Source organism: Lactuca virosa, chromosome 7 (genome assembly GCF_052849685.1).
Source record: "Lactuca virosa cultivar CGN04683 chromosome 7, Lactuca_virosa_CGN04683_v6, whole genome shotgun sequence".
NCBI lineage: Eukaryota > Viridiplantae > Streptophyta > Magnoliopsida > Asterales > Asteraceae > Lactuca > Lactuca virosa.
In genome coordinates this window covers 66,760,228-66,832,316 of record NC_136432.1, presented here as the reverse complement: position 1 = coordinate 66,832,316, position 72,089 = coordinate 66,760,228, and the positions used below count along the sequence as shown (strand labels likewise).

The following is a 72,089-nucleotide window of genomic DNA, read 5'->3' as shown; positions in this document are numbered from 1 at the left end:
TGCATATACCCCATGATATGCTAGTTAGGATGAAACATTGGAAAAATGAAAGTTTGCATGTATAATAAAGAAAACATAGATCCAAGGTTTATAGGGTTGCATGCACACCATAGGAGTGTTAGAATGCTCAAAAACCAACAGTGGTATCATAGCCTAGACTTGTTTTCAATTATACTCGATGCTACTTGCTTAAAAAATCGATTTTCTGCTCACTGTTCAGTGGACTCGCCGAGTCCAAGGGGGGATTCGACGAGTCCATGTTGAAATTCATCCAACTCGTCGAGTTGGTTCATGCACTCGACGAGTTGGAGGCCCTGAGTGCATAATTTCGAGTTTCAATGTTGGAATTGGACTAGGATCATTACCCTAAACTGTTTTTAGATTGTTAAACCTGGTTTTGATGTGGTAATGATTGTGCTTATCCAATTTCAAAGTTAATTGTCAAAGCTTCAAGCTTTATATTAAGTTCATATGATTCTTGAAAATTGTTGATATGAATTATGCATGCTTATGAGTTTTGTTAGATTATAGAAATTATTTGACATGCTTGTTAGTTTAAGTGTTGATCTAAATGTTTTTTTAATGGACTCCATAACTTGTCCTCAAGTTATGGAATTCCAATAGTCTTTTCCATTAAAATCATTAAAACTCATAAGTTATAGAAATGAAAGGTTTTGAATAGTTTCAAAACATGCCCTCAAGTTTTGGAATTTGTAAAGTCACTTTACAAAACTTTAATTCCAAACCCTAGAATTTTAAAAGTTTAAAATTCAACCCTTATATTTTATAGTATTATAAGTTATATATATATATATATATATATATATATATATATATATATATATATATATATATATATATATATATATGTATAAGATCAAGTCAGTCTTACCGTTAGTAGGCCTCATTCACGAAGCCGGTCTATAAGGGGGTATAAGGTTGTTGCCTATAAAATGACAGCTTAATGGGTGTCCACTCTCACTCACCGCTTCCTTGACTGGTGGAGGGTCGTTAGCCGAACGGGTAGGACAAAGGCTATAATTCTCAATAAAAGTATAATGATAAATATAAAGTAACTAAACCTTTTATAAATTCCCAATCTTAGTTACTTTAGGAAAATGTGAAATTGTTGCTAACCATGAAATTACACTTTGCACCTTGCTAAGTCATTAGTGGAGCGTGTGTGGTTAAATGACACACTAACTTGGACTAACAAGGGTGGCAAAGGGTGGCTTAAGGTTTATCATAGATCGGTGGAGCGTGTGTGGTTAACCGGCACATCGATTAGGTGATAAAATTAAGAGTACCAAGTTAATTTGCATGGTTATTCACACCTTGTTTGTGATCCTCGGTATCTCAGTCACAAACTTGAAGGGCATAATCGAGATTTAAACATGCCATTGAATTGTTCAATGAATCTCAAAAGATCTAGGAGTTTCAATCCAATTAAAACCTAATAATCTGTTTCGTTTTTCATGGTGGAAATTGGTAAATCGTCATTTACCTACTTTCAAATATTTTGTAACTTGGATTACGGCATCCCTCGTCCAAGTTATAAGATATTGTGTTGGGTCCTAGCCTTAATATTTCATTTGGGTGTCTTATTAAGGACTCTTTATCTAATCTAAACTTGTCTTTCTTTCTTTTCAGATGTCTTCCAACAATGCTTCTGGCTCAAACCCTACTGGCTCCTTTTCTCTCATGAATTTTTGTGGGAGAGTCATCTTTGATGAGACTAATTTCAATGATTGGATTAGGAACATAAGGATGGTCACTCGCTATGAAGACAAGGAGTATGTCCTTGATAAGAAGCTAAAGGTTATCGATGAGTCTTCTGCTACTCCAGAGGAGATTGCTGAGTACACTACCCATGAGAAGGATGCCACTAAGGTATCTTGTATCATGTTGGCTACCATGACAGTAGAACTCCAGAAATCCTATGAAGATTTCTACCCTTATGAGATGCACCAGGACCTGATGGAAAGATACCGTCAGAGTGCTCGTCAGGAAAGGTATGAAATCATCACCTCCATGATAACAAAGAAAATGAAGGATGGAGACTCTATCACGGGCCACCTGTAGAAAATGCAAAGATTCGTGGACCAGTTGCTAAAGTTAATGTGAACTTTGATGAGGAGTTAGCAATAGATATCATTCTACACTCATTACCCTCCTGTTATGATCAGTTCCGCATGACCTATCATATTAACAAGGAGGAGGTCACACTTAGCAAACTTCAAGGACTTTTGAGGACTGCTGAAATTAGTCTCAAAGGTAAGAATGTTGTTACCACTCCTACCACCGCCCCTGTTCTGGCAATCGAGCAAGGGAAAGGGAAAAAGAGGAAGACCCCTTCGAAGGGTACCAAGGGAAAGTCTCTTGATGGCTCCTCTTCGAGTGGAACCAAAGAAGGTTCTGCCATTCCCTCTTCCAACCCGAAGGATGCACAATGCTTCTACTGTCAGGAAAAGGGGCACTGGAAGCGAAGCTGCCCCAAGTACTTGCAGGATGTTAAGGATGGGAAAGTAAAACCTACCCATGCAGGTATTTACACTATATTATCTAATAACTCACCACATACTAATTCTTGGGTCCTTTATACAGTGTGTGGAATTCATATTTGTTCTGATTGCAGGGCCTAAAAAGAAGTGAGGATGTGGAGCACGGGAAGATAAACTTGATCATGGGGAATAGGAAAGCTTCACCTGTCACCAAGATTGGAGTTTATTCTTTATTGCTTAGTAGTGGGTTAATATTACATTTGAATAAATGTTGTTACTCGTCTGAAATGGAGAGAAATATTATTTCCTTTCATGGTTTGTACAAACAAGGATTTACTTTTTCATTTGATAATGAATGTGGTGGTATTAATGCTTTTTATAATGGTGTTTTTTATTTTAAAGCATTACCTTGTGATGGTGTATATGAAACTGTGTCGGTTGTAGACAACTTAGGAAATAATGTATTGCATATTGATTCTTCCACTAGTTTGGATAAGGCATCCTTGTGGCATTGTCGTCTTGGACATATCAACAAGAAGCGCATAGGCCAACTCCAAAAAGTTGGAGTCTTGGATTCATTTGACTTAAAGTCTGATGATAGTTGTGAATCTTGTTTACTTGGAAAAATGACTAAGTCACCCTTCACTGGTACTTGTGCTAGGGGTGAAGGTTTTTTGGACCTGATACACACAGATGTGTGTGGACCCTTCAGAACCGCCACAAGGGATGCTAACCGCTTCTATGTGACTTTTACTGATGATTACAGTAGGTATGGCTATATCTACTTAATCAAGCATAAGTCAGAAACCTTTGAGAAATTCAAAGAGTTTAAACAGGAAGTGGAGAATCAGCTGGGCAGGAAGATAAAGATGCTCCGATCCGATCGAGGTGGTGAGTATCTTAGTATCGAGTTCCTTGACTATCTTAAGGAATGTGGAATTGTTTCACAGTTGACACCTCCTAGGACACCACAGCTGAATGGTGTGGCTGAGAGGCGCAATCGAACCTTGTTAGACATGGTTCGTTCCATGATGAGTCGATCTTTGTTACCAATCTCATTCTGGGGGTATGCCTTAGAGACTGCCGCCCATATCCTTAATCTAGTCCATACCAAGAAGGTTGCCAAAACACCTCACGAGATGTGGACTGGGAAAGTTCCCACTTTAGACCACATCAAGATTTGGGGCTGCGAGGCTTTCGTGAGGCGCGAGACTCACGACAAGATCGAACCTCGAAGTGAGCGGTGTATTTTCATTGGCTACCCATATAAATCTTTTGGTTATCTCATCTACAGACCGAGTGACAATGTTGTTTTCGTGGAGAGGAGAGGAGTCTTTCGTGAGAGAGAATTCATAAGCCAAGGAAACAGTGGGAGGCAAATTGACCTTGAAGAACTTCAAGAGTCTAGCGGTGAAGAAACCTCAAACACTAGCAATCAACCTGAGGAGGAAACTCCTGTTGAGCCGATTGATGAGTCCGTACCTCTGAGGCGTTCTACGATAGTTAGGAGCACACCTGATTTTTATTATGGTTTCCATATTACTACAGAAGGTGATGCATTTATCAGTGATAGTTCACTGATAAATTTGGATGAACCTAAAAACATCAAGGAAGCCATGGAAGGCCCTGAGTCTGCCAAATGGAAAGAGGCTATGAACCAAGAGATTCAGTCCATGTATGACAATCAAGTTTGGAACTTGGTTGACAATGTACCGGGTCGTAAGACAGTCGGATGCAAATGGATCTTCAAGAAGAAGACCGACATGGACGGGAAGGTACACAATTATAAGGCGCGACTGGTTGCGAAGGGCTTTACTCAAACTCCGGGAGTTGACTATGATGAGAACTTCTCACCAGTAGCGAAGATTAAGTCTATTAGGGTTATGCTAGCCATAACTGCATTTCATGATTATGAAATATGGCAAATGGATGTCAAAACCTCTTTCCTTAATGGAAAGTTGGCTGAGGATGTTTACATGAGTCAGCCAGAGGGTTTTGTCAATGCAAAGTACCCTAATATAGTGTGTAAGCTTGAGAAATCCATCTATGGATTAAAACAAGCATCTCGCATATGGAATCTTTGTTTCGATGAGAAAGTCAAAGAGTTTGGCTTTTCGAGGAGCGAGGATGAGTCCTGTGTATATGTTAAGGCTAGTGGGAGTATAGTTAGTTTTTTGGTATTGTATGTGGATGTGACATCCCCTAATTTCTCGGGCAGAAAAGACCGATTTAATTTATGTTTTTTAAAATAAAATCAGAGTAATCCTTTTTAAAGATGTTGCGGAATTTGTTCCCAAAACAAAACATGATAAAAGTTTATCAAAACCTTTCTTTAAGAAATATATATTTTTATTTCATATCAAAACCTCGGGATGTCATGTTTCGATACAGATCAAAAGCATAAACAAGACATTATAAGTCTTACAACAGTTATTTACAACTACTGGCCTATAATCCAAAAAATCACTCATCATCATCATCCGACTGTGCTCGGGGTCCACTACCTGTAATATAAAAAACTGAGTGGGTCAGGCTTGGGAGCCTGGTGAGCATATAGGGTTTTCAACCCACAATAAGTAATAAAGTTATTAAGTTCTCAATCACCAATAAATTTATTAATTTCATCAACCAAAAATAACTCTAATTACCCATTCCCCTTATCCTCACTTTACGTCCCTAAAACAACTATCACAAGGGACCTAGCCTAAGGATTTTCACTAGGGGTGACAACACTGCTTTCCTCAGCAATTTATGTCAAACAAAACAACCTAACATAAAACAACCAATAAGGTGACAACATTGCTTTCCTCAGCAATTTATGTCAAATAAGACAAACATCGGGGTGACAACATTGCTTTCCTCAGCAATTTATGTCAAATAAGACAAACATCGGGGTGACAACATTGCTTTCCCTCAACAATTTATGTCAAATAGGCATGAAGTCACATCGTCGCCATGTGCTAAGTCCATAGCTCTTATTTATCGACTGTATTTCACACGGGAATCCCCCCCCCCCCCCCCGCAATACATGTCAATGGATTTTTAGAGTACAGCTGATGAACATATAGTTCACACACTTACAGGTTGCAGGCCGGCTAGTGTTCCATGGATCATCTAGAATAGTCCATGGTTGTCATCCATACTCTGCTGAATGACGGGGCCACGTTTGGGTAAGTGATTCTCTCATATTTCACCACTCACTCTCAACTCATGATCTATATCACTGATCATCTCATTTATCCAACTCACCTTTCATCACACACCCACTATTTCATCTACCCATGTTTTACCCAACATTTTTGTAGATAAAAATACATATACAGTTTAAATTATTTAAAAACCTGTATAAATCATTCCTTCAACATTTATCTCAAATAAACAAACACTATATATTCACACAGCACGTGTTTTATATAAAATCTTCATATCTATGTGTAAGGTGAAAGTAACTACACACTCACCTGATTTAATGAAAATCGGGCAGCACTTCGTTTCCTAAAACGATCGTTTCTAATAAAACCGAGAGTTTTATTGAGAAACCGGGCTCTGCAAGGGTCGGGCTTCGAAACCGAAAAGATAAAATTTTCCGGGTCTTCGGGCACTTCGGGGCGTGTTCCGGGCGTTTGGTATAGTACCGGGGCTTTGGGGGAAGTGAAAATAGCTAAAATATTGAAAAAGGGGTGAAAAATGGTTAATTTCCAAAAGTAGCCGGAAGATCTCGCAACCCTTCTATTTATAGGGCCGAGGTTCGGACCCGAAACAACGAGAAGGAGACACGCGTCGCAGCTGCGAGGTTCGGAGGCTAAAGGCGGTGCGAGGCTCGGACATGTGTTGTCTTCGGATTGGTCCAGCTCCGGATGACTCACCTGCTTCGGATGACTCACCTAGCTCGGACACGTAGGAGACGCGGGGCAGCTTCTGATTGGCCGAGCCTTCGATGCGAGGAGGGTGCGATACGCCTCGCCATCTGGCCTCCGGTGACTTAGAAGTTTGGACACGTGGCACGTTTTGAGCAAGGGTGACGTGGCCGAAGTCCACGTATGCGAAATTTCTCGGTTTTGGCAAATTTTCTCGATTTTTGCGCAAAAACTTCTAAAATCCATAACTTTCGCATACGAGCTCCGTTTTTTACGTTCTTTATATGCACGCATAGGTAAAATTATGCTCTACAACTTTCGTTTAGACTTCGTCGGCTAATTTTGACTTTAATTTTTATATTATTATTTTTAACAGACCGGGACAGGAAATCCGTTAAAAATTCATAACTTCTTCATCCGACGTCCGTTTGCATCTGTCTTTTTACCGTTGTGCTACTATTGACGAGACCTTCGATTCTCATTTAGGTTGTTTGGCTAAAAATCACTCGATCTAAAATTTGAGTTTTTAGTTGTCTACTGCTAAGCTGGAACTTAGAAAAATCATAACTTCCTCATACGAAGTCAGATTTGGGCGTTCTTTTTATACATACTCTCGGTTTAACGAACACTACGACTTTCGTTTAGATCACTAAGGCTAAAAAGTAGTTTATCAAAAACTCACTTTTTACGACATTCGGCACCGTGCCGGTTTTGTCGCGAAACTTCGACATGTCATAACTTCTTCGTTATAACTCGGATTTCGGTATTCTTTATATATCCGTAATCATTGTCACGCCCACTACAAGTTTCTTAATAGATATCGGCTTTATCTAATATTTATTTTTGACGCTCATTTTTATTCTTAATTAATTAAACCCTAATAATTAAGCATAAAACACATAATATTCACATAATTCCTTTTCATTTCTTCAAAATGAGTTACAAAGGTTAACCTAGACTATAACGTCAATATTAATGCCTAGCCTAGAAACACGGGTGTTACAGTGGATGACATACTTCTCATAGGAAATGACATCCCAACCTTGCAGGAAGTTAAGTCCTGACTTGGGAAGTGTTTCGCTATGAAGGACCTTGGAGAAGATGCCTATATCCTAGGGATAATGATATTGAGAGAGGAGTAAGAGACTAATTGGACTTAGTCAAAGTACCTACTTGGATAAGGTGCTGAAAAGATTCAACATGCAGGATTCCAAGAAAGGTGACTTACCTATCCAGAGTAACGCCAAAGTGAGTAAGACTCAGAGCCCGAGTACAGAGGCTGAGATAGCTGAGATGAGTCGAGTACCATATGCTTCCGTTGTAGGCTCGATCATGTATGTTATGACTTGTACTCTCCCTGATGTGGCCTTTTCCTTCAGCATGGTCAACAGATATCAAGGGAATCCTGACAAGGCTCACTAGACTGCGGTAAAGAACATTCTCAAGTACCTGCGAAGGACTAAGGACTGGGTCCTTATCCTTGGTGGGAGTGATGACTTTAGAGTAGTGGGCTATTGTAACAAAACGTTATTTCAAACCTATGTAATAATGTAGGTCAATTTGTAATTCTTTTTAATATAATAAAGAGAAATTTTAGCATACTATGTATATTTACATAATTGACCCTCAAAAATAAATCATTAAACAATCTCGATTGGGATGAACCAAGTGATATAGATTGTAACAAGGTTTCCAAAACATAACGAACACTAAAATCCGAGTTATAACGAAGAAGTTATGACCAATCGAAGATCCGAGACAAAACCGACAAAACACTGTTCAATGTAAAAACTGAGTTTTCAATAAAAGGCTTTTTAGCCTTAACAATCTAAATGAAAGTTGTAGTTTATGTTAAACCGAGAACTTTCATAAAAAGAACGCCAAAATCTGACTTCGTATGAGGAAGTTATGATTTTTCTAAGTTTCAGTATAGCAGTGTACAGCTAAAAACTCGAAATAAAGATCGGGTGATTTTTAGCCGACACAACCTAACGAGAATTGAAGGTCTCGTCATTGGTAGTACAACGGTAAAAAGACAGACAAAAACGGACATCGGATGAAGAAGTTATGAATTTTTAACGGATTTTCCTGTCCCGGTCTGTTAAAAATAATAATATTAAAAATAAAGTCAAAATCAGCCAACGAAGTCTAAACAAAAGTCGTAGAGTATGATTTTAACTACGCGTGCATATAAAGAACGTCAAAAACGGAGTTCGTATGCAAAAGTTACGAGATTTAGAAGTTTTTGGTTCAAAAACCGAGAAAATCGCATAGTCATCCTCTGCCACGTCACCCTCGCATGCGAGCCTCCACGTGTCATCTGCTGATTGGATCGAAGCCTTGCGTGGCACCTTCTGATTCGACCAACTCCGCGGTCCACTCATCTTCGGACAACCTCCCATGAGACACACCGGAGACACCCCGGACATCACCCTCGGACACTCCTCGGACACCCCCTTCGCACGTGCCCTTCTCTTATTGGACCGAAGTCCGGTCCAGTCCGAACCTGCCATCTGCGAGCCTGGTGTCCGAAATGAGCCCATTCCTTCGCCACCTGTCCGACACGCGTCAGCCTCGCATGGCCTCGGGTCCGAAGCTTTGGCCTATATAAGGCATGCGAGGGTTCCGAAATAATTTACATTTTTCACCCTAAATTTCACTCTCTTTCATATTTTCCACTCCCATAAGCTTATATACAACCCCTAAATCCCCGGTATAAAGTCTCGAACCCTAAGCAAGCCTCGAAGCCCCGAGATTTCCGAGAATTTCACCTCTCTCCTGTCGAAACTCTGCCCGATTTGAGCCGGTTTCTCGGTAAATAAACTCCTTTTCGTGAAACGAAACTCTGTCCGATTCACCACCTATCAAGTGAGTACATACCCCCGTATTTTCATAATTTCTACTGTTTTAAGGGGGGGAATACAAGCATAACACAAGAACTTTGTGTTATAAAATCATGATTTCGAATCATGATAAAACAACATTAAATTATTAAAAATACTCAAAACATTAAACTCTTTTATAAACTTATATTTTTCCCCAAAATTCATATTTGTATATATATATATGTATATAAATGAGATTTAAAAGACTTAGGACTGATAACTCATTCTGGGTCCTTTTCCTTGTTTGGATGTGGGCTTATAGTACCGGTTATTTGTCCGAGTGTCGTTTAAATTGTACTTATATATAAAATTGTATATGTATATAAATATAATAGTTATTTCATCAGTTTAACTACCTTTGTAACATGCTGAGCAAGGGATTACATGCAAACATGGTTAAATACACATTCAGAAAGTACATATAAATTATAATAGGTATAATTTATACATAGAACAATAATTCATGATTCAAGTATACTAGAATACACAGTCTTACAAGAAACAAGGGTTTTGATACAGAACAAATCAAGGGTTTACACTTATCAAATACATGTTAGAAATTCTAATTCAAGAACATACTGTCAGTCATTTATTTCAGAATGATTGGGTTTTGATTCAAGAACATACTGTCAATCATTTATTTCAGAATGATTGGGTTTTCATAACTAATATACATGTAACGTTTATATGCTTTTTATGAGACATTCAATTCAGGTTGTTTAATTCATTTTAGACAACATAGGAAAAGTCCTGACATTATAACCATAATCTCCAGCCGGGGATCGAAACAAGTGTGTGTAGATCTATATCGGGATTGACAACCTCGCACTCAGACTGCTAGCTACAATCAGGCTTACAAGCTGATGAGTGGCAATTGTTATTACCAGTTTAAACGCCCACAAAGCGTTTGTTTAAGGCCATTCGTCATAGTATGGTTATAATAACTCATTAAAAAGATATTAACAATACGTTAGTATATAAACAACTAAACGAAAGTACACCTTCAAAGTACCAGTTTACAGAATACAAAATACAATGGTTCAATATAGTTTTCAATAACAGCTGGTAGAGCCAGGCACACTCTCAGTTACAAGTTTTCATAAAGGAATACAAATACAAAACATTAATACAAAGAGAACGGTTTTATGGGAATAAAACTACTTTTCATATACAACAGAAAATATAGGATTTTCTGGAACAGTTTACTTATACAAGATACAGAGATACTCTTTTAAACATAAACACTTATGCACTCACTCAACTTTATGTTGATACTCTCTTTTCAAATTACTTGTATTCTCAGGGAAATAATACACAGGTACTCCCCGAGCTTTTTGAGAAGATGGAGCTACTTTGAGTCATATCTTCTTTTGTATAACTATATTTTGGTTCAATATACAATGATTGAACACATGTAAATACTTATACTTTTTAAATACAATGGTTGTTTGTACTTTGATTACTATGATGCATGTGTTGTGATACTACAATTCAATTCCTCCACCCCCGGACGTTTCCGCCGTCTGGTTTGGGGGTGTGAAAGCTATAGACATGCCAGCTTTCAGACAGACATGGATAATTTCCGCTCTCAGTCGGGCTGGATCTTTACCCTAAATAGAGGAGCAATTACTTGGAAAAGTTCCAAGCAGGAGACAGTAGCTGATTCAAATTGCGAATCAGAGTACATAGCAGCAAGCGAGGCGGCGAAGGAGGCAATATAGCTGAAGAACTTCATTGGAGACCTTGGAGTTGTACCAGCTATACAGGAGCCTATGGAGATTTTCTGTGATAACGAGAGTGCAGTTGCCTTAGCCAAGGAACCAAGGGATCACGGCAGATCCAGGCACATCGACAGAAAATACCACTTCATTAGACATCGAATAGAAGAAGGACTCCTCGTGGAAAAGAGGGTATCATCGGACGAGAACCCAACAGATCCCCTCACGAAGGGACTGTGTAGGGTTAAGCATTTACAGCATGCGAGGCGCATTGGGCTGAAGGATGATATTAGTTTTAGTAACTAGATAGCTTTCAAAACTTGTAATAATTGAAATGTAATTGACATTTGATGTTTAAATAAAAGGTGTTTTTATTTACTAGTATGGTACTGTCTTATGTCAATCATTTGCTATTGTTTCATTTTGCATGTTTTGACTTCCAGAATAAGTATATTATTCAAACTTGTCGATCATACTTTGGAAGTAGTTATTGAAATAAGACTGCCATGAATTGGGTTTGTATATTTGTCTGAATTGTATTAGACATAGCAATTGTTGTTGCATCATTCATGAATGCTCATAAGTTCTGAGTATTGGAATCAACCCACGCTCACTTGTATCACTTCATGGAATTTATCTCGAGTGATCGTGAGACGGTAATATCATATAAGTCTTCAAACCAAGAGATATGAGCTGTTGACTATGAGTTGGTTGTACATTGATAGTACGAAACCACATCAGTAACTTGATGTTATAAAACGTGCTGTTGTGTACAATTTGATGATTAGTCAGTACAAGCATATGAGTCAAAGTTTATCTGTTCCTTTTAGTCCTTGGAGGATTAAAAGTGATATCTTGGGCCCCTCGATTATTTTGTTTTGACTTATGTGTCAGGCCCGGTCAGAACTGAATTGATGTGTTCGATTAAGTTCTATGTCAAAAAAATTGGAAACCGGGAAACAAACTGCTGGACAATAAGTACGACGATGTTCCATGTATTTGTCCGGCTGATATCTTGAGAACAAAGGATTATATGATCACTTATCTAAAATGGCACAACTTAGTTCCACGAGACTTTTAAGAGCTACGATTGTTGGTCGGATCCTGAAGTCGTACTTGCAGCTATAGTTATTAGACTTATCCAAGTGGGAGACTGTTGGATAAGGTGTCTAAGTCCATAACTATATTTGGTATGTACTTGACCCAATTTAGCATGGTCCATTTGGGTTGCATGGCATCAGAACAATTTGGATAGACTTTTGTGAGAAGAGGATATTTATGATTTATTAATATATTATAAGTTCTAATATATTAATATGAAATCATATTATTTAATTAGTATTAATCAAGAATTAGTTTGGAATTAATTTTGTGATCAAAAGAGACTAATTAAATAAATGGGGATTGATTTGGTAATTCATTCATTCTTATATAGTGGGCTTATGATCCATAGTTCTTCATGTTGGGCTAAACCCATGTGGTGACCCATGGATACTCCATGGAGGTTAAAACCCATGGATCATGAGGAATATGGAAAGACATGAGTTACATGGTGTAACCCTAATGTGCACACTATATAAAGAAGCCTCATACTAGTAAAACCGGCACTTAGGATACACAAGTGAGGGCTAGCCGATTTTGGTGCAATATAATCTTCTCTCAAGTTATTCCAATTGTTGGTGGTGTTGTGTGAAGCATTTGAGGCATCACATTTGGGGTGCTAGGCTCACAGAGTCTTAAGGAATCAAAGCTACAAGAAAGGTATGTCATTCTACTAGAATTTTGTATTACATATACCCCATGATATGCTAATTAGGATGAAACCTTGGAAAAATGAAAGTTTGCATGTATAATAGAGAAAACATAGATCCAAAGTTTCTAGGGTTGCATGCACACCATAGGAGTGTTAGAATGCTCAAAACCCAACATGTTGAACAGAAACTTGACTTACCGCCATTTGGCTAATAAGAGTAGGGCAGAAACGCTTCCTATGGCCAGTAACACCACAAGCATAGCATGTAACATTCTTCATCGGGCAAACGGGCTTTGTATGACCCGTTTCTCCGCATCCATAGCAAATCACCGGTCCTTTTCCTATTCTGCATTGGCCCGGGTGACTCTGTCCACATTTCGACACGATGGTGGTTGAAGAGAAAACAAATTGTGACCTACTACGGCCACGAAAAGTATTATGAGATTGTACTTGTCTGTTGGGATCGGATCGAGCAGATTGAGCCGATGGAATAGAGGAAACAGAAACAGTTCTATCGACACGTGGATGATTCGGAACAGAACGAGTGGCACCATGTATTCCAAGTCGTGCTCGCGCTTTCGGGCATATTATTTATCTTTTAGCACATATTAGCCTTTAAGGCATCTCCCTTAAAGTATGCTAGTGCACACTATAGCAAGTGAGGTATTCAACCTAAGGCATGCTATAAACAATTCAATTAGCATAAAATATTAATTAAGGCATATACCCTACTTAAGTATTTCTTATGGTTTGTATCCATATACTCACAATGAATCCGTTCATATATTGAACTTCCGACGGTTTAAGTCTAAATACAAGTCTGTGGTATTTAGTTCACTTAAACTACTGTTCTGATACCATGCTTGAAAGACCCCTTTCATACTTAAGATTATCATAAAGTCAAAAACACTACAAGAAAAATGCCCTTTAGTGACGTGCAAACAATGACACTCGCAGATTTACGATACTCATTTTTGTGCGTCCTTAAAAATAATGTCAGGTTTCCAAAAACTGAAGGATAGAGGGCACGCATTTTTTGTGCCCTTAAATTAGTGTCTCAAGAAAAAAAATTAAAAACACGGAGGGAACCTAACGAAAAAAGCGTGTCCTCTAAAGGTGTCGTTTTATATTTTTTTAGGAAGGCGCGCGCGTTCTCCATTTTTTTTAATAGCTTATGGGGGGAAATGAAATCCCAAAAAATTAAACACCCCGCCATGTATCTCCTTCTTCTCCTTCTACAATCCTCTACTAGTGAACCCTAATAGAATTGTGAGGCTGTCAATCCTTTTGAAGAAGCCGTCTTCCTCTACCTCTGCACTCTCTATCCCTTCCCTTTGGAAGCCCTAACCGCCACCACCATCATCGAACCCCATCATCTCTAAGAGTTCGGAGTGCATCTGATGAAATCGACATCAACACGGTTGCGTTTGATGAAACAACACAGGGAATACCGAATCGAACTTGGGAATATCTCCTCCTTCCCTCCACGTCCTTACAATCGACCTTCTTCCATCAACACTTTTATACCTCAGCCGATAAGATAAACGATGTCTTCATCGACTCAACTCCGATAAGATAAACGATGTCTTCCATCAACACTTTTAAAATTTGGTCATTTACAGAGGAGATCAAAGCACGTTGTTGGATTTTGTTCGGTTTTTGAATCTGTGAGTTAAATCGGTTAATTTGTATGTTTTTTTTTGTTAATTTTTCGATTTTCATCTTCACTCCTGACTTTTGTTTCATCTTCATCTTTACGGTATCTGCTGTTATTTTCCTGTGCACACCAGGTGTTCGATCATTTGCCTCTGTGAGAATACCATTGTGTAATTCAAATCAAAGCTATTCAAAATGCCTGAAATTGGTTGTACCAAAATACTAAGATTAGGAATTGGTGGTTGGTTTCATTTCCACATGGAAGCTAGCTATTCTAAGTATCGCAGTCATTCCCGGAATCGCATTTGCAGATGTATTATACGCTTATACTCTTACAGGTCTCACTTCCAAAAGTCGTGAATCCTATGCCAATGTTGGCATCATCGCTGAACAGGTAATCTGCTAATCTTAAACCTTAAATCTTAATAAATTAATCACTTACTTTATAAACCTAACCGGCTGGAAAGACAGTTGCGGTGGTTGGTGGTAGTGGGTCCGGTAAAAGCACATTTGTTTCTCTAATCGAAAGGTTTTATGAACCTAATCAAGGTATATATATATATATATATATATATATATATATATATATATATATATATATATATATATATATATCTTTAATCTTACTACATGTTTCTTATTTCTTTTTCACTTAATAGTTAATAGAGCTCCTCTTAATGGTTAACTATTCAGACGCTCCTTTTTACCTTTTCATCTTGTCTGGCCATTTTACCCTTTCTCTGTATATAGCTCTTACTCTGTTCTCATGTATGACCATTATACCCTTTCTTCATATGTTGTTGGGTTAGTTGATGAATGGGCTGCACATTTCTTTGAGGAGCTTGACTATATTAATGAGGGTGAAAATGGAACATTATACCCTAGCTATTCTTGATTTTGGTAAGAATTAATTATTTTATTCTTTAATTCTTTAATTATTTAATGTTTCCATTGTTGTGGTAATGGTGTAATGGAGGAGCATAACCAGGTGCCACCTGCTGTCCATACCCAGAAGCCGGCGGAGGAGGAGCGTAACCACCAGGGTGATTATACCCATCGTTATTAACAGGAGCAGGGGCAGTAGTACCATACTGAGGGTAAGGTTGTTGGGTGGGCCCAATTGACATAGGGTAAGGCTGTTGCTGCTGCTAACGAGGTGGAGGTGGTACGTAAGGCTGGCCATAGGGTCCCTGCTGATGTGGTGGCATATTGTAGGCAAGGGGCTTACCATACTGATCAAGAAAAAAAAAAGCACAACAGACACTTGTCTTGTCTTGCCTCTTTCCTTTTTTCTGCTCGTTGATCGCTCCTAAAAGTGAAACCTGTAGAGCCCTTATTGACACTTGATGTCATTGTAGTTTGCTTAATCCTATAAATGTAAAGAAAAAGTTTAAAAAAAAGATTGGAATGGAATCCAATTCCAAATCCTATGGAATTATATATTCCAAACCTGTTGGCAGATTTCTTCTCCAACATCAAAGACTTGGTTTCCATTGGTTTTAAAGATTTATATTCTTTCACAATGCTGCAAATATTACAATATATATGAAATGAGTAAATGACACAACTTGTATAACCACAAGAAGACAAATTATTTAAAGTAAAATGCCAAAAAAAATGATACCTTTTATTTAGAGGAATACTTTTGCCTTCACAAAACTCATACTTGATTCCTAACATAAGATATTCATGATTCATCCATGTGATTTTAATAGTTTTATGTCAAAAGAAAAAAAGAGAAAGTGATAAATATAGTAAAAGAAAATGTTAAATGTTAACACTCACTTCTGATTTTCTAGTTTTTCTCACAGAATGTGCAATGGGAGTAGCAGGTTGAGGTGCCTTCTTTTCTTTTTCCTTCATGTGTAAATTAGTAAGTTAATAAACGAGAAAGCTTCAACAAATATTAATTTTTGTTTTTGTTTTATATTTGGGACAATGTTATTAAGTATTGTTTGATGGTTATTATTGCTCACTGTAATGTAATCGTGGTGCTTCTATGTCAAGTAACATATAATGTATGGTTTATTTATTTTTCAATAGGCATGATAAAAACTTACCTTTAGAGCATTAACAACAACAAACATATTAGCACCACCTTACTTCATTTGTTGTATTTCAGATTTTAAAAATATTCCTGAAAGAATTTATGATGTTATGGAGGATCCAAGGTTTGGTCCAATGTTGCTTTTGGGGGCATTGATGTACAACATTCAACCCCAGACCGTATTTCAAGTTATTCATTGATTGGCTGCTTGACCTTAGTACCCTTGATCCGGTTTTTGAAGGTGAAAACTTTCAGGTGGGTATTCACTTTTCTCTTTTCTCTATCATATCATCTTGTATTGTATTGCATCTTAAGTTACCGATTTGCCCTGTGCAGGTTCTGACAGCTCTAGCAACCTCCTTCCATGCCCTACAGCCTCTCAAAGTTCCTGCATTCAGGTTATTCTCTTAGAAAAGAAATTGTCAAAGGAGAATTTAGTCATGGGTTTCTTTTAATGTTGTACATGTTTTGTTTTCTATAATAAATACTATGCAATATTAGCAATATATTATATTTACTTACTATTGGAATGATTATTTGTATTTGACATATTAGTGCAATGAGTTATCTTTATTGTTTATGATATTTTATTTTGTATTATCAGACTTTTAATGTGTTATTTAATTTGAAAATTAGTAAATCTATCAAAAATATATAATTTTAAAAACATTTAAAATTATGACACACAAAAATGCGTGTCTTCTTCCTTTATGACAGGGGATTCCTTGATACGCATTGTGTGTCATAAACACGTGCGTCGTAAGGTTACGACACGCAAATGCGTGTCGTCTTCCTTTATGACACGACCTTCCTTGATACGCATTGAGTGTCATAACTGTGCGTCGTAAATGTGTGTCATAAATGCGCGTCGTAAATAGATGACGCACAAAAGAGTGTCGTCTCTCGTTATGACAGGGCCTTCCTTGACACGCATTTGCGCGTCGTCTGAGCGTTTTACGACACGCATTGCGCGTCGTAAAAGGCTGTTTTTCTAGTAGTGAAACATGCTACATGCATATTTATAATTTACATTAGTGGTCTTATTACAAAAGACTAGATACAAACCGACTATTAAGGTTTTTACAAAGTTTCATAAAATACATAACTACCCAGGAATTTATAACACATATACATATACATATATATATATATATATATGTATGATAAGTACAAACATAGTAGTGTTAACTATTCTAAGTCTTCCAACAAAACATGTTTACTCTGGATGCTTATCACCTAAAATAGTTAAACACTGAGAGGGATAAGCGGGTGACGCTTAGTGAGTTCAATAACATTTACAATATAACATTATGCCATATATATATATATATATATATATATATATATATATATATATATATATATATATATATATGACAGAAAAAAGAGGAACAAAGAACAACAAAGGCATATGTGTATCATATGGCAGGCTTTCCATATTAACCAATGATTAGATTCAAAGATTTACAATCAATGAGACACAATAATTTCAACATGATATACATCATAAAGCTTCAGCCCAAGTGGCACAGAAAATAAACAATTTCTGATTATCATTTTGCTAGAATATACAGGCTTTCAACCCTACCTAGCCCTATGCCAATACCAAAAGTGATACGAGTCATGCTCTACATGGACAAAGGCACAAAGCCAATACCAAAAGTGATACGAGTCATGCTCTACATGGCCAAAGGCATAATACCAATACCAGAATAATACGAGAAAGCACATTGCACATATAACACATAACATACAATTGTCCCTATATTGAACTCACCGTGAAATAACCGAATGTTGCGATGAAATTACCCCCTAAGTGCGTTTTTGACGGTAAAATATGACTAGACACTGTGCAGTTAACGATTGTCGGCTCGGGAAAATGGATCAAAATCAGCAATACGGGAGAGAGGGTTGCGTTTTTGTGTAAACGGAAACAAGAGGGATGATCCTCTATTTATAGGTCAAAAAATTCAACTCTCACGTCGTGAGCCATATAAGCTCATGTCATGGGTTTGTCCGGATCAGCTAGTAGGCTTGCCGCGTGTCTTCTAGGCTTGAGTGGTGTCGATCAACTACTTCACGTCGTGAGCCATACTTGCTCATGTCGTGAGTTTGGTCAGACCTCGAAGTTTGTGTTCCGAACTTCAGAAATTCATATCTTTCGTATACGAACTCCATTTTTGACGTTCTTTATATCCACACGTAGGTGAGATTATACTCTACAACTTTCGTTTAGAATCCGTCGGCTAATTTTGAATTTATTTTTAAAGTTATATTTTTAATAGGCCGGGACAGGAAAAGTCCATAGAAAATTCATAACTTCTTCATCCGATATCCGTTTTCATCTGTCTTTTTACCGTTGAACTACTCTTGACGGGATTTTCGATTCTCGTTTATGTTGTGTCGGCTAAAGATTGCTCGATCTATAAACCGAATTTCGGGTTTTACACTGCTATGCCAAATCCTTAGAAAAATCATAACTTTTCGCTCGGAACTCCGTTTTCGATGAGGTTTTCGCCTATTCGTTTCTAACGAAATAATTTACAACTTTCAATAACATCAATTTTACTTATTTCCAACTTAAATGTTATATTTTCGTTAATTTCGATAGTTGACTTTTTAATCGGAATCACATAAGACTTCCCAACACTTCCAATACTTTCCGAATGATTCTAAACATAGTTTTACTTCAAATCTCATAAAACTATCTTGTTAGAACTCAACGCTCAAAACCATATAATATTTAATAATATTCATTTTTAAGCTAACAAGCTTACAAAACACGATAACTGAACAAGGTTATTAACGTGTATGTTACAGTGTGATACAATTAGAGAGATTCTGGTTTGGGTCCTCTCATCCAAGCAACTTCATGGAGGATCAAAATCTCAAGCATGGAGATCAAGGGCTACACAAGAGGTATGTTTTTCTTCTTTGCTTTATGTTTTCATAGGTTAGATGTAATTAGCATGAAACCATAGATCCATAGGTTGCATGTACACTTATGTATATCGTAGTTTCGATTTTTTCCGCTACCAAGTTTAGAGTGTATTTAATGCGTAGAAAACCCAACACTTCGCCCCGTGATAGTCCGGAACTCCACATGCCATAAATGAATGCGCCCCTACCAAGGCCACCATCTCAGAACGAAAGGCGCTCAACCGCTCATCCAGAATCTCCAGAATGCCCTCCTTGACCGTACCAAAGATCATAGGAGTCTGCTCAAGAATTCAACGCGTAATATCAGACGAGATGAACTCCCTAGTTTGATCATCTAGTTGCCCGAATCCAAAACCAGAAGCCAAACCCGAGCCCTCTCCAACACCAGAACTGCCAACAAGTCTGCCTCGCAATGTCACCATACTGAAAATAGACCATATAAATCATCAGAATATATCGAGGTATCACAATCTTTTCAAGTTTCCTGGTTTCATCGCTGCTCTCATTGACTCGAGTACGGATCATCTGCTTCCAGTAGTATCAGCCCGTACTACCTTCCACATCTATCTGTACTTTCCTCAAGGATTGCCTCGATTCCGCCAAGTCACCTTATATCCATACAATCAACCCTCCTCAAAATAAGGCTCCCAGCACTAGATCTCATCCTATAGGTTTTCCTAGGGAAAACTCCACACCACTCTCCGCCATTAGCTGCAGAAGAAACTACCGCTAACTTCCTCTAACTAGCTCACGAATACAATTACGTAGCAACAAAACCAGATAATTCTTCGAATGAAAGGTCTCACACTACAACGACTGTACTCGGACAAGATCTGCGCAATAGATTTAAAACCTAACCTTCTAAAATTATTTAGTTCCCATAATATGTAACTTAGTATATTCAGTTACTATTTAGCTGAAGCTAGTGAGAAATCCTAGAAATCACAAAGCAAGCAGCATTCGAGCATCAAGTAATCAGAACCAAGCATCACCTAATCAGGCCATCATATCATTGACTGCTCAATACTACCATGCAAGTCTACAAGCTCATACAATATGCATACAAAGGTATCTCTCCTAGCATTCTATTATGCAAAAACTAAGCAGATCCTTAGCCCTAACTAGCATGTGATTCACAGATCAAATCATATCAGATAACATGTGTGGGTATTTGGGAAAACTTACCTGAGCTCGGTCAATTACATACACCACACCCTTTCTTGTCTTAGAAAATTCCTTTCTTTAAAACATTTCTTTTTGAAAAACTTTACCAAATCATCAGTTTGAGTTCTGACACACCCGAGAGTATGTCCGAATCCCTCAAACCAAGGCTCTCATACCAACTTGTAACGTCCTATAAATAAGACCCAAAATGTTTTCATTTTTAGATTAATAAAACAACAACCCAAAACATTGTTATAAAACCAAGATTATCAAATGTATCAATACATCATCAATATCAGAGTAAATCAAGAAAATGCGGAACGAGGTGGTGTGTGCTCTACAATCATCACGAGCTCTTCCCTTTGGAACTAGAAGTACATGAAACATAAATTGAAAACCGTAAGCACAAAGCTTAGTATGTTCTCTAAAATACCACATACCATACATATATAAACACATAATGGGCCCCGCCCAATGAGTGTATCGGTCCCCGCCCACTGAGTATAACGGGCCCCGCCCAAAACTCACATATCGGGCCCCTTTCATTGAGTATATTGGGCCCCGCCCAAACTCGCATAACGGGCCCCCCAACATATAAATCATATAAGCACATACACATACAAGAGTCACACAGACATCTAGTATCCTAACATCACTGATCATGGGCCAACATTGGTGCCTTAGACCCGCTAATCATGGTGAGGAAACTCACCTCGCACTGTCGAATCTCACAGAAAGAATCTTTGGCTGCTGGCCCGCTAAAATCCCCCGCTACCAATCACAAAATAATCATCCAATCAATAATTGGATCCCAACCCACACAAAGAGTCTAAACTAGGGTAAAAGACCTTTCCAAGAGAACCCAAAGCCTAGGCCCAATCAAATAGTCCAAAAGCCCAAATTCCAAAATGATCACCTCAAGCCCGATTATGGCCCAATTTTCCAAATTGGGCCCAAATCTCTTTCATGGGCCATTTCCAAGCGAACCCAAAACAAGCATCAACCCAAAAACCTGATGGCCCATCAAGGACCTAAACATATAAGTCCAAACATGGCCCAAACCGAAGCCCAAGCGTCTGAAGCTCAACATGCTGAGTACGCGGGGCATACTCAGCATATACGTGCAACGTACTCCCTTTAGGGCTTGTACGTTAAGCGTACTCCCCTATTTGGCCAACTTCCATTTTTCCAGCTCTTAATCGATTAAGACCTCAATCCAAACTCAGATATGACTTCCTTAAGATGGTTTATCTCGTAAAGTTGCCAAATTTACGTGCATGCATGGCTTAATGAGGCTCTTATAGCTCAAAAGATCTTAACAAATGACTTAATGCATGCATGAGACCATAAAAACGATAAAGTTTGCACCTTTAAGCTTAAGGAACCCTCCAAACATCTAGATCTACAAGATTTAGATTCTAAGACGGTCTTAACTCATCAAGACCAACCAAAAGGCACTAAAATGGCCATAAACAAGTCCAAAAGAAGATCCATAGGAGAACTTGTCAAGATAAGATCTGTATACCTCAAATGACTTGCAAAAGGAGTGATGATTCTGGATCTCTAAGCTTCACGCTAAGCAATGAACCTTCCACCTTCGTCTATCCCTTCAAAATTAGCAAATAAGCACCAACTTTTCTTCTCAAGAGCTCAAAGACCCAAAATGATGGCTAAGGGTCGAAATTTAGGGTTTAGGAGGTATGGAGGCTAATAAAGAGGCCACCCCTAGGGACTTAAGGAGCTTATATAGGGTGAAACACCCTAAAATTTGGGTTTCATTAAACCCTCGTACGCCCATCGTACGAGGCTCGACTCTGCGATCAGACTTCCCTCTTAGTACGCTAAGCGTACCATGTGGTACGCCCCACATACTAGCTTCTCAGCTAGTACGCTAAGCGTACCCTATGGTACGCCCCACATACTAACCCCAAGGACCAAATTTCAATATTTTAAATAAAAAGGGCTAAAAGAAAACATACCCAATTCAAGTGTTACATCATTACAAAATCAAACTTGTTCCCTCATCTTTGTTCTTTTTCCCTCTTGGAAAACTCCAACCTGTTCCCTTCCACTGTTTCACTAGAAAACACGACATAGCAAGATATTAAAGATGAAAAACATGGGTGGCTCAAAAGGATAAAAAAAGAGAAGAAAAAGCATTACCCTTTCATATGTTTAGTCCAAGATAATTACACCAGTTACAGATGTTGGACCTTGTATGATATAAAATCTCTAGATATCTCATGTGTAAGGAACATACGGTTTCAAGGCCTCACAACTGTTGAACACTAAGATAATTTAAGGAAAACACAAGCAATGGCCCCAAAATGAGAGGACATATGTAAGAATTTACACAAAGACAAAGGATACGTAAAGATGTAATAGAACCAATGTGCATACTCCGTAAGAAATAAAATCCTCTCAAATGAAGTTGTGTGTAAATAAAACTATTAATGAAGATTCAATAATTGAATTGGGATGTTCGAATTAGAAGAGTGAGGATGTCTCTTTGTGTTCTAGAATCTTGTATTATGAAACAGTTTTGTTGTATTATGGAGACATACATATGGCACTCCTTGTGATGATGAATGATAAATTAGAGAATGGGATTTATTTTTCACTAGGCGAATGCGTGCGCGTTGTGCATAATACAACAATATATTTGAAATATTTACAAATATATGTTTTTTAAATATATCAATGACATTGTTGTTAGCTCTAATATAATAAATCTTACAATAAGTTGGTATAAACATTGTTTGTCTTGAATTATATGATAATATAGACATCTTTTACAATTCTATAATCTCAAATGTCTCGATGGCCTCAATCTGTGTGTTACTCATGAATAAAATTAAATATAATATAGGGTTTAATGATATTTATAGTTTTTGTTATGATTAGTTAATTTTAAAAGGTTTATTTGCTTAAGATTTTAATTTTTGTCATTGTAATTATTTAAAACATCAAACATTGTTTTTATTTTTAAAGGTAACAATATAATTTTTATATATAATGTCTAGTTTTAACTATTGTAGTTGTAAGTTATTTAAAACAACGTATTTGAAAACTCTTAATTATTTTAATTTGGTTTACGTAATTTAACATTTTTGAAATTTATTTGATGAATATTGTTAGTTTCTTTAAATGTAATTATTTAAGACAACAAACATTTTTTTTGTTTTTAAAGATAACACTATAACTTTTTATATAATATTATTTTTAACTATTCTTATTGTAAGTTATTTTTAAGCTACTTATTTGAAAATTCTTAATGATTATTAAAATAGTTTCATGGTTTTTTTTTGTTAATTTAGAATTACAATTTAGCTTTAACACTGTAATTTATAACTTTTAACTATTTATAAAATAGTCTCTCGGTTTTTTTCAAGTTTAACTGAAATTTTGATTTAAGTTAACCGTTTAATATTATATTGAATTTAATAATTTAACTATTTTACATAAAATCATAAATTATACCAAAGCTGTGACTTTAAATTGATAATTGCTCACAACATATCTAAAATATTAAAAAGTTAAAGTCATAATTTTATAAATAAAAATAAAATATTATATTTTAATATTGTAGTTTAGTTAATTTATGATTAGAATTTAGTTTTTACATTAATTTAACATTATTAATCAATTTATAATAATTATTAGTAGGGTTTATTTGTTTTCAATATCTCTTAATTTAAATTAGGGGCATAATTGTCAACTAGCTATAAAATGGTGTGGATGGATAACAAAATACCGTGGAAAAATCAATCCCTTTTAGTATATAGTAAATTACGACCATCAATTGATAATGGGTACTTATTGGTTTTTACTTTGACTAAACTGCAAATTTGGTCCCTGTGGTTATCAAAAAAATGTGGATAGAGTCCAAAATCTTTTCAACTTGCACCATCGGTCCAAAATCGGATCTTTTTTGTGGATATGGTCTCTGTCAAACTTAAAATGACGATTATACCCTTTTAATTTGTTTTTTTACAATTTTTTTATGTTTCAGCCTTTATTTTAATATTTTGATAATTAAAAAAATAAGAAAACCCTAGCCTACCCCCATTTCACCGAACCCCCGTCCCCTCTCTCCCACACCTCTCTCCCTCTCACACACACATACACACACAACTCCTATTTGTACTTATTTCTCTCCGGGATCCACTTAATACGAGGTAAATCATTAAAAATGGTCATTGATTACAAAACAGAGCAATCCATATAATAAATACACTACATGGTTCACAAGAAATGTAAATGCATATTTACCAGCTGGTGGATAATATGCTTTGTAGCCATGGACAACAAACATGAGAAAATCCTACTTGACATTTTAACAAACACTCGGTGGGCAAAAAGAAATGATCTTGAATTCAATTGCTCGGGATCATGTTAGATGACCAAAAACACAATCAATCGGGTGTATAGCTTCCGAACAAATATTTTATTCTGTAACTATTGTAAAATCATTAGAGGATAAAGGATAAAGGATAAAGGAATTTTGAAGTATCTTCAAACCAAAGTGACTTAATTTAAGTTCATCCTCACCACCTATAAAAGAAAAAAAGATAAAGATTCCCTTGGAGGCTAAAAGAAATCATTTTACACATAGGCAAAGTGGTCAATTCTTACTTCTTCGCCAAGAAGGTATCCCAATTCACCTAAATAAAGAAAAAGAATGCGCACAATGGAAAGATATATGATAAAGATGACAAAATAATATTGTTACTTTTAGCATGAAATAAAATATGAAGCAATTGCAATATATTTTATTATTTTATATATATTATATCGACATCGTTTTTAACAACTTTTAGTGATTTAAATGTTCATATTTTTTGTCTTACTTAAATGTACGGACACAAATGATAAACTCTTGAATAAAAACAAAACATGTAAACTTTAAATTATTAAAAAAGTTATGAGGTTGTATAATAAATTGGTATTATGGGTTTTCTGTATGATGTTCCTAATTTTATGAAGCTTTATTAGTGTAATTTATTAAATTACTTTCTACTTAATTTCTATAACTTTTTATTTACTATTTGGTTAGCAACTATTATAATGTTTTCGTACCATTTTGGTATAGAAGATTAACCTATTTTTTTAACATCAAGACAAATATATTGTTAATGAATATTCTCACCATGCTTTAGGCCAATGGGATGTTGGTGGAAATAACTTCAATAATAAAGAGTAAGATTGAAACATACATATAGTAACATTTTTTTTAAAAAAATTAATTTTATAGCAGTTATTAACTTATCAATGATTACAATGATTAATATATGTTTATACAAAAATAAATTCAGATTTTAATATTGTCCCTAGGTGAATACGATCATCACATACACAAAACATTCTTTTTAATGTTCACCGGAATAAATTCATACGTTTTGAAAGAATCTTGATAAGAAATATAAATTGGCCTTAGAGATCTAAATGAAAGTCGTAGAATACGTTAAACCGAGAGCGTGCATAAAAAGAACGTCTAAATCTGACTTCGTATGAGGAAGTTATGATTTTTCGAAGTTTCAGCATTAGCAGTATGCAGCCCGAAACTCGAGATTGAGGTCGAGCGATATTTAGCCAAAACTTTCTAAATGAGAATTGAAGATCTCATCAATAGTAGTCCAACGAGAAAAAGACAGACGAAAACGGAGTTCAGATGAAGGAGTTATGAATTTCGAACGGAGTTTTCCTGTCCCGGCCTACTAAAAATAATATATTAATAATATATTAAAATTAAAGTCAAAATTAGCCAACGGAGTCTAAACGAGAGTTGTAGAGCATAATCTCACCTACGCGTGGATATAAAGAACGTCGAAAACGGATTTGTATGCGAAAGTTATGAATTTCTGAAGTTCGGGGCGCGAAACCCCAAAACTGTCGGAGTTCACGACGTCAATACAGTGTTCACGACGTGAACTCAGTATTTATGACTTCTGGAGCCTGACAGACGCAAGTGGCGATGATGCACCTGATGACTATTGAATTCACGACGTGAGAGCTGAAAAATGACCCTATAAATAGAAATCGAGGGTCAGCCGATTTTGGTTGCTCTATCTCTTCTCTCCCACTCCCGATACCCTCTCTAAGCCCTATTAAAACCCCCCGAAGCCCCGGTATCATCCCGAGACCCGAAGCAAGTCCCGGAGCCCGAAGATCCCGAGAAGAAAAGAGTTTCCGAGCCGAAGCTCTGCCCACGAGAAGCCCGGTGTGTGAAGATCCCCCGGTTTCACCGAAGAAATACTAATCTTAGAGCCGTAGTGCTGCCCGATCATCTTCTGATCAGGTGAGTGTGTAGTTACTTTCTTCTACCGCATAAATATGAAGTATTTGCTATGAAATACGTGTTATGTGTTTATACGTTGTTTGTTTACTTGAGATGGTTGTTGGAATGAATGTTTTATACATGTTTTTAAATGAACTAAACCATATATGTAATTTATATCTACGAATATGTCGGGTAAAACATGGGTAGATAAGTGATGTGGTATGAAAGATGTTATAGATAATCTTAGCAGATGCGCTAAATAGTAAATGTCATAATACTAGCAGATGCGCTTATAGGATAATCCTGGCAGATGCGCTTATAGGATAAGGTCGGCAGATGCGCCAAATAGAGAATGTCATAATACTAGCAGATGCGCTTATAGGATAATCCTGGCAGATGTGCTTATAGGATAAGGTCGGCAGATGCGCCAAATAGAGAATGTTGTAATCCTGGCAGATGCGCATAAAGGATAATGTTGGCAGATGCGCCTAATAGTGTATGTCGTAATCCAGGCAGTGGCGCCTAATAGTGTATGTCGTAATCCAGGCAGTGGCGCCTAATAGTGAATGTCGTAATCCTGGCAGAGGCGCTTAAAGGATAAAGTTGGTAGATGCGCCTTATGTAGCAATGGATTTTGTGCCAAGTCCTTAGGTCGATCCTTAGGAATGAATGAATGAAGGATAGTTGATTCTTAGGGTAAAACCTTAAGAAATAAAGAAGATAATGGGGATGGGTAATTGGGTTGATTGTTTGATGATTAAATATAATAATTATATTATTGTGGGTTGAAAACCCTATATGCTCACCAGGCTCCCAAGCCTGACCCACTCAGTTTTTCTGTATTACAGGTAGTGGAAAAAGAGCATAGTTGGACGATGACGAGGGATTTTGGATTATAGATCAGTAGTTATAAATAACTGTTGTAAGGTCTATTTTATATTGTTTATGCTTTTGGTTTGTATCGAAACATGACATCCCGAGATTTTATTATTTAATGAAAAGTACATTCTCTTTGAGAAATGTTTTGATAAAATTTTATCATATCTTGTTTGGTAACAAATTCCACAACCGTTTTCTTTAAAGGATTACTCTGATTTATAAAACAAAGCATAAACAAATCGGTCTTTTCTGGCCGAGAAATTGGGGATGTCACAGTCAATGGTCGTGTTCTTGGGTGTCTCCGGTGGTGACTGGTGGCTTATTTGGGATGTGGTAGTGATGGGTGGTTTTTGAGTTTGGATTTGAAGAAGGGATGAGGTTATGAAGGGAGTGGTGGAAGGTTCATCCATGGAGAGAGAGAGAGAGAGAGAGAGAGAGAGAGAGAGACGGTGGGGTGGGATGGCGTAGGTAGATATTTTTATTTTTTTTAATTATTCTGATATTAGGAAAACATAAAAAAATTGTAAAAAACAAATTAAAATGGTATAATCGTCATTTTAAGTTTGACAGGGACAATATCCACAAAAAAGATCCGATTTTGGACCGATGGTGCAAGTTGAAAAGATTTTGGACTCTATCCACATTTTTTTGATAACCACAGGGACCAAATTTGCAGTTTAGTCTTTTACATTTTATGCAGGTAAGCCTTTAAGGATAAACTAGGGGGAGAGCTATATCAACTATATCAGAGCTTGATATGAACCAGGATTTAACTACAAATTTAAGACATTATCCTAGACATGCTCATATTATATACTCCCTCCATCCCAAAATTATTGTCCACAGACAAAAAACACACAAAATAAGAAAGTATTAATTACCACTAACTTATAAAATAAAATGACAGTGTTGTCCTTACTTTGCATTTAAGTAATAATGAGTGGGTATTTTGGTAAAAATATTATTTATTTTTAGAAGTTGACTATTATCTTGGGAAAAACCAAAAAGGAAATACGGACTATAATTTTAGGACGGACGGAGTATTTACTAAACAACAGATATCCAAATCAGTGCGTTGAATGACAAAGACCCCGATATTGACATAACTCAAAATTAAATATTCTTCTCAATGAGTCAATAGAGATATGATCATATTATGCACATGTAGAACCCCACCCCCACCCAACCACCACATAAACTCGGTTGTAAAAGTAAACCCCACACTAATAAACAAGACACTGTCAAAGGGTTAAAGTGCTTGTTGATATACCAATATAGAAAACATTCTTGCTTTTTTATTTCTTTATAGTTAAATGTTTCTTGATTAGGTGTTTCTTTGAAATTCTTGAAATACCCATTTGAAAAAGATTGTCAGTTTTTTTGTTTCTTTGATTTTAATGTATTCTTGATGATAACAAAATACAAAACTTGGTTTGTTTGTTTTTTGTCATATTGGAAATATTTATATAGTTTACCCTTTTAGACAAGTTACACAGGAAGAATGATAGAGTACAAATTCCTTGGGCTAGGTATTTATACATTGACTATTCACTTGAACTTGATTATGTAATTCTCAAGTTTGGTTATTAAGTAAGTTAATATTTACAAGGTTTTCATTTTTTCTTAAGTATCGGCTTAATAGTATTGTTTCTTTCTCCTGATTTACAAGAGGTGTTTAGTAAGAAGGATCATGTTAATTGGACTCTATGCAATTGTCAACACTTTTAGTTTTTTTTAGAAAAATATTCTTTCCCAGGGACAACTGAATCTTGTTATATTCAAACCACAATGATATATTTTGTTATAAAAATCCAATTGTAATGTCTAATACAATTATCCTCTCAAACAATCATCTGAAAAAAAAAAAAAAAAAGTTGGCGTTGAACTTATAAAACACCTTAAAGTATATACATGTTTATATACTTTAAGGTGTTTTCTAAGTTTTTTAATGTCAATTTTTTAGATGGTGTTTACATAACATTTTTGTGTTATGCAACAAAAAGAACGGTTGACTTTTGTTTTTTGTTAAAAAAATGCATATCAAGTTTGTAATAAATAAACTTGGTATTATAGCTTATATAATTCTAAATCAACCAAAACATTTTTTTTGCTTGTTTTTTTTCACATGATTCAGGAAGCATATTTTCCAATTTATTAGCAACTTTCCATCACTAAGACCTTATTTAGAACGATGGACAAAACATCAAGATTGCTTGAAATCGGCTTGTCCAAATAGGAAATTTCTATATCCATTGAGAAAATGGTGAGTATATCTTCATAATATTTCACATAATATCACAAACTTTCTAGAAAATGTTTTTAAAATCTCAAATCCTTTTAATTCATGCGTAGTTTTTTAGGTCATTTCAAACCAAGAAGTAGTCAAATCATTTTTTTAGGTCATTTCAAATCAAGAGGTAGTGGACACGGCAATAAGGATCAATGGGCAATGAAAGAACAAGTGGCTAAAGCCCTTGAATTTAGAAATAAAAAATGTATTTCATGATTAATCCCACTAGCCCCTCAGAGGTTGGTGAGAAATCATAACAGGAAATCATAATGGACTTTTATTTTCTTCTTATTCATGCCTTATACATTGAAAATTACAGTACTTTTTTGGTTTATAACACAATATATTGAGAGTTATATAAAAATACTCAAATGAACATCCATATCATGTTTAATACGGGCTCAAATTTTTTTAGTATATACTCCGTGTTTGTATATATATATATATATATATATATATATATATATATATATATATATATATATAAATATATATATATATATATATATATATATATATATATATATATATATATATATATATATATATATATTGATGCTAGAAGGTAGGTGCTAAGTTGGCCAATGTTACAAGCAAATTATTTATTCTCTGAACACGAGACACAGCCTCCACTTTTGACTCTTATATATTAAGCATCTTAAGGTTTTTTATATGACTCCTTCATTTCTAGCAAGCAAATCAAGTTGTGTGTTCAACAGAAAAAACAAGGTATATATTGCCATTTATCTTTATATCTTTCTCCCTCTCACTAGCTCTCTTTATATAAATATTTATGTATATACATATGTTTTTATTAAGTGGAGAAAACTACATGTTCATGCTTATAAAAGATTTTGATGGACATTATCGCCTAGGAAACAAGGCCCTAATTAACGGTCATGTCATTGCATTGTTGTATTTCTAGTGATGCGTGTAGACTGTAGTCGTGTATATATGCACGGGGGATAATAGTAGGCATATATATAATTCATGGAAGTATTATGATCTTGTAGGAATTCGATCAGTTATAATGAATGCATATTATACACAGAAAAAATTATTAAGATACAAAGAACTTATTATACTGATGCAAGAAAAAAGATAGACTAACAATCTAGGGAAATTGACCACTGGAAAAAGCCACGAAGAAAAACCTTCGTGTTTGAACCCCTACATTAGTTAGGCATGGACATTAGATACATCCACAAAAATTATCGTATATGTAATTATAATTCTAATCTGACCCTGACAGTTTACTTTCAAAATCAAAGTTTAAAGCTTATATTATAATTTTACAATCAAATAATGAATTATACTGTCGAAATCAGATTTTTTTAGTATGACTGATCGATAGTTGATTTTTACTTAATAAACAAGTCTATTATTTGTTGAAAAGAAAATATTCTTTGTAAAGCAAAAACCATAATGTTGAAAAAAAAAGTTATAGTTTATAGTTTATACCAATAACATGTTTCAATTCCACATATATAGATTGACGATATCAAAACCAATGGGGACGGAGATGTCTCAAAATAAAGATGTAAGAATTGAAATGCAGAGTAATCAATCGGAAATGGCCGATAACGTTAACTACAACTATGCTCGGGAGTGGGAATTCTGCATTCATTACAATGAAACCATCCAACTTTCAAAACGCAAACGACAAATGGAGAAAGTACCCCCATTGCTCTTAAAAGGAGAAAAAGGTGGAAGAAACCGCCAATGCTACGAGCCAGCGGTGGTTTCACTTGGCCCTTACCACCATAAACGAGATGACCTCGCCGCAGCCGAGAAATACAAGCTAATAACCCTCGAGGAGTATAGTTTGAGCTCCAAAAAGACCATGGATTCATTATACAATAAAGTGTTTGAGGTAGTACAAGATGCTAGAAAGTGCTATGTCGATGGTTCTACAGATGAATACAACGACAATCAGTTTAATCAAATGATGTTGCGTGATGGTTGCTTCGTTTTGTTCTTTATAGATTGCATTGCTAGCCGACCGAACACTATGTTGATGCTAAATAATGAGTATTTAGGCGCATTGGGCTTCATGCACGTAGCTCGTGACATTTTGTTGCTCGAGAACCAAATCCCGTTTATAGTACTCCAAGTTTTGTTGGATTTGCGATTCCCAAAAGATAGAGGTGAAAGGATCTTAAATGAGTTCTTTAACTACTTGAACTATGGTGAAATAACCACGAGGGAAGAAAAAGTGCTTGAAAAGAAGCAACCTCTTCATCTTCTCGAGCTTTACCGATCCTATTTCATCTCGCTTTCCTCCTCTTTCGATGTTCATGCGAATGCTAATGCAAAATCAAATTATGTAAAGCGAAATCGATCTTTTGCGTCAGTTACAGAACTCAAAGCTAAAGGTATTTTCTTGAAACGTATTAACGTCAATGACGAGTCTTCTAACGAAGACATCAGGTTTCACTCTCATTGTTGCTATGGCGAGCTTGAGCTTGTGCGTCGGGCGGTGTACTCGAATTCAAAAGCTATATACTTGAATATGATTGCTTACGAGTTGTGCCCTCATAATCCAAATGACCTTCGAGTTTCTACTTACATTCGAGTAATGAAATCGTTGGTTATTCATCGTGATGACGTGAAGGAGTTACGAGAAAACAAGATATTGCTTCATAGTCTTGGTCGAGATGAAGATGTGGTGAAGATGTACGATGAGATTGAAACACTGGCAGTTAATGTCCACATGTTCAACCAGATTCGACGAGGAATTGAGAAGCATTGTAATAACAAGTATAAGACGTGGGCGGCGGAGTTGATTAACGTTTACTTTTGCAGTCCATGGAAGACAGTAGCTTTGTTGGTGGCTACTGCTATTCTGTTCACTAGTTTTCTGCAAACTTACTTCGCCATCAGGCCACCTCCAGATGAATCCAGTGGAGATATGCTCGAGCTTTTGAGACATTGCGTACACTCTAAGCCTCCTTCTGCACCTACTTGATCGAAAGGTGTTCATGTCACACCGAATGACCACCGCACCATGTTGCACACTCGAGTTAAGAACGTAAAAAGTATGAGATATTTTTACTTAGAGCTTATCTATAACACGTTATAACTAGTGTTATATATGTTCGATGGGTTGACAGACACAACAAGAAAAGACACCTTTAGGGACGATAAAAAGCGTCGCTAATAGTCAAGAAAGTTGCCCCTAAAGGTATTAGGGACGACATGTCGTCTCAATTGGGTCGTTGCAAATACCTCGTAGCTAATACTCCAAAGTCGTCCCTAAAGCTTATATTTCTTGTTGTGAGATGTAAAAGAAATAGATTGATTTTACTTTGTTATATAATCCTTATTTAATTTGTTCCCATATTATCATTGTCCAATAACAAATATACCCAATTAGATTACATATAAATGAATAAAAGAATAGCAATAGATTAAAAGACAATACAATAAAAGAATAACATTCGATTAAAACACAATCAAATGAAATTAAGTTCAAAATAGGAAAATATTACAAAAAAAATGTCAAAGTTATTGTTTAATTACATCCCAAATTCATTCCTACATTGTTCATTATCGTAAATGTCTTAACAAAGTAATTTGTTATTCTCGTAAGTCTCACAAAGTATATTGTTACTCAGTTACCATCTGCATCATATAAAATCAAAATAGAATAAAACAAAAGTTCATCATAAAATAATTTATTTACAATGTTTTCTATATCATAAAAAATGTGTTATAATCTGCTTAGTTGTCTTCCCATCGTCCAAGTCGGTCATAGAATTGGTCATAGAATTGTCAGAAGCATCGACTCTCGTACCGACACAAATAGTCTAAATGTAAAAGCAAAAAAAAAAGAAAAAAAAGAAAAAGAAAAAGAAAAAAACAATCCTAAGAAAATTACATATGTTAAACGATATGTTATAACTTACATAAATATATTCCCCATGTTTTACATCCGACATAAATGAATCAATAGGATCATTCCTCATGTTTTACCTCCGGCATGGATGTATCAATAAGATCGTCTTTGATATTATCACAACAATCCTGATTGGAAAAATAAAAAATGTGAATTTTCGTTTAGTGTTCATTCAAATTATACATCTCACCATCATCACTTTTTCACAATGAAGCTTAGTAAAATTGGAAACTTTGAAGTTCATTAACGGCACCATTTCATCCTACGCATATATAACCACACATGTATATAACGCATGTATATAACCACATACCTCTGACACGACCAGTTCATAAGGAAACTGAATGAGAGTTATTATCGTTCATTATTAGAAAGGAATAAACCAAATAACCATTAACGTACTTTCATTTATTTGTTTATTATTGTTTATTCTTGTACTTCAATCTTTTTTTTCTTCTTATCAATGCGTTGCATTCTACTCAATTATAGGATTATACTTTCAAAATTTTAGCTTTTGTTGCTTTCATTGTGTCATAAAATAAAATTCATAATTAAAGCAACAGGAAAAAAAATCAAATCGTTAAAAAGAACTTTGATGCAAATAAAAAGAAAAGAAAAACAATCAAAGAATGTAACAGAAGGATTGATCTATTCAACGTCTATTTGAAATGTGCGGTTATTTGCCAGCCTTCGTTTACATTAACCCAAAAATAAATATTTTAGTTTCATTTTGATGCAATCAATAACCTTTCCATAGGAAAAAATAATGTTTTAAAAATCCTTAGTCATATCTCCTTGAAACCAAACAAAAGCTATGATCGCTTCTTACAACAATAGAAAGGGCAATAATTTATGCATAAAATATGAACTTAAAATATTAAATAAAAAATCCTACTATCAAGCTATTCTATAACTGTATATGTTAATATACCCAAACTGAAGCAATTAACCCCTGTAAAGTATATCAAAATTTTAACACGGGAATATTAGTAACCTTTACTTGTTTGATTATAAACTTATAAGTAATACTTACGGCTAACAAAATTATATTTTCATTTTTACACACAAATAACAATTCTCACAAAACATACAAAATCCTAGTTTTCTATGGTTGTATGTTCTAGAAACTGAATTTACTACAATACCCTTTATGATTGCTAACTACTCGAGGGTATACTAGGAATCATGAAAGAGAATATATAAGAGAATGATCACCTTGTGGGCTTGTATCAATATTAGACTTACTTTCAGGGGTTACTGATAACACCATACATTACTTATTATCATAAAAATCATCCAACTCTTTTTGTGTTACAAATATTAGATAATGACTTAAAAGGGTAGTATATTTTTTTATTTGTACACATTTGGTCACTGAGTTTTTTTTTCGTCCACATTTACCCCCTTCAACTTGTTAAATTGTATGCATTCAGTCCTTATGACTAGCTGTTCCAGGTTAGCCGGTAAAAATGACTTAATAGGGTGATATATTTCTCACTTTGTACACATTTAATCCTTAATATTTTTGTACACATTTTCCAAAATGGCATAAAATTACATAAAATGGCATTTTCCAAAATAAGTTTTCTATAATTAATTAAGGGTATATTTGAAAAGTTTGTAAAAAAGCTCTCGAAAAGCTACTCCAAGTAGCTTTTTAAAAACTAGCTTAAAAGCTAGCTTATAAGATAGTTTTTTGGCTTAACAAACACACGACAACTTAAAAAAGTTCGAAAAATAAGCTAGCTTTTCAGCTAGCTGTGGCGTCAAACGCAGCCTAAGAGTAATCGAGGTACAACATAATAAGTTACATCTTCAGTGATATCCGCAACAAATAAGAACTCTAATGGGCCTCATAAAGGGATGTTAAATGTATGTAGGGATCCATATTATCAATTATGATATGTACTAATAAATCTATATATAATTAAATTACTAATGAGTACACACAGTTGAAAAGAAAATTGTCACAATCTTATTTTATTGAGTAAATTATACGAATGGTCCCTATAGTTTAGGGTAATTTACGTGTTTCGTCCCTAACTTATTTTTTTAACTCGGAAGGTCCCTATTGTTTGTTTTTGTTACGCGTTTGGTCCTTGTCTTACCTAAAAAGACTATTTTTCCATTTATTCTTTAATTTATTTAAATAAATACACCCCCAACCCCACCCCTCACCTTACCTTGCATACCCCACTATTTTTCCCTATTTAAATAACAGTATTTTTAGATAAGACATTGACCAAGCACGTAACAAAAACAAATAGTATGGACCAAACGCGTAACAAAAACAAACAGTAAGGACCTTCCAAATTTATAAAAAAAAAAAAAAAAAAGTTAGGGACCAAACGCACAAATTCCCCCAAACCATAGGGACCGTTCGTATAATTTACTTTATTTTATTCCTGCACGCGAATATGAGAGAAAAATAAGGCAAAACATGCAAAGAAAAATAAAGTGTTGCCTTTTTGGAATCACTAAACAATAATGAAATAACACGTTGATTTGGTAGTAATTTACTCCCTCTGTTCAACAAACCGACATATCATTTTACTTTGAGTTGTCAGTCATAGATTGACTTTTCACTCCAAGATTCATAATTTAAACCTCAAAATAATCGCAATAACCACCCATTTCAATTCTGATTCATGATCAAATGCGAGTAACTCAGACACTCCAGGCTTTTGATTTGAAAAAAAAAATCTATCAAAGAATTGGTCGCATATGATCAATTGGGATGTGCAAGGTCATTAAGAAACCTCGATTTCAGTTTTTGATTGATTATTTGTAAGCAGACCTATTGGTGAAGAACATGTCGAAGGGAAAGCTAAAAAAAGCTCAAAATGAGTATCTATTTGGGTGACACTTTGCGTCCAGTGCATCGCGTGTTCTTCATCTTCTGCTGTTTGCGTGCAAAGTGGAAGAAAACCTAGAAATTTGAGAAAACATGAATTAAAACATAGATTGGTTGGATTTTATTCAAAGGGGAAAATATTCTGAGTTGATTTGTGGTATTATCATACGCTTGAAGAAATTAAAGCAAATGTTGAAGCGATTGAAGCAGTTAGGTTGAGATTGAACTCTTATATAGATGAGATAGTTATGTAATGAAGAAGGAAGAACGTGGGGTGGATATGGAGGTTTTTGTTATGTGGTCAACGAAGAAGATGGATTCGAGAGCATTTGAAGTTTAAGGAGCGAGAATACATGAATGGGGAAGCTCTGGATTCTAAAAGTTAGGGAACATGGGACAAGGAGGAGCAAGGGGTTAGGGGAACATGACGCGTAGAAGGAGGGGGCGTGGGAGGTGGGACAAGGAGGATCAGAGGGTTAAGGAACCTGCTAACCCCTATATTAGGGTGATGCTAATAAGACACCCCTTAGACATCCCATTGACCTCTTTATAAAAAGTCAACCTATAATTAACTACTTATAATTAGCTTTTTCGGAAAACAATGCAATTTCAACCAATAAAAATATTTCAAAAATTAATTAGGGTGTCTATATGGTAAAATGGGATGTCTTTTTAGCCAACCCATATACTATATGGGTTGGGTTGGTTCAATGTATTATGACCTTCCAACCCGAACCCAACCTAATTGTTAGGCCTACTCATATTTATGTTTTCTCATTGTAGCAATCATAGTTGTATAAAAAAACATGCATTACCAACTTAATACTTTGAAAAAACACTCATTAACAACTAAAAAGACTAGTTCAAACAACCATTTACAACTTAAAAGACAGATTTAAATATTCATTCACAATATTCACAACTTAACGCATACCTTCAATGTATCTTGTTTCTAGAACTTTTATCTCTAAAATATTATGTCATAAAACATATTACAGAAGAGAGCAAAGAGTGGAGGAAGCAGCAGTGTTGGAATAAATCTACACAGGTGCAACCATTATCGATCACCGGTACCAATGTTATAGCTTCAGATCTATACATAAAACTGATGGTTTTTATAGGCTACAAAATTATGTGCTTGCGGTAAAACTCTCAACACTTAAGGGCGCATGCAACGTAAAGGATCTATGTCATAACACTTTGAAGGTAACATACAATAAACAAGAAAACCTACAAGAACCCCTTACGTAATTAAAAATATCGAGTTAGGGTTGCATACCTTTGATTTGTTGTAGTAAACAAATCACTTCAATACCTTGTAGTTGTTGGTCTTAGAAAACTTAGCACCAAAAGGATGATGCCTCTAATGACTCATAACCAAACCCTACAACTAGAAGACAACAAATGAGAGTTGAGGAGATCAACAAAAGTTTGTATTTTCTCTAGGTTAAAGTGCACGAAAAATAGTTGACCCAAATGTCTTGTTTATAGTTTCCAGGAAACTTTAGAAACACTAAGTTTGAACATATAATAATATATTTCAAATCAGGCAATTATCAAGTTTCCTAATTATAATTTGGAGGTTTCTAGAAACCCTAATAGGGTCCTCAAAACCGTCCATACCATGGAGGTTTTTAGATTCTCTCATTTGTTCAGCTATTGATTACTGAACAATTACAACTTTGTCCTTGTACCTTTAATTAATTCCGATTAATCCCGAATTAATTCTAGATTAATTTCGATTAATATTTAATCAATTCTTATTGATTTCACATTAATTTATTGATCATATAAATTAACAAGTCAGTTATTTAACAATTGATCTCATATTAATTTATTAATCAAATAATAAATTAACAAATCAACTTTCTATTTCCAATTGATATATTATTCATATAATATATTAACCAAACATTTATTACAATTTATTAATCATATAATAAACTAATAAGTTTATCATCTCTCTACAAATGTCATTCTAACCAAGTTTTAGCTATGAGGGCAACCTAAAAAGGATTTTGCTTCTAATTACAAAAATATACCAATTTAGTTATGGGCTCAGACAGTTTAATCTAATAGTCTCACACTTGGATAAATTTATAACTACAATTTCAAGTATAACTTTAAACCAAACAACAAAGTGTGTTTTCCAAAGCCACTGTCGAACTTTGATTCAAATCAAACTTAGGTCCTAAGATAAATGATAAGCTATTCCTTCGTTCTACGAGATATCATATGAATAGGGTCATGGATTAAATGATCAACCTCATGTTCATTTGTCTGTTTCTTGGTCTCCTATTTTATGATCAAATTCGGACTACAAAATCAAACACATCAATTTAGTTTGGATAAGGCGCCTGGTTTTCATAGATAAACTCAAACCATTGAGGGGCCCAAAGATATCGCTTTTCCTGTTAAGATAAATGGAACGAATAAACTTTGACTATATAATAATACATTTTACTCACTAAATCATGTATGAAATTGCACTTTATAATACCCATTTACGAGATGTGTTGGAGTAAACAAATGCACAACTTATTTGCAAAATATGACTTATACATCTCCGTTGAATAATAAAATATATTATCGTCTTATAATTACTCATGATTAAACCCATAAAGTAATCTATGGGCATGAGTTTATCCAATATTGTTCTTCATTTGTGAACATATCGACTAAACATTACTCCAATGATGTTCCTTTCATAATTCCAAATTCTTGTCACTATCTAAGATGTAGTAGAATTCCAAATTTGCATGCATTGGCCTCCTGTGATGTTGAGGTTATAAAAGTCACAAAGACTGAACCTTCAATATTACATAATGTTCCACTAGAACTTGTTACTTGAAACAATTCCATGGTTATGAAGTCTCGAATTCAAGGTACACTCATCGAACACTTCTTTTGCATTAAAACTTCCAAATCATATGTAAATTTAACAAGCATCTCCCATTATGGAAACATTTCCATATTCCGATATGACCATCACTTCTAACTAAGAATCATCTCAATAAAAAAACGTATCACTATGGTCTGTCCCAACTAATATTATACTTCCAACTATCCACGTGCAACTAGTCTTCCGTAAACCTCATAATGTTTTGACAGTTGTTTAACAACTTTAGTCACATGAAATTCTAATAATTTCCACACAATGCTAAAGGCATTTGAAAAATTAGAATAAGAGAATATTATAACATATGTGATCGATCTTATATCTGACGCATATGAGACTCGACTCATCATGTCCTACATAAGGATTCAAAACTTAAGCATGGAGATCCTCAAGTATGTTCGCTCGGATTTATGGGGTCCCTCTCCAGTGAATTCTCATGGAGAATGTCAATACTTTTTTAGCTTTATCAATGATAACTCAAGGAAGGTTTGGGTGTACTTTATGAAAAAACAAAAGACAAAGAAGATGTATTTGGGCGGTTCAAAGAGTGGAAGATTATTGTTGAAAAACGGGTCGGGAACCATGTTAGGTCGCTCAAAACATAAAATGGATTAGAGTTATGCAAGGCTTCGTTTGACAACTTATGCAAAACAGAAGGTACAGTGATGCATCACACTGTACGAAAAAACACCATATCAAATCGTAATGGCAGAACGGATGAACCAAACACCGATGGAGAATGCTCGGTGAATGCGATTAGTTGTCGATTTATCAGGACAATTGTAGACGGAAACATTTACCACTTCTTGCTATCCGGTGAATATATCTCCATCAACTGCATTTGGTTGTACAACTCCTTAAGAGGCGTGGTTTGAGAAAACCTTTGATTATCCTAGTTTTTGAATGTTTAGATGCCCTGCGTACGCTCATGTGGATGATGGTAAACTAGAGCTAAGGGAAATGAAGTGCATACTCATAGGATATGCATTTGGAGGGAAAAGTCGTCGTTTGTGGTGTATAGAAGAATGAAAAACTCCAAAAATTATTATTAGCAGATATGTGACCTTTGAATCTATTATGTGTAACAAGAGAGGAGGTAGTACAAGTGTTCAACAGAATGATTAGGGTGATAACCCGAAAGGTGGAGTTTGCAACACAACCCCCCATACATATTCATGATAAATAAGGAACAACAATGTGGCATGGAACAACATATACATGAGGAATTCCTTTGGTTATGCTGATACCAGGAAAGACAACCTGATAAAGCTTTTAGATAATAAGTTTGAGATGTACAATTTACGATTCTTGTAATTTAAATGATACTATATTATCATTTACCAATAATAAATACCTCATACAATATGCATACTGTGACACCAGTCAAATTTTGGTCAAAAATAAATTGATCAATAATCGTAATTGCGATAAACCAAGTGGTAGAGTTTGTAACAAGGTTTTCAAAAACATAAAGAACACTGAAATCCGAGTTATAACGAAGAAGTTATGACCAATCGAAAATCCGCGGTAAAACCGGCAAAACACTGTTCAGTGTAAAAAGCGAATTTTCGATAAAAAGATTTTTAGCCTTAACAATCTAAATGAAAGTTGTAGAATATGTTAAACCGAGAACGTTCATAAAAAGAACGTCAAAATCTGACTTCGTATGAGGAAGTTATGATTTTTCGAAGTTTCGGTTTAGCAGTAGACAGCTAAAAATTCGAAATATAAATCGATCGATATTTAGCCGACGCAACTTAAACGAGAATCGAAGGTCTCGTCAAAAGTAGCACAACGGTAAAAAGACAGACAAAAACGGACGTCGGATGAAGAAGTTATGAATTTTTAACGGATTCCCGTCCCGGTCTGTTTAAAATAATAATATTAAAAATAAAGTCAAAATTAGCCGACGAAGTCTAAAAAAAGGTCGTAGAGTATGATTTTACCTACGCGTGCATATAAAGAAAATAAAAAACGGAGTTCGTATGCGAAAGTTATGATTTTCGCAAGTTTTTGGCACAAAAATCAAGAAAAATGGAAAACCGGGCAATTTCGCATGCAAGGCTTCGGACACGTCATCATCACGTGCGGACCTCCACGTGTCACCTGCTGATAGGACCGAACCTTGCGTGGCACCTTCTGATTGGACCGCAGCCGAGGTCCACTAAGCAGCCGACAACACTCGCAAGAGACACCCCGGAGATGCCCCTCGGACACCCCCCTTGCATCGTGGCATCCTCCCATTGGACCGAAGGCTGGTCAAATCCGAAGCCCCCACCTGTCCGAGCCTCCCACGTGGGCTTCGCTCCTTCCGACGCGTGTGCTGCTGACTCATCCGCACCTTCGCCAGCTGCCACTTCGGACCGCACCCTCGCACCCCTATATAAAGGGTGCGAGACTCCTCGGCTAAGAAGGGTTTTTCACCCCAAAACTTCCCAAAATTCACATTTCCACCCCGTAAACTTTCTCCCGACCCCCCCAAGGCCCCGATATCGTGTCTAAATCCCGAAGCAAGCCCCGGAGCCCCGGAATTCTCGAGAAGTTATCCTCTCTCCTGTCGAAACTTTGCCCGTTTTGAGCCGGTTTTTGTCAAACAAACTATTTTCCGGGAAACGAAACGCTGCCCGAATCACCGCTTATCAAAGTGAGTTCATACCCCTATAATTTACCTTTTTAATGGTTTTTAAATGCTTTTTAGGGGGGGGGGGGAATACAATTTTAACACAATAATAAATTGTGTTAATAACTGTGTGTGATAATAATCACACAAAGTGTTTCCGTATGCTTTTAAGAATTACCAAATACTTTCAAAATGACTTGAAGTCATGCTAAATATTTAAAGTCATGTAAACTCCGTTAAATTCTTTGAAAAATGTTTTATAAACTATTTCAAGTTATATATGCCAAAATCATGTTTATATATGTATAAATATATAAATAAGATTTGAAGGGCTTAGGACTAATGAATTATCTTATTTCCTTTTCCTTGTTTGGATGTGGAATTAAGGTTGTATTATTTGTCCGAAGGTCGTTTCCTTCTTAATTATATATATATATATATATATATATATATATATATATATATATATATATATATATATATTATACATATATGAGTACAAAAGGTTACTCCTTTTGGTATTACCACCTTTGTATCAGGCTGAGCAAAGGTGTTCATCCATGAGAAACCATGCTAATCAGATAGAACATATAAATTATAATAGGTATAATTTATGATTCAAAACTAAATATACAAGTATGATTCACGACTGTATACTTTCCAAGGAAATTACCAAAATACATTCAATTATAACAAGATATGTATAATACCTTTAATATACGAACAAAATATTAAAGAAGTAAAGATACATCATATCAGGTTTGCATTAACAAAGGTACTATACAGAGTACCAGAGTTAGCAAACACGAGGTAATAATACACAATTATGGGTTTGCATTAGCAATGGTAGTATACAGAGTACCAGAGTTAGCAAACACGAGGTAATAATACATCATACCGGGTTTGCATTGACCGAGGGTACGATACAAAGTACCAGAGTTAGCATTCACAGGGTAATAATAATACATCGTAAATCTCGTTGTACTTATCTAAGTACGACCTTTTAAGTCCTAAACTATTAGCCAGAATCTCTTGTAGGGAGAGCGTGAATTTGTGTATAGATCTATATGGGACTGACAATCTCGCACCTCTACTGTTCGCTACAGTTTGGCCGGCAGGCCTAGGGTGTCAAATATCATATTCATTCCGACGCCTGAAGAACGTCGCAACAGGCATTTCCGTCATATTAGTATGGTTAATAGAACTCACATGGATAAAACAACGAGTGAATTACAAAGTAATATACTTCTCTTATAACAGTAAGAAAAGTTAATTACATCTCGACCAAATATACCTTCAGTAGCTTTTACTTACGGTAAAAGCTACGTATCATGAAATCAGGTATTGTACTTCCGGTTTTGAACATTTAAAACCACAAGGCAGTACTAGGGATAATACAATATTTTACAGGATTAATACTAAGGTTTTTACTATAGAACAGATATAACTAAGAATACTTTTACAAAGGAAACAGTTTATGGGATTAAACCACTTATACAAAGGAAACGGTTTATGGGATTAAACCACTTTTACAAATTAAACGGTTTATGGAATTAAACTACTTATCAAATGGAACTTAGTCATTCAATCTCTGTAAACTAGTATAACATAAAAGACCTTTAGTAGTTAATTCTATAATTCCTTAGTTATTACATCAGAGTGATACATAAGTAATGTCCGATTGACAGTGAAATGTGTGACTTCCGCCTTACTTCCTGTTCCTTGTTTGGTTGTGGGCTTAGGGCAGATACACCCATTTAACTGTCCATTCGATATTGTGTTATATATAATCAGTATAACTAAGTAATTACAGAGGTAAACTATTGAGGTTATCAGTTAATCACCTCAGGAAATAGAGGATTTCCTGGAGAAACCGAGGAACCAATTCAAAGAACTTAGGGTATACTTAACAGAACTAAAATACTTATGAACTCACCAGCTTAAATGCTGATCTACTCTTTCCAAATAACTTGTATTCTCAGGAATCAAGTAGACAGGTACACTTCCGAAGCTTTTGAGAAGACTACCTAGTACCGTACCGCGACTCTTGTCTTCTACTGTACATACTTTAGTGTTTGAATATGTAATGTTTGAACACTTATGTAAAACTTATACTTATTAATGCAATGATGGTTTGTACTTTGATTACTATATTGCATGTGTTGTGATACTTACCTAAAGTCCTCCGCCCCCGAACGTTTCCGCTGTTCTGGTTTGGGGGTGCGACACATACACTCATAAAAACTATATCGTGATAATCTTTACTGAAATATGTTTTTTTTCGAGATGAATAATTGCTTACTTTCGGAATATACTACAAACTTACGATTGATAAAATTGACGGGGGAAATGGTTTTCATATGTGGGCCGGTCATATACCTTCATGATTCGAGAAATAAAATTCATGGTCGGTTTATCCATTAAAAATATGATCAAGTGTTAACACGAGCTTTCCACATATGATATTTTAATAAATATATTTCTTTTATATTTTAAAAGCGACAACCTTTCTTTTATTGATGTTGAAAAATAATAAATTTTAGTTTTCAAAACATTACGGAAAAATAGTATATGATTCCATAGATGATAGATTGATTTACTTTAACACATAAAAAATAGATATAAATACATAAAAAAATCGATGCAAGACATTATTTGGGCTTCAATCCATGCCTCCACAAATCAACCATCCAACGACAATTTTATCGATCACACGGATCGCCATCGTACGGTTGGGAGTCGAACAATCCAACGGTAAATATCACACCTTTTTCTAAGCACAAAGTTCCATCTCCACTATTCATATAAAACCCCTAGCCCCATTTTTCAAATACACAGAAAACAAAAACAAAATGTCTGGAAGAGGAAAAGGAGGCAAGGGTTTGGGAAAGGGAGGAGCAAAACGTCATCGGAAAGTTCTCCGTGACAACATCCAGGGAATCACAAAGCCGGCGATTCGCCGTCTTGCGAGGCGTGGTGGCGTTAAGCGCATAAGCGGTCTTATCTATGAAGAGACACGTGGTGTGTTGAAGATCTTCCTCGAGAACGTTATTCGTGACGCTGTTACTTACACCGAGCATGCTCGCCGGAAAACCGTTACTGCGATGGACGTTGTCTATGCATTGAAACGTCAGGGTCGTACACTGTATGGATTCGGTGGTTGAGACAAATTAGGGTTTGTATTGTTTGGTTATTTTGAGATTTCCGATTTGCTTCGTTTTGTTGTGGAAATGTATGATATATCAGTTTAATTGAAGCTCGATTGAGACTTGGATAATTTGTAATTAGTATCCATAATCACAAACGAAAGATTTATTGTTAATTTTTCAAGTTCTATCTAACAATCTTGAAGGAGTTTGTTTCTTGCAACTGTTTTATTTGTACTTATTTCTCTCCGGGATCCACTTAATACGAGGTAAATCATTAAAAATGGTCATTGATTACAAAACAGAGCAATCCATATAATAAATACACTACATGGTTCACAAGAAATGTAAATGCATATTTACCAGCTGGTGGATAATATGCTTTGTAGCCATGGACAACAAACATGAGAAAATCCTACTTGACATTTTAACAAACACTCGGTGGGCAAAAAGAAATGATCTTGAATTCAATTGCTCGGGATCATGTTAGATGACCAAAAACACAATCAATCGGGTGTATAGCTTCCGAACAAATATTTTATTCTGTAACTATTGTAAAATCATTAGAGGATAAAGGATAAAGGATAAAGGAATTTTGAAGTATCTTCAAACCAAAGTGACTTAATTTAAGTTCATCCTCACCACCTATAAAAGAAAAAAAGATAAAGATTCCCTTGGAGGCTAAAAGAAATCATTTTACACATAGGCAAAGTGGTCAATTCTTACTTCTTCGCCAAGAAGGTATCCCAATTCACCTAAATAAAGAAAAAGAATGCGCACAATGGAAAGATATATGATAAAGATGACAAAATAATATTGTTACTTTTAGCATGAAATAAAATATGAAGCAATTGCAATATATTTTATTATTTTATATATATTATATCGACATCGTTTTTAACAACTTTTAGTGATTTAAATGTTCATATTTTTTGTCTTACTTAAATGTACGGACACAAATGATAAACTCTTGAATAAAAACAAAACATGTAAACTTTAAATTATTAAAAAAGTTATGAGGTTGTATAATAAATTGGTATTATGGGTTTTCTGTATGATGTTCCTAATTTTATGAAGCTTTATTAGTGTAATTTATTAAATTACTTTCTACTTAATTTCTATAACTTTTTATTTACTATTTGGTTAGCAACTATTATAATGTTTTCGTACCATTTTGGTATAGAAGATTAACCTATTTTTTTAACATCAAGACAAATATATTGTTAATGAATATTCTCACCATGCTTTAGGCCAATGGGATGTTGGTGGAAATAACTTCAATAATAAAGAGTAAGATTGAAACATACATATAGTAACATTTTTTTTAAAAAAATTAATTTTATAGCAGTTATTAACTTATCAATGATTACAATGATTAATATATGTTTATACAAAAATAAATTCAGATTTTAATATTGTCCCTAGGTGAATACGATCATCACATACACAAAACATTCTTTTTAATGTTCACCGGAATAAATTCATACGTTTTGAAAGAATCTTGATAAGAAATATAAATTGGCCTTAGAGATCTAAATGAAAGTCGTAGAATACGTTAAACCGAGAGCGTGCATAAAAAGAACGTCTAAATCTGACTTCGTATGAGGAAGTTATGATTTTTCGAAGTTTCAGCATTAGCAGTATGCAGCCCGAAACTCGAGATTGAGGTCGAGCGATATTTAGCCAAAACTTTCTAAATGAGAATTGAAGATCTCATCAATAGTAGTCCAACGAGAAAAAGACAGACGAAAACGGAGTTCAGATGAAGGAGTTATGAATTTCGAACGGAGTTTTCCTGTCCCGGCCTACTAAAAATAATATATTAATAATATATTAAAATTAAAGTCAAAATTAGCCAACGGAGTCTAAACGAGAGTTGTAGAGCATAATCTCACCTACGCGTGGATATAAAGAACGTCGAAAACGGATTTGTATGCGAAAGTTATGAATTTCTGAAGTTCGGGGCGCGAAACCCCAAAACTGTCGGAGTTCACGACGTCAATACAGTGTTCACGACGTGAACTCAGTATTTATGACTTCTGGAGCCTGACAGACGCAAGTGGCGATGATGCACCTGATGACTATTGAATTCACGACGTGAGAGCTGAAAAATGACCCTATAAATAGAAATCGAGGGTCAGCCGATTTTGGTTGCTCTATCTCTTCTCTCCCACTCCCGATACCCTCTCTAAGCCCTATTAAAACCCCCCGAAGCCCCGGTATCATCCCGAGACCCGAAGCAAGTCCCGGAGCCCGAAGATCCCGAGAAGAAAAGAGTTTCCGAGCCGAAGCTCTGCCCACGAGAAGCCCGGTGTGTGAAGATCCCCCGGTTTCACCGAAGAAATACTAATCTTAGAGCCGTAGTGCTGCCCGATCATCTTCTGATCAGGTGAGTGTGTAGTTACTTTCTTCTACCGCATAAATATGAAGTATTTGCTATGAAATACGTGTTATGTGTTTATACGTTGTTTGTTTACTTGAGATGGTTGTTGGAATGAATGTTTTATACATGTTTTTAAATGAACTAAACCATATATGTAATTTATATCTACGAATATGTCGGGTAAAACATGGGTAGATAAGTGATGTGGTATGAAAGATGTTATAGATAATCTTAGCAGATGCGCTAAATAGTAAATGTCATAATACTAGCAGATGCGCTTATAGGATAATCCTGGCAGATGCGCTTATAGGATAAGGTCGGCAGATGCGCCAAATAGAGAATGTCATAATACTAGCAGATGCGCTTATAGGATAATCCTGGCAGATGTGCTTATAGGATAAGGTCGGCAGATGCGCCAAATAGAGAATGTTGTAATCCTGGCAGATGCGCATAAAGGATAATGTTGGCAGATGCGCCTAATAGTGTATGTCGTAATCCAGGCAGTGGCGCCTAATAGTGTATGTCGTAATCCAGGCAGTGGCGCCTAATAGTGAATGTCGTAATCCTGGCAGAGGCGCTTAAAGGATAAAGTTGGTAGATGCGCCTTATGTAGCAATGGATTTTGTGCCAAGTCCTTAGGTCGATCCTTAGGAATGAATGAATGAAGGATAGTTGATTCTTAGGGTAAAACCTTAAGAAATAAAGAAGATAATGGGGATGGGTAATTGGGTTGATTGTTTGATGATTAAATATAATAATTATATTATTGTGGGTTGAAAACCCTATATGCTCACCAGGCTCCCAAGCCTGACCCACTCAGTTTTTCTGTATTACAGGTAGTGGAAAAAGAGCATAGTTGGACGATGACGAGGGATTTTGGATTATAGATCAGTAGTTATAAATAACTGTTGTAAGGTCTATTTTATATTGTTTATGCTTTTGGTCTGTATCGAAACATGACATCCCGAGATTTTATTATTTAATGAAAAGTACATTCTCTTTGAGAAATGTTTTGATAAAATTTTATCATATCTTGTTTGGTAACAAATTCCACAACCGTTTTCTTTAAAGGATTACTCTGATTTATAAAACAAAGCATAAACAAATCGGTCTTTTCTGGCCGAGAAATTGGGGATGTCACAGTCAATGGTCGTGTTCTTGGGTGTCTCCGGTGGTGACTGGTGGCTTATTTGGGATGTGGTAGTGATGGGTGGTTTTTGAGTTTGGATTTGAAGAAGGGATGAGGTTATGAAGGGAGTGGTGGAAGGTTCATCCATGGAGAGAGAGAGAGAGAGAGAGAGAGAGAGAGAGACGGTGGGGTGGGATGGCGTAGGTAGATATTTTTATTTTTTTTAATTATTCTGATATTAGGAAAACATAAAAAAATTGTAAAAAACAAATTAAAAGGGTATAATCGTCATTTTAAGTTTGACAGGGACAATATCCACAAAAAAGATCCGATTTTGGACCGATGGTGCAAGTTGAAAAGATTTTGGACTCTATCCACATTTTTTTGATAACCACAGGGACCAAATTTGCAGTTTAGTCTTTTACATTTTATGCAGGTAAGCCTTTAAGGATAAACTAGGGGGAGAGCTATATCAACTATATCAGAGCTTGATATGAACCAGGATTTAACTACAAATTTAAGACATTATCCTAGACATGCTCATATGATATACTCCCTCCATCCCAAAATTATTGTCCACAGACAAAAAACACACAAAATAAGAAAGTATTAATTACCACTAACTTATAAAATAAAATGACAGTGTTGTCCTTACTTTGCATTTAAGTAATAATGAGTGGGTATTTTGGTAAAAATATTATTTATTTTTAGAAGTTGACTATTATCTTGGGAAAAACCAAAAAGGAAATACGGACTATAATTTTAGGACGGACGGAGTATTTACTAAACAACAGATATCCAAATCAGTGCGTTGAATGACAAAGACCCCGATATTGACATAACTCAAAATTAAATATTCTTCTCAATGAGTCAATAGAGATATGATCATATTATGCACATGTAGAACCCCACCCCCACCCAACCACCACATAAACTCGGTTGTAAAAGTAAACCCCACACTAATAAACAAGACACTGTCAAAGGGTTAAAGTGCTTGTTGATATACCAATATAGAAAACATTCTTGCTTTTTTATTTCTTTATAGTTAAATGTTTCTTGATTAGGTGTTTCTTTGAAATTCTTGAAATACCCATTTGAAAAAGATTGTCAGTTTTTTTGTTTCTTTGATTTTAATGTATTTTTGATGATAACAAAATACAAAACTTGGTTTGTTTGTTTTTTGTCATATTGGAAATATTTATATAGTTTACCCTTTTAGACAAGTTACACAGGAAGAAGGATAGAGTACAAATTCCTTGGGCTAGGTATTTATACATTGACTATTCACTTGAACTTGATTATGTAATTCTCAAGTTTGGTTATTAAGTAAGTTAATATTTACAAGGTTTTCATTTTTTCTTAAGTATCGGCTTAATAGTATTGTTTCTTTCTCCTGATTTACAAGAGGTGTTTAGTAAGAAGGATCATGTTAATTGGACTCTATGCAATTGTCAACACTTTTAGTTTTTTTTAGAAAAATATTCTTTCCCAGGGACAACTGAATCTTGTTATATTCAAACCACAATGATATATTTTGTTATAAAAATCCAATTGTAATGTCTAATACAATTATCCTCTCAAACAATCATCTGAAAAAAAAAAAAAAAAAAAGTTGGCGTTGAACTTATAAAACACCTTAAAGTATATACATGTTTATATACTTTAAGGTGTTTTCTAAGTTTTTTAATGTCAATTTTTTAGATGGTGTTTACATAACATTTTTGTGTTATGCAACAAAAAGAACGATTGACTTTTGTTTTTTTGTTAAAAAAATGCATATCAAGTTTGTAATAAATAAACTTGGTATTATAGCTTATATAATTCTAAATCAACCAAAACATTTTTTTTGCTTGTTTTTTTTCACATGATTCAGGAAGCATATTTTCCAATTTATTAGCAACTTTCCATCACTAAGACCTTATTTAGAACGATGGACAAAACATCAAGATTGCTTGAAATCGGCTTGTCCAAATAGGAAATTTCTATATCCATTGAGAAAATGGTGAGTATATCTTCATAATATTTCACATAATATCACAAACTTTCTAGAAAATGTTTTTAAAATCTCAAATCCTTTTAATTCATGCGTAGTTTTTTAGGTCATTTCAAACCAAGAAGTAGTCAAATCATTTTTTTAGGTCATTTCAAATCAAGAGGTAGTGGACACGGCAATAAGGATCAATGGGCAATGAAAGAACAAGTGGCTAAAGCCCTTGAATTTAGAAATAAAAAATGTATTTCATGATTAATCCCACTAGCCCCTCAGAGGTTGGTGAGAAATCATAACAGGAAATCATAATGGACTTTTATTTTCTTCTTATTCATGCCTTATACATTGAAAATTACAGTACTTTTTTGGTTTATAACACAATATATTGAGAGTTATATAAAAATACTCAAATGAACATCCATATCATGTTTAATACGGGCTCAAATTTTTTTAGTATATACTCCGTGTTTGTGTGTATATATATATATATATATATATATATATATATATATATATATATATATATATATATATATATATATATATATATATATATATATATATATATATATATATATATTGATGCTAGAAGGTAGGTGCTAAGTTGGCCAATGTTACAAGCAAATTATTTATTCTCTGAACACGAGACACAGCCTCCACTTTTGACTCTTATATATTAAGCATCTTAAGGTTTTTTATATGACTCCTTCATTTCTAGCAAGCAAATCAAGTTGTGTGTTCAACAGAAAAAACAAGGTATATATTGCCATTTATCTTTATATCTTTCTCCCTCTCACTAGCTCTCTTTATATAAATATTTATGTATATACATATGTTTTTATTAAGTGGAGAAAACTACATGTTCATGCTTATAAAAGATTTTGATGGACATTATCGCCTAGGAAACAAGGCCCTAATTAACGGTCATGTCATTGCATTGTTGTATTTCTAGTGATGCGTGTAGACTGTAGTCGTGTATATATGCACGGGGGATAATAGTAGGCATATATATAATTCATGGAAGTATTATGATCTTGTAGGAATTCGATCAGTTATAATGAATGCATATTATACACAGAAAAAATTATTAAGATACAAAGAACTTATTATACTGATGCAAGAAAAAAGATAGACTAACAATCTAGGGAAATTGACCACTGGAAAAAGCCACGAAGAAAAACCTTCGTGTTTGAACCCCTACATTAGTTAGGCATGGACATTAGATACATCCACAAAAATTATCGTATATGTAATTATAATTCTAATCTGACCCTGACAGTTTACTTTCAAAATCAAAGTTTAAAGCTTATATTATAATTTTACAATCAAATAATGAATTATACTGTCGAAATCAGATTTTTTTAGTATGACTGATCGATAGTTGATTTTTACTTAATAAACAAGTCTATTATTTGTTGAAAAGAAAATATTCTTTGTAAAGCAAAAACCATAATGTTGAAAAAAAAAGTTATAGTTTATAGTTTATACCAATAACATGTTTCAATTCCACATATATAGATTGACGATATCAAAACCAATGGGGACGGAGATGTCTCAAAATAAAGATGTAAGAATTGAAATGCAGAGTAATCAATCGGAAATGGCCGATAACGTTAACTACAACTATGCTCGGGAGTGGGAATTCTGCATTCATTACAATGAAACCATCCAACTTTCAAAACGCAAACGACAAATGGAGAAAGTACCCCCATTGCTCTTAAAAGGAGAAAAAGGTGGAAGAAACCGCCAATGCTACGAGCCAGCGGTGGTTTCACTTGGCCCTTACCACCATAAACGAGATGACCTCGCCGCAGCCGAGAAATACAAGCTAATAACCCTCGAGGAGTATAGTTTGAGCTCCAAAAAGACCATGGATTCATTATACAATAAAGTGTTTGAGGTAGTACAAGATGCTAGAAAGTGCTATGTCGATGGTTCTACAGATGAATACAACGACAATCAGTTTAATCAAATGATGTTGCGTGATGGTTGCTTCGTTTTGTTCTTTATAGATTGCATTGCTAGCCGACCGAACACTATGTTGATGCTAAATAATGAGTATTTAGGCGCATTGGGCTTCATGCACGTAGCTCGTGACATTTTGTTGCTCGAGAACCAAATCCCGTTTATAGTACTCCAAGTTTTGTTGGATTTGCGATTCCCAAAAGATAGAGGTGAAAGGATCTTAAATGAGTTCTTTAACTACTTGAACTATGGTGAAATAACCACGAGGGAAGAAAAAGTGCTTGAAAAGAAGCAACCTCTTCATCTTCTCGAGCTTTACCGATCCTATTTCATCTCGCTTTCCTCCTCTTTCGATGTTCATGCGAATGCTAATGCAAAATCAAATTATGTAAAGCGAAATCGATCTTTTGCGTCAGTTACAGAACTCAAAGCTAAAGGTATTTTCTTGAAACGTATTAACGTCAATGACGAGTCTTCTAACGAAGACATCAGGTTTCACTCTCATTGTTGCTATGGCGAGCTTGAGCTTGTGCGTCGGGCGGTGTACTCGAATTCAAAAGCTATATACTTGAATATGATTGCTTACGAGTTGTGCCCTCATAATCCAAATGACCTTCGAGTTTCTACTTACATTCGAGTAATGAAATCGTTGGTTATTCATCGTGATGACGTGAAGGAGTTACGAGAAAACAAGATATTGCTTCATAGTCTTGGTCGAGATGAAGATGTGGTGAAGATGTACGATGAGATTGAAACACTGGCAGTTAATGTCCACATGTTCAACCAGATTCGACGAGGAATTGAGAAGCATTGTAATAACAAGTATAAGACGTGGGCGGCGGAGTTGATTAACGTTTACTTTTGCAGTCCATGGAAGACAGTAGCTTTGTTGGTGGCTACTGCTATTCTGTTCACTAGTTTTCTGCAAACTTACTTCGCCATCAGGCCACCTCCAGATGAATCCAGTGGAGATATGCTCGAGCTTTTGAGACATTGCGTACACTCTAAGCCTCCTTCTGCACCTACTTGATCGAAAGGTGTTCATGTCACACCGAATGACCACCGCACCATGTTGCACACTCGAGTTAAGAACGTAAAAAGTATGAGATATTTTTACTTAGAGCTTATCTATAACACGTTATAACTAGTGTTATATATGTTCGATGGGTTGACAGACACAACAAGAAAAGACACCTTTAGGGACGATAAAAAGCGTCGCTAATAGTCAAGAAAGTCGCCCCTAAAGGTATTAGGGACGACATGTCGTCTCAATTGGGTCGTTGCAAATACCTCGTAGCTAATACTCCAAAGTCGTCCCTAAAGCTTATATTTCTTGTTGTGAGATGTAAAAGAAATAGATTGATTTTACTTTGTTATATAATCCTTATTTAATTTGTTCCCATATTATCATTGTCCAATAACAAATATACCCAATTAGATTACATATAAATGAATAAAAGAATAGCAATAGATTAAAAGACAATACAATAAAAGAATAACATTCGATTAAAACACAATCAAATGAAATTAAGTTCAAAATAGGAAAATATTACAAAAAAAATGTCAAAGTTATTGTTTAATTACATCCCAAATTCATTCCTACATTGTTCATTATCGTAAATGTCTTAACAAAGTAATTTGTTATTCTCGTAAGTCTCACAAAGTATATTGTTACTCAGTTACCATCTGCATCATATAAAATCAAAATAGAATAAAACAAAAGTTCATCATAAAATAATTTATTTACAATGTTTTCTATATCATAAAAAATGTGTTATAATCTGCTTAGTTGTCTTCCCATCGTCCAAGTCGGTCATAGAATTGGTCATAGAATTGTCAGAAGCATCGACTCCCGTACCGACACAAATAGTCTAAATGTAAAAGCAAAAAAAAAAGAAAAAAAAAGAAAAAGAAAAAGAAAAAAACAATCCTAAGAAAATTACATATGTTAAACGATATGTTATAACTTACATAAATATATTCCCCATGTTTTACATCCGACATAAATGAATCAATAGGATCATTCCTCATGTTTTACCTCCGGCATGGATGTATCAATAAGATCGTCTTTGATATTATCACAACAATCCTGATTGGAAAAATAAAAAATGTGAATTTTCGTTTAGTGTTCATTCAAATTATACATCTCACCATCATCACTTTTTCACAATGAAGCTTAGTAAAATTGGAAACTTTGAAGTTCATTAACGGCACCATTTCATCCTACGCATATATAACCACACATGTATATAACGCATGTATATAACCACATACCTCTGACACGACCAGTTCATAAGGAAACTGAATGAGAGTTATTATCGTTCATTATTAGAAAGGAATAAACCAAATAACCATTAACGTACTTTCATTTATTTGTTTATTATTGTTTATTCTTGTACTTCAATCTTTTTTTTCTTCTTATCAATGCGTTGCATTCTACTCAATTATAGGATTATACTTTCAAAATTTTAGCTTTTGTTGCTTTCATTGTGTCATAAAATAAAATTCATAATTAAAGCAACAGGAAAAAAAATCAAATCGTTAAAAAGAACTTTGATGCAAATAAAAAGAAAAGAAAAACAATCAAAGAATGTAACAGAAGGATTGATCTATTCAACGTCTATTTGAAATGTGCGGTTATTTGCCAGCCTTCGTTTACATTAACCCAAAAATAAATATTTTAGTTTCATTTTGATGCAATCAATAACCTTTCCATAGGAAAAAATAATGTTTTAAAAATCCTTAGTCATATCTCCTTGAAACCAAACAAAAGCTATGATCGCTTCTTACAACAATAGAAAGGGCAATAATTTATGCATAAAATATGAACTTAAAATATTAAATAAAAAATCCTACTATCAAGCTATTCTATAACTGTATATGTTAATATACCCAAACTGAAGCAATTAACCCCTGTAAAGTATATCAAAATTTTAACACGGGAATATTAGTAACCTTTACTTGTTTGATTATAAACTTATAAGTAATACTTACGGCTAACAAAATTATATTTTCATTTTTACACACAAATAACAATTCTCACAAAACATACAAAATCCTAGTTTTCTATGGTTGTATGTTCTAGAAACTGAATTTACTACAATACCCTTTATGATTGCTAACTACTCGAGGGTATACTAGGAATCATGAAAGAGAATATATAAGAGAATGATCACCTTGTGGGCTTGTATCAATATTAGACTTACTTTCAGGGGTTACTGATAACACCATACATTACTTATTATCATAAAAATCATCCAACTCTTTTTGTGTTACAAATATTAGATAATGACTTAAAAGGGTAGTATATTTTTTTATTTGTACACATTTGGTCACTGAGTTTTTTTTTCGTCCACATTTACCCCCTTCAACTTGTTAAATTGTATGCATTCAGTCCTTATGACTAGCTGTTCCAGGTTAGCCGGTAAAAATGACTTAATAGGGTGATATATTTCTCACTTTGTACACATTTAATCCTTAATATTTTTGTACACATTTTCCAAAATGGCATAAAATTACATAAAATGGCATTTTCCAAAATAAGTTTTCTATAATTAATTAAGGGTATATTTGAAAAGTTTGTAAAAAAGCTCTCGAAAAGCTACTCCAAGTAGCTTTTTAAAAACTAGCTTAAAAGCTAGCTTATAAGGTAGTTTTTTGGCTTAACAAACACACGACAACTTAAAAAAGTTCGAAAAATAAGCTAGCTTTTCAGCTAGCTGTGGCGTCAAACGCAGCCTAAGAGTAATCGAGGTACAACATAATAAGTTACATCTTCAGTGATATCCGCAACAAATAAGAACTCTAATGGGCCTCATAAAGGGATGTTAAATGTATGTAGGGATCCATATTATCAATTATGATATGTACTAATAAATCTATATATAATTAAATTACTAATGAGTACACACAGTTGAAAAGAAAATTGTCACAATCTTATTTTATTGAGTAAATTATACGAATGGTCCCTATAGTTTAGGGTAATTTACGTGTTTCGTCCCTAACTTATTTTTTTAACTCGGAAGGTCCCTATTGTTTGTTTTTGTTACGCGTTTGGTCCTTGTCTTACCTAAAAAGACTATTTTTCCATTTATTCTTTAATTTATTTAAATAAATACACCCCCAACCCCACCCCTCACCTTACCTTGCATACCCCACTATTTTTCCCTATTTAAATAACAGTATTTTTAGATAAGACATTGACCAAGCACGTAACAAAAACAAATAGTATGGACCAAACGCGTAACAAAAACAAACAGTAAGGACCTTCCAAATTTATAAAAAAAAAAAAAAAAGTTAGGGACCAAACGCACAAATTCCCCCAAACCATAGGGACCGTTCGTATAATTTACTTTATTTTATTCCTGCACGCGAATATGAGAGAAAAATAAGGCAAAACATGCAAAGAAAAATAAAGTGTTGCCTTTTTGGAATCACTAAACAATAATGAAATAACACGTTGATTTGGTAGTAATTTACTCCCTCTGTTCAACAAACCGACATATCATTTTACTTTGAGTTGTCAGTCATAGATTGACTTTTCACTCCAAGATTCATAATTTAAACCTCAAAATAATCGCAATAACCACCCATTTCAATTCTGATTCATGATCAAATGCGAGTAACTCAGACACTCCAGGCTTTTGATTTGAAAAAAAAAATCTATCAAAGAATTGGTCGCATATGATCAATTGGGATGTGCAAGGTCATTAAGAAACCTCGATTTCAGTTTTTGATTGATTATTTGTAAGCAGACCTATTGGTGAAGAACATGTCGAAGGGAAAGCTAAAAAAAGCTCAAAATGAGTATCTATTTGGGTGACACTTTGCGTCCAGTGCATCGCGTGTTCTTCATCTTCTGCTGTTTGCGTGCAAAGTGGAAGAAAACCTAGAAATTTGAGAAAACATGAATTAAAACATAGATTGGTTGGATTTTATTCAAAGGGGAAAATATTCTGAGTTGATTTGTGGTATTATCATACGCTTGAAGAAATTAAAGCAAATGTTGAAGCGATTGAAGCAGTTAGGTTGAGATTGAACTCTTATATAGATGAGATAGTTATGTAATGAAGAAGGAAGAACGTGGGGTGGATATGGAGGTTTTTGTTATGTGGTCAACGAAGAAGATGGATTCGAGAGCATTTGAAGTTTAAGGAGCGAGAATACATGAATGGGGAAGCTCTGGATTCTAAAAGTTAGGGAACATGGGACAAGGAGGAGCAAGGGGTTAGGGGAACATGACGCGTAGAAGGAGGGGGCGTGGGAGGTGGGACAAGGAGGATCAGAGGGTTAAGGAACCTGCTAACCCCTATATTAGGGTGATGCTAATAAGACACCCCTTAGACATCCCATTGACCTCTTTATAAAAAGTCAACCTATAATTAACTACTTATAATTAGCTTTTTCGGAAAACAATGCAATTTCAACCAATAAAAATATTTCAAAAATTAATTAGGGTGTCTATATGGTAAAATGGGATGTCTTTTTAGCCAACCCATATACTATATGGGTTGGGTTGGTTCAATGTATTATGACCTTCCAACCCGAACCCAACCTAATTGTTAGGCCTACTCATATTTATGTTTTCTCATTGTAGCAATCATAGTTGTATAAAAAAACATGCATTACCAACTTAATACTTTGAAAAAACACTCATTAACAACTAAAAAGACTAGTTCAAACAACCATTTACAACTTAAAAGACAGATTTAAATATTCATTCACAATATTCACAACTTAACGCATACCTTCAATGTATCTTGTTTCTAGAACTTTTATCTCTAAAATATTATGTCATAAAACATATTACAGAAGAGAGCAAAGAGTGGAGGAAGCAGCAGTGTTGGAATAAATCTACACAGGTGCAACCATTATCGATCACCGGTACCAATGTTATAGCTTCAGATCTATACATAAAACTGATGGTTTTTATAGGCTACAAAATTATGTGCTTGCGGTAAAACTCTCAACACTTAAGGGCGCATGCAACGTAAAGGATCTATGTCATAACACTTTGAAGGTAACATACAATAAACAAGAAAACCTACAAGAACCCCTTACGTAATTAAAAATATCGAGTTAGGGTTGCATACCTTTGATTTGTTGTAGTAAACAAATCACTTCAATACCTTGTAGTTGTTGGTCTTAGAAAACTTAGCACCAAAAGGATGATGCCTCTAATGACTCATAACCAAACCCTACAACTAGAAGACAACAAATGAGAGTTGAGGAGATCAACAAAAGTTTGTATTTTCTCTAGGTTAAAGTGCACGAAAAATAGTTGACCCAAATGTCTTGTTTATAGTTTCCAGGAAACTTTAGAAACACTAAGTTTGAACATATAATAATATATTTCAAATTAGGCAATTATCAAGTTTCCTAATTATAATTTGGAGGTTTCTAGAAACCCTAATAGGGTCCTCAAAACCGTCCATACCATGGAGGTTTTTAGATTCTCTCATTTGTTCAGCTATTGATTACTGAACAATTACAACTTTGTCCTTGTACCTTTAATTAATTCCGATTAATCCCGAATTAATTCTAGATTAATTTCGATTAATATTTAATCAATTCTTATTGATTTCACATTAATTTATTGATCATATAAATTAACAAGTCAGTTATTTAACAATTGATCTCATATTAATTTATTAATCAAATAATAAATTAACAAATCAACTTTCTATTTCCAATTGATATATTATTCATATAATATATTAACCAAACATTTATTACAATTTATTAATCATATAATAAACTAATAAGTTTATCATCTCTCTACAAATGTCATTCTAACCAAGTTTTAGCTATGAGGGCAACCTAAAAAGGATTTTGCTTCTAATTACAAAAATATACCAATTTAGTTATGGGCTCAGACAGTTTAATCTAATAGTCTCACACTTGGATAAATTTATAACTACAATTTCAAGTATAACTTTAAACCAAACAACAAAGTGTGTTTTCCAAAGCCACTGTCGAACTTTGATTCAAATCAAACTTAGGTCCTAAGATAAATGATAAGCTATTCCTTCGTTCTACGAGATATCATATGAATAGGGTCATGGATTAAATGATCAACCTCATGTTCATTTGTCTGTTTCTTGGTCTCCTATTTTATGATCAAATTCGGACTACAAAATCAAACACATCAATTTAGTTTGGATAAGGCGCCTGGTTTTCATAGATAAACTCAAACCATTGAGGGGCCCAAAGATATCGCTTTTCCTGTTAAGATAAATGGAACGAATAAACTTTGACTATATAATAATACATTTTACTCACTAAATCATGTATGAAATTGCACTTTATAATACCCATTTACGAGATGTGTTGGAGTAAACAAATGCACAACTTATTTGCAAAATATGACTTATACATCTCCGTTGAATAATAAAATATATTATCGTCTTATAATTACTCATGATTAAACCCATAAAGTAATCTATGGGCATGAGTTTATCCAATATTGTTCTTCATTTGTGAACATATCGACTAAACATTACTCCAATGATGTTCCTTTCATAATTCCAAATTCTTGTCACTATCTAAGATGTAGTAGAATTCCAAATTTGCATGCATTGGCCTCCTGTGATGTTGAGGTTATAAAAGTCACAAAGACTGAACCTTCAATATTACATAATGTTCCACTAGAACTTGTTACTTGAAACAATTCCATGGTTATGAAGTCTCGAATTCAAGGTACACTCATCGAACACTTCTTTTGCATTAAAACTTCCAAATCATATGTAAATTTAACAAGCATCTCCCATTATGGAAACATTTCCATATTCCGATATGACCATCACTTCTAACTAAGAATCATCTCAATAAAAAAATGTATCACTATGGTCTGTCCCAACTAATATTATACTTCCAACTATCCACGTGCAACTAGTCTTCCGTAAACCTCATAATGTTTTGACAGTTGTTTAACAACTTTAGTCACATGAAATTCTAATAATTTCCACACAATGCTAAAGGCATTTGAAAAATTAAAATAAGAGAATATTATAACATATGTGATCGATCTTATATCTGACGCATATGAGACTCGACTCATCATGTCCTACATAAGGATTCAAAACTTAAGCATGGAGATCCTCAAGTATGTTCGCTCGGATTTATGGGGTCCCTCTCCAGTGAATTCTCATGGAGAATGTCAATACTTTTTTAGCTTTATCAATGATAACTCAAGGAAGGTTTGGGTGTACTTTATGAAAAAACAAAAGACAAAGAAGATGTATTTGGGCGGTTCAAAGAGTGGAAGATTATTGTTGAAAAACGGGTCGAGAACCATGTTAGGTCGCTCAAAACATAAAATGGATTAGAGTTATGCAAGGCTTCGTTTGACAACTTATGCAAAACAGAAGGTACAGTGATGCATCACACTGTACGAAAAAACACCATATCAAATCGTAATGGCAGAACGGATGAACCAAACACCGATGGAGAATGCTCGGTGAATGCGATTAGTTGTTGATTTATCAGGACAATTGTAGACGGAAACATTTACCACTTCTTGCTATCCGGTGAATATATCTCCATCAACTGCATTTGGTTGTACAACTCCTTAAGAGGCGTGGTTTGAGAAAACCTTTGATTATCCTAGTTTTTGAATGTTTAGATGCCCTGCGTACGCTCATGTGGATGATGGTAAACTAGAGCTAAGGGAAATGAAGTGCATACTCATAGGATATGCATTTGGAGGGAAAAGTCGTCGTTTGTGGTGTATAGAAGAATGAAAAACTCCAAAAATTATTATTAGCAGATATGTGACCTTTGAATCTATTATGTGTAACAAGAGAGGAGGTAGTACAAGTGTTCAACAGAATGATTAGGGTGATAACCCGAAAGGTGGAGTTTGCAACACAACCCCCCATACATATTCATGATAAATAAGGAACAACAATGTGGCATGGAACAACATATACATGAGGAATTCCTTTGGTTATGCTGATACCAGGAAAGACAACCTGATAAAGCTTTTAGATAATAAGTTTGAGATGTACAATTTACGATTCTTGTAATTTAAATGATACTATATTATCATTTACCAATAATAAATACCTCATACAATATGCATACTGTGACACCAGTCAAATTTTGGTCAAAAATAAATTGATCAATAATCGTAATTGCGATAAACCAAGTGGTAGAGTTTGTAACAAGGTTTTCAAAAACATAAAGAACACTGAAATCCGAGTTATAACGAAGAAGTTATGACCAATCGAAAATCCGCGGTAAAACCGGCAAAACACTGTTCAGTGTAAAAAGCGAATTTTCGATAAAACGATTTTTAGCCTTAACAATCTAAATGAAAGTTGTAGAATATGTTAAACCGAGAACGTTCATAAAAAGAACGTCAAAATCTGACTTCGTATGAGGAAGTTATGATTTTTCGAAGTTTCGGTTTAGCAGTAGACAGCTAAAAATTCGAAATATAAATCGATCGATATTTAGCCGACGCAACTTAAACGAGAATCGAAGGTCTCGTCAAAAGTAGCACAACGGTAAAAAGACAGACAAAAACGGACGTCGGATGAAGAAGTTATGAATTTTTAACGGATTCCCGTCCCGGTCTGTTTAAAATAATAATATTAAAAATAAAGTCAAAATTAGCCGACGAAGTCTAAAAAAAGGTCGTAGAGTATGATTTTACCTACGCGTGCATATAAAGAAAATAAAAAACGGAGTTCGTATGCGAAAGTTATGATTTTCGCAAGTTTTTGGCACAAAAATCAAGAAAAATGGAAAACCGGGCAATTTCGCATGCAAGGCTTCGGACACGTCATCATCACGTGCGGACCTCCACGTGTCACCTGCTGATAGGACCGAACCTTGCGTGGCACCTTCTGATTGGACCGCAGCCGAGGTCCACTAAGCAGCCGACAACACTCGCAAGAGACACCCCGGAGATGCCCCTCGGACACCCCCCTTGCATCGTGGCATCCTCCCATTGGACCGAAGGCTGGTCAAATCCGAAGCCCCCACCTGTCCGAGCCTCCCACGTGGGCTTCGCTCCTTCCGACGCGTGTGCTGCTGACTCATCCGCGCCTTCGCCAGCTGCCACTTCGGACCGCACCCTCGCACCCCTATATAAAGGGTGCGAGACTCCTCGGCTAAGAAGGGTTTTTCACCCCAAAACTTCCCAAAATTCACATTTCCACCCCGTAAACTTTCTCCCGACCCCCCCAAGGCCCCGATATCGTGTCTAAATCCCGAAGCAAGCCCCGGAGCCCCGGAATTCTCGAGAAGTTATCCTCTCTCCTGTCGAAACTTTGCCCGTTTTGAGCCGGTTTTTGTCAAACAAACTATTTTCCGGGAAACGAAACGCTGCCCGAATCACCGCTTATCAAAGTGAGTTCATACCCCTATAATTTACCTTTTTAATGGTTTTTAAATGCTTTTTAGGGGGGGGGGGGAATACAATTTTAACACAATAATAAATTGTGTTAATAACTGTGTGTGATAATAATCACACAAAGTGTTTCCGTATGCTTTTAAGAATTACCAAATACTTTCAAAATGACTTGAAGTCATGCTAAATATTTAAAGTCATGTAAACTCCGTTAAATTCTTTGAAAAATGTTTTATAAACTATTTCAAGTTATATATGCCAAAATCATGTTTATATATGTATAAATATATAAATAAGATTTGAAGGGCTTAGGACTAATGAATTATCTTATTTCATTTTCCTTGTTTGGATGTGGAATTAAGGTTGTATTATTTGTCCGAAGGTCGTTTCCTTCTTAATTATATATATATATATATATATATATATATATATATATATATATATTATACATATATGAGTACAAAAGGTTACTCCTTTTGGTATTACCACCTTTGTATCAGGCTGAGCAAAGGTGTTCATCCATGAGAAACCATGCTAATCAGATAGAACATATAAATTATAATAGGTATAATTTATGATTCAAAACTAAATATACAAGTATGATTCACGACTGTATACTTTCCAAGGAAATTACCAAAATACATTCAATTATAACAAGATATGTATAATACCTTTAATATACGAACAAAATATTAAAGAAGTAAAGATACATCATATCAGGTTTGCATTAACAAAGGTACTATACAGAGTACCAGAGTTAGCAAACACGAGGTAATAATACACAATTATGGGTTTGCATTAGCAATGGTAGTATACAGAGTACCAGAGTTAGCAAACACGAGGTAATAATACATCATACCGGGTTTGCATTGACCGAGGGTACGATACAAAGTACCAGAGTTAGCATTCACAGGGTAATAATAATACATCGTAAATCTCGTTGTACTTATCTAAGTACGACCTTTTAAGTCCTAAACTATTAGCCAGAATCTCTTGTAGGGAGAGCGTGAATTTGTGTATAGATCTATATGGGACTGACAATCCCGCACCTCTACTGTTCGCTACAGTTTGGCCGGCAGGCCTAGGGTGTCAAATATCATATTCATTCCGACGCCTGAAGAACGTCGCAACAGGCATTTCCGTCATATTAGTATGGTTAATAGAACTCACATGGATAAAACAACGAGTGAATTACAAAGTAATATACTTCTCTTATAACAGTAAGAAAAGTTAATTACATCTCGACCAAATATACCTTCAGTAGCTTTTACTTACGGTAAAAGCTACGTATCATGAAATCAGGTATTGTACTTCCGGTTTTGAACATTTAAAACCACAAGGCAGTACTAGGGATAATACAATATTTTACAGGATTAATACTAAGGTTTTTACTATAGAACAGATATAACTAAGAATACTTTTACAAAGGAAACAGTTTATGGGATTAAACCACTTATACAAAGGAAACGGTTTATGGGATTAAACCACTTTTACAAATTAAACGGTTTATAGAATTAAACTACTTATCAAATGGAACTTAGTCATTCAATCTCTGTAAACTAGTATAACATAAAAGACCTTTAGTAGTTAATTCTATAATTCCTTAGTTATTACATCAGAGTGATACATAAGTAATGTCCGATTGACAGTGAAATGTGTGACTTCCGCCTTACTTCCTGTTCCTTGTTTGGTTGTGGGCTTAGGGCAGATACACCCATTTAACTGTCCATTCGATATTGTGTTATATATAATCAGTATAACTAAGTAATTACAGAGGTAAACTATTGAGGTTATCAGTTAATCACCTCAGGAAATAGAGGATTTCCTGGAGAAACCGAGGAACCAATTCAAAGAACTTAGGGTATACTTAACAGAACTAAAATACTTATGAACTCACCAGCTTAAATGCTGATCTACTCTTTCCAAATAACTTGTATTCTCAGGAATCAAGTAGACAGGTACACTTCCGAAGCTTTTGAGAAGACTACCTAGTACCGTACCGCGACTCTTGTCTTCTACTGTACATACTTTAGTGTTTGAATATGTAATGTTTGAACACTTATGTAAAACTTATACTTATTAATGCAATGATGGTTTGTACTTTGATTACTATATTGCATGTGTTGTGATACTTACCTAAAGTCCTCCGCCCCCGAACGTTTCCGCTGTTCTGGTTTGGGGGTGCGACACATACACTCATAAAAACTATATCGTGATAATCTTTACTGAAATATGTTTTTTTTCGAGATGAATAATTGCTTACTTTCGGAATATACTACAAACTTACGATTGATAAAATTGACGGGGGAAATGGTTTTCATATGTGGGCCGATCATATACCTTCATGATTCGAGAAACAAAATTCATGGTCGGTTTATCCATTAAAAATATGATCAAGTGTTAACACGAGCTTTCCACGTATGATATTTTAATAAATATATTTCTTTTATATTTTAAAAGCGACAACCTTTCTTTTATTGATGTTGAAAAATAATAAATTTTAGTTTTCAAAACATTACGGAAAAATAGTATATGATTCCATAGATGATAGATTGATTTACTTTAACACATAAAAAATAGATATAAATACATAAAAAAATCGATGCAAGACATTATTTGGGCTCCAATCCATGCCTCCACAAATCAACCATCCAACGACAATTTTATCGATCACACGGATCGCCATCGTACGGTTGGGAGTCGAACAATCCAACGGTAAATATCACACCTTTTTCTAAGCACAAAGTTCCATCTCCACTATTCATATAAAACCCCTAGCCCCATTTTTCAAATACACAGAAAACAAAAACAAAATATCTGGAAGAGGAAAAGGAGGCAAGGGTTTGGGAAAGGGAGGAGCAAAACGTCATCGGAAAGTTCTCCGTGACAACATCCAGGGAATCACAAAGCCGGCGATTCGCCGTCTTGCGAGGCGTGGTGGCGTTAAGCGCATAAGCGGTCTTATCTATGAAGAGACACGTGGTGTGTTGAAGATCTTCCTCGAGAACGTTATTCGTGACGCTGTTACTTACACCGAGCATGCTCGCCGGAAAACCGTTACTGCGATGGACGTTGTCTATGCATTGAAACGTCAGGGTCGTACACTGTATGGATTCGGTGGTTGAGACAAATTAGGGTTTGTATTGTTTGGTTATTTTGAGATTTCCGATTTGCTTCGTTTTGTTGTGGAAATGTATGATATATCAGTTTAATTGAAGCTCGATTGAGACTTGGATAATTTGTAATTAGTATCCATAATCACAAACGAAAGATTTATTGTTAATTTTTCAAGTTCTATCTAACAATCTTGAAGGAGTTTGTTTCTTGCAACTGTTTTATTTGTACTTATTTCTCTCCGGGATCCACTTAATACGAGGTAAATCATTAAAAATGGTCATTGATTACAAAACAGAGCAATCCATATAATAAATACACTACATGGTTCACAAGAAATGTAAATGCATATTTACCAGCTGGTGGATAATATGCTCTGTAGCCATGGACAACAAACATGAGAAAATCCTACTTGACATTTTAACAAACACTCGGTGGGCAAAAAGAAATGATCTTGAATTCAATTGCTCGGGATCATGTTAGATGACCAAAAACACAATCAATCGGGTGTATAGCTTCCGAACAAATATCTTATTCTGTAACTATTGTAAAATCATTAGAGGATAAAGGATAAAGGATAAAGGAATTTTGAAGTATCTTCAAACCAAAGTGACTTAATTTAAGTTCATCCTCACCACCTATAAAAGAAAAAAAGATAAAGATTCCCTTGGAGGCTAAAAGAAATCATTTTACACATAGGCAAAGTGGTCAATTCTTACTTCTTCGCCAAGAAGGTATCCCAATTCACCTAAATAAAGAAAAAGAATGCGCACAATGGAAAGATATATGATAAAGATGACAAAATAATATTGTTACTTTTAGCATGAAATAAAATATGAAGCAATTGCAATATATTTTATTATTTTATATATATTATATCGACATCGTTTTTAACAACTTTTAGTGATTTAAATGTTCATATTTTTTGTCTTACTTAAATGTACGGACACAAATGATAAACTCTTGAATAAAAACAAAACATGTAAACTTTAAATTATTAAAAAAGTTATGAGGTTGTATAATAAATTGGTATTATGGGTTTTCTGTATGATGTTCCTAATTTTATGAAGCTTTATTAGTGTAATTTATTAAATTACTTTCTACTTAATTTCTATAACTTTTTATTTACTATTTGGTTAGCAACTATTATAATGTTTTCGTACCATTTTGGTATAGAAGATTAACCTATTTTTTTAACATCAAGACAAATATATTGTTAATGAATATTCTCACCATGCTTTAGGCCAATGGGATGTTGGTGGAAATAACTTCAATAATAAAGAGTAAGATTGAAACATACATATAGTAACATTTTTTTTAAAAAAATTAATTTTATAGCAGTTATTAACTTATCAATGATTACAATGATTAATATATGTTTATACAAAAATAAATTCAGATTTTAATATTGTCCCTAGGTGAATACGATCATCACATACACAAAACATTCTTTTTAATGTTCACCGGAATAAATTCATACGTTTTGAAAGAATCTTGATAAGAAATATAAATTGACATCAACTTATTAACTCATTAGCAATAATAGTTTAATATTAATAGTTCAAACTTTTAAATTTATATTTATCTTGTTTGGATTTACCTATATAAAACAAATAATCAAATATATTAATTATTAATGACCATTCAAAAGTATAAAATACACTAAAACATAACATACTTTTACAATTTTATCAATTAGGTCTCTCAATCTTTTTAACAATTGAATCCTTAAACTTGATTAATTGTCTAATTCAAAAGTATATGCATGTTATCGATAACCGGTTATGTGGGTATAATTACGTAATTACCGGAGAGAAAAAAGTTTAATCATTAAAATAAGTTGAAAGACTATAAAATAGTAAAATACACTATCTTTTTCTATATTTTGATCTTTATAATAAAATGAAAATCTAGATATAATTATATTTATTTAATTATTTTGGATCAAGACATAAAGTCGATTCTTTATAAAATAAAGTTTTGTTTACTTTAAATTTATATAATGATAAAATTAAATGCTATAAACCTAATGTTATTTTCTTTATTAATAAAGCAGCTTCAATGTTTAAACATTATATACTAAAATATGTTGTTGTTCAATGATTTACCCTAAGTAATGAGTATGAATAAATTGTTGTTTGGATAACTAATTTTTAAATATATTTAAGAAAATTAGGATGTAGTTGAAAAAAATGAGATACAAAAATAACAAGGTAATTTGTGAAGTGCTAGTATTTAATGGAGACAACCTTCTTTCCTTGAACCTTTTTTATTAAATCATTTATTATATTAAATGGAAAATATAGCTATATATAACATAACGTAAGTCATTACATTCTATCTCCATTAAGTGGGTGTTTGACAAAAAAAAAAAAAACTTTTGTTTATTAACTTAGAATTTGTTAGCTTACTTATAAGATAATAAGTTAGAAAAAGTAACTTATAAAAAATGTTTTATTAACGGTTTCCTACCGAAATAAATTATTTTTGTTCAAATACTTTTTTAACTTATAACGATATGAAACCACTATTAAACTAATAAAACTAATAAGTTGTTTTAATAGCCAAACACGCACTAAATAAAGACCAACACATTAATTGTTAAACTTTGAGGAGATGGTTTTTCTTTGATGCATGATGGTTTAGAGCATTGGGTATGGGCCGGTGTTATAACGCCTTCTTACATGTCACATCAACCTTAACACCACCATAACACAATGTAGGAAATGGTGTTCCAATGTTATAATTTGTTAAGAGGTAGAAAAAGGTAGAGAGAGAAAGAGAGAAAGAGGAAAAAAAATGATTTTGATTGGTTCTTATTCCCGTTTCAAGAAGTGGTGACGGGCATGAGAAGTGCCATAACGAGAAGAAACAAGAGGGGGGGGGGGGGTGTTCCCCCCGTTATAACGCCGTTTTTGACTTCCACCTCAGCCACAACGAGCACGAGATGTGCCCACACCGTATCCTCTTACGTTGATGGTTTTGTAACTTTAGCTTACTTTTGGTAAAATGACTTTACAGTTTACATCTCCACCTATCTATAAAACTTATTTTTCATTCCATACAAATTTTTATTTTTTAACTTTTTGTACACATATCAATAAATTTATTTTTAATGTTTAAAATATATTATTATTATCGGTTATTATTAGTCATACGAGTACTTTTTAAACATAAAAACAAATTTATTAGTAAAATATATATAAAAAATAATTAAATATGAAGAAAAATATAATTCGTTATCTTCATATTTCATCATCCCTTTTTAATATATATAATTCTTTATTTTAATTTTATTGTAAACTCTATGAATCTATAAATATTTATTTATTTATTTTAAATTTATTTCATAAATCCATTTTTAATCTCTTTCTTATATCGATCAAAAATAACTAAGCAATTGAATGTAGGTTTTAATTTTATTACAAACTTCAATTTTTTTTTTTAAAGTTTTACAAAGAAGAATGTCAAGTGGATAGAAACATCAAACACTTGCACCAACATTTCAATGAGATATAAAGTTCTAAGAGAAAAAAAAACCGTTCTTAGTCTTTTAAGATTAAAGAGCCGCTGTTTGATGTTCTAAGAGAGAACAATATTGTTCTTAAACTTTTATGTATCACTCAAATGTTTGTGCAACTGGTTGATGTTATTATCCACTTGACAATCTCAATTGTAAAAACTTGAAAAAAAATTGAAGTTTTAATTGAAGATAATATTAATCAGATTAATTTTCATTTATAATAATTACAGTGGTTGTTAACTCATATTTTAACGCTTAATTATTTTTGATCAAGACAAGGAAGAGATTTAAAAAATAAATTTTTATGGAAATGAATATTTTACAAACTAATAGTTTTTTAATAAAATTAGAATGAAAGATTAAGAAGGAATTGCAAATTTCTTTTTGTTCATATTTAGTTATTTTCCTTTTTGTGTACATAATTTATCAGTAAAATTATTTTTGGTGTTTAAAAGATACCCTTATGACATGCAATAATCGGTCATACTAATATTTTTTGAACACAAAAAATAAGTTCATTGATTAATGATAAATGAAAATGACTAAATACGAACAAATCATTATCATTTCCCAATATGCACTAATAATATTATTAACTCCAAAATGGAACAGGAATCGGTTTTTTGTATTTGCCATTTTACTTTTACACTATTTTAGTTTTTATTTATTTATTTATTAGTATAATAATTAATATTTACAATATCATGCTATATTAAATGATGTTAATTAATCATAAATATTGATTTTGATCTTAATTTGTATATCAAATTCATATAAAAACTTAATGAGTTTGAACAGATTAAAACATAATAACATATTTTATAAAACCTTATGGGAAATTTAATCTAATGGATAAATATGTATTAATTTTGTCAAATGTATGTGTAATTTATTATAAATGAATATATAATATTTATTTAAAAATGTTATATAAATAAAACTTTATTTTATTTAATAATTTTTTCTTTAATAAAATCATATTTAATTATATACAAATAATTAATTTTGTTATAATTTTGTCATAAAATCATTTACTAACATTAATGCAATAAAAAATGGAATACATATTTGTTAGAGCTAATTAATAAAACAAAGTTTTTTTTGACAATTTATATAATTACATAAAATGAATATACTAGGAATATATTCTTTTGTGATAAAAATAATGTGAAAAATTAAGTAGAGTTGGAAATATGGGTGTTCGTTTGGATGTAATTGTTTGATCTGATCCAATTAAGTAAATCCAAATTGATTTCGGTTTTCAAAATATGGATCCAAATAGTTCAAACTAAAATCAAATCCGATCCGATCCGATCCAATTACAAATCGGCTGGATCGTTTTTTATTCGGTTTTCAAAAACCATAACATTTTAAAACGAAGTATAATTAACATTTTAAAACGAAGTATAATTATAATATAATCCAGCTTTTACAGAAGAAGTAAAAACAAATTATTTCGTTGTGATTTAAAATTGATAAACAATTAGTAATAATATATATTATAGTTTAACATTTAATAGATAAAAAAAACTTTTGAGAGAAAATTCATATTAATGTTTTTTATCACGTGAAACTTTTTAAACTTATTTGAAAAAATAAATTATAAAATTAATAAATAATTATAGATATATTAAAAATAAATAAATAATAAATTGTTATTCGATTGTTTTGGACTATTCGGTTCTTATTTTATAATCCAAAATCAATCCGAAATCCAAAAAAAATAATTGGGTTTTGTTGTAAACCAATCCAAAAATCCGAATATCGGAACCAAATAGTCCAATCAAAATTATCCACTTGGATAATTTGATTTTATCCAAATAGTGAACAGTCCTAGTTGGAAATACGATTTACACTATAACACCCATAAAAATTATGCCAAATTTTAAACTTTTTGAAACATTTCAAAACCCATGATTATTACAAACTTGTTTTCAAAATAGTAAAATGTCAGAGTATCCCAGAATCAAATCATAAAATCATGAAATATGAGGAGCTGTACGATCACGCCTTCGCCTTCCCGCGATCATCAGAAGTACCTGAAACAATAATCGATAAATGTAAGCTCGAAGGCTTAGTGAGTTCCCCTCAAAATACCAACACCATACAATCATAATCATAACATATAAACCATCAGCATGCATAATGAGCCTTCAGCCTGACTGGACCGCCTCGCAGGCCTTCAGCCTACCTGGACCGCTCTCCGAGCCTTCGACACGTCTGGACCGCCTCGCAGGGCCT

The 72,089-nt window shown here is 34.2% G+C and overlaps 4 protein-coding genes across 4 annotated transcripts; all 4 read left to right on the top strand.

Moving 5' to 3' along the window:
- Positions 1–30,550: 30,550 nt before the first annotated feature.
- LOC145126036 (UPF0481 protein At3g47200-like) lies at positions 30,551–33,312 on the top strand. Its single transcript, XM_079061439.1, has 2 exons — positions 30,551–30,699; positions 31,462–33,312. Exon 2 carries the CDS (start codon positions 31,481–31,483, stop codon positions 32,936–32,938), a length of 1,458 nt encoding a protein of 485 aa, XP_078917565.1. The 5' UTR covers positions 30,551–30,699; positions 31,462–31,480; the 3' UTR covers positions 32,939–33,312.
- An 11,749-nt stretch (positions 33,313–45,061) lies between these two features.
- On the top strand, positions 45,062–45,518 carry LOC145125087 (histone H4). The gene has a single exon (XM_079060576.1). The coding sequence runs from the start codon at positions 45,094–45,096 to the stop codon at positions 45,403–45,405; it is 312 nt and encodes a 103-aa protein (XP_078916702.1). The 5' UTR covers positions 45,062–45,093; the 3' UTR covers positions 45,406–45,518.
- A 5,978-nt stretch (positions 45,519–51,496) lies between these two features.
- Positions 51,497–54,258, top strand: LOC145125983 (UPF0481 protein At3g47200-like). Its single transcript, XM_079061398.1, has 2 exons — positions 51,497–51,645; positions 52,408–54,258. The coding sequence occupies exon 2, from the start codon at positions 52,427–52,429 to the stop codon at positions 53,882–53,884; it is 1,458 nt and encodes a 485-aa protein (XP_078917524.1). The 5' UTR covers positions 51,497–51,645; positions 52,408–52,426; the 3' UTR covers positions 53,885–54,258.
- An 11,583-nt stretch (positions 54,259–65,841) lies between these two features.
- On the top strand, positions 65,842–66,449 carry LOC145126741 (histone H4-like). Its single transcript, XM_079062047.1, has 2 exons — positions 65,842–65,926; positions 66,011–66,449. Exons 1-2 carry the CDS (start codon positions 65,842–65,844, stop codon positions 66,334–66,336), a joined length of 411 nt encoding a protein of 136 aa, XP_078918173.1. The 3' UTR covers positions 66,337–66,449.
- The last annotated feature ends 5,640 nt before the right edge of the window (positions 66,450–72,089 follow it).

Bases quoted from the DNA above. Each gene is read 5' to 3' on its own strand.
- LOC145125983 (XM_079061398.1), top strand. From the start codon at position 52,427: ATGGGGACGGAGATGTCTCAAAATAAAGATGTAAGAATTGAAATGCAG.
- LOC145125087 (XM_079060576.1), top strand. From the start codon at position 45,094: ATGTCTGGAAGAGGAAAAGGAGGCAAGGGTTTGGGAAAGGGAGGAGCA.
- LOC145126741 (XM_079062047.1), top strand. From the start codon at position 65,842: ATGCCTCCACAAATCAACCATCCAACGACAATTTTATCGATCACACGG. The intron at 65,927-66,010 runs GTAAATATCACA...TCAAATACACAG, and splicing joins GGGAGTCGAACAATCCAACG to AAAACAAAAACAAAATATCT.
- LOC145126036 (XM_079061439.1), top strand. From the start codon at position 31,481: ATGGGGACGGAGATGTCTCAAAATAAAGATGTAAGAATTGAAATGCAG.